We start from the raw sequence: 60,948 nt of genomic DNA on the forward strand, positions 1-60,948 counted from the left end.
TCTGCTATCCAACTGGTTGCCGGTCATTTAATAACCATACGGCTTGAAAATGAATGGTGAGCTCTATTTTTTCCACGTCTTACTAATTCTCAACATGGAACTTAATCGTAAATAAACAACGTTCTAATTTCCACGAGATAAAAAACAAAACAAACTTCTCAGAATAACTGCCTGACATGCTAATTCGCTGACTAAGAATCACACAAGCTTCCACTGTTTGTGTTAAAAAAACACTGTTTTTCCTCCAATAAATTTGTATATTCCTTAAAAAATATGCATTTATATGCTTCAATATTTTTTAAAGAGTTGTGGCTGCTGGTCAAGAACCCTAAAACCCAATTCATATTGCAAATGCGTTTATAATACGAATTTCGATGTCACAAGTTTGCAACAAACAATTCGCAACAGTTGAAATATGCTCTATACAGTTGAAGTATGAAGCAGGCTTAAGAATCAAACAAACTTCCACTGCCTGTGTTGAAAATCACTGTTTTTCCTCCATAAATGGCTACATTCCTTCAAAAATGTGCATATGCTTCGTTAAACTTTCAAGATTTGTGGCTGTCGGTCAAGAACTCTTATACTGAAAAAAACATGAGCAATCTATTCCCAGACTAACCAAACACAAACAAGGTTGTACTTGTTTGATGTGTAATAATAAGTGGCAAATGCTACATCTTCATAGTCCCCCCCCCCCCCCCCCCCCCCCCCGGTTTGTGAAGACTCCAGAGGGCCATGAAGTGACAATTTGCGAATTACTTCTGTTTTCATTTGCCCAGCTATAGCTCTCAGCTGTTGAAAGTTGATGTCATAATCTCAAGTGTGTTATCGTTGCACAAGTGCCCAATGAAGATACAATAAACCTCCAGGCGGGAATGATCTATTTCACATTTCTGTTATTCATCACAGATCTTTAGAACCACAGGATGTACACGATGTACTGTTAATAAATCTACACTTCTCTCAAGTTAAAAGTAACCATACTTCATGGAGGCAATGAAGGCAATTGACTCCATGCCCCTTGGTCATTACATTAGTGCCGTTAAAATGCTCCAGTAGAAACTTACATTTTCCTCATAAGGTGCACAGAGAAAATGCCTTGGTGCCCTTGCCCTTTCAAAAGCGAAGCATACATGCCTGAACAAGGACTAAACATCTTGTGAACCCTGTAAAAGCACTCCTCCAAAAACACAACTGCAACTATAATGCATATATATTGCATAAAACAACTTTAAAGCCATTATACACTTTCGGTAAACAGTATTGTCCAAGTCCCACACTTCGTGTATCACAACTTATATATAAAATAACAAACCTGTGAGAATTTAGGCTCAATCAATCATCGGAGTCGGGAGAAAATAACGGGAAAACCCACTCTTGTTTCCGCGCGTTTCGCCGTGTCATGACATATGTTTTAAAAAAATCCGTAATTCTCGCTAACGAGAATTGATATTGTTTTAATATTTTCTCAAAAAGTAAAGCATTTCATGAAACAATATTTCAAGAGAAGTCTTTCACCATTACCTTCTGTAAACCCTGTAAACTATTTGTAAATCTGTGAACTCTTTTTTGTTTTTGTCTGTACCGAAAGTGTATAATGGCTTTAAAAAGAAAGATCACATTAAAATCCACACTAATTATATCTTTTTAAAGTAATTTGCGATGATTAAAACCTACATTTAAACGAGTCTACTTTATTAGGCCAAGTTCAATTGAGGTTCTACCGATCCATTATGGCGAAACAAAAGAGATTACGTGCCCACCCGTTCTTCACTGTATATTTCAAACCTTTTGACTTGTGATAAATAATTAAATTTTCTTGTTTATAAAATGAGATTCCGTTTGATGATTTACGCAAAATAATACTCGCAGACAAAAATATGGTAATGGTTTCAGCTTAAATACATATCTCCATCCCTTTGTTATCATAACCTTCTCAAAGAAAAACCATCTGGGACTCCCCATGACTGTAACACTCAAAGTGCATCTTGAAAAGTACACACAGTTCTGTCCTTTCGTTTCAAGAAATAAGGCACATGTGGTGCAGGCCATATATTAATTCTAGGAAAACTGACTGGGCTTGTGCAATTGTTTATTTGAGTGTTTGTAGGGTTTGTTTTGAGACCGTTCCAGTGTGGCAAGAAGAGATATAAATTGAACCGTTTAAGCCTAATAAGTTTCTCTGTCCTTCAGTTGTATTGTGTAACAGGCAAGATCTGGCGTCTTTACTTTATTTGTTTGGTTACTTTTATGTTTAGGCTTTTGAGTTCGTAGAAATAACTATTTATCCACAGTTCACCAGGATACAGTCATGGGCAACAGTAACAGACACAGCTGTACACATCGCATTAAACACAGTTCATGCTGTGAAGAGGCCGCATCATCATACTTGTAACAGCAAATGTTGAAATCTTTTCATGCAGGTCCGAACCATACCTATTATATAATTTATAGATTTGACCAAACCTCTAGCCACTGGGTTAGCTCGTTGGTCTAGTGGTAAGACATCTGCTCTAGCAATGCAAAATACGTGGGTTTGAATCCCATCCAGTGATTTGCCTGTGTTTTGTTTTGTTTTCACAGAACTCTTGAAAGTACTGAGTATACAATGCAACTAAACACATCGGTGTGATGGTGAACAAATCATATCTGTATCTTGAGAATATTCCTGAAGATCTTTGTACTTCCAGCAAGTTCGCTGCCATGTAGGATCAGTGATTCATAAATTAATAGTAATACATTCAACGAGACCCAAGGAAGACCCCAAAACTACCACCAACAAGCTGTTTCGTGCCAGTGCACAATCCTATGAGTACCTCAGACCCTTTACATCCAACCCCCCCCATCTCCCCACACCCCCACCATGTCCTGAACATGCCATTGTAAGACTATAAGAGATGAATTTGCAATCTGATACTACCGCTAATGCTGCAGATTATTAGAGGCAGACAATTCATGGTGAGGCTCTTGATCATTTTACACCACACCTAATTTGACAAAATATCCTCCAGTCATTCTTCCCTCTGCCCATGCACTTAAGCAATTTGCTCTATTGACATTTCTGACTCAATTCAAGTTCTATATTGACTTGTCTTTTACTTATTGGTCGTCATAAAAGCATTTTTGTACAACTAAACGATAAATATTATCATCCACCACCTTAAGGTAATTTTAAAATTTTGTTCTTATAAATATTTAACGTGTAGGCCAACTTTTAGAATGAAAATCCATAGAATGTAAAATCACATCCAACAAAAACTTGTCCACTTTGCTACAATTCCACATTCTACTTTGATTAGCCAGTGCAATTTGACAGTTTTTAAGAAGTAAGCTGCCCTAAAACAAAATCGTTGTGACCAATTGTCACATCATTATAACCATAGAAGACAAATATTTAACTTTCTATTCAAACAGCATACCTTAAATGTCCCGATTCAAAAGTTTTGTTCTTCAGTTTTCCAAATAATTGTTTTGACAGGCCCATCCCCCCAAAGTTATTATTTTTTTAAAGTATTAAATGGCTTTATAATATTATCTATACACTGAAGAACAAAGTGGATGTCTCAAATGAAACAGATAATTTAGATCAAAGGTCTCCAACATCAGTAGTTTCCAGTGGCTTTCCCAGACTTAAACAAACAAGCAGCTTTCTCCAGAAGACGATCAGAGCATACTGATCGAAACGTCGAGTTGAAACCAACGGTTCATTTCAAAACCACCCCAACTCATTAGAGATAGTCATTACATGGTGTTACCGCAAACCTTTCCATATCGTATTTCTAGCATTCAAAGTTTCAAATCCTACTTAACAACTTTGTAATTCAATCAGGAATTAAATTAACGATCTTACCCAGCTGGGTATTATTTCCTCTGCTTTTTTCATTTGTGAAACAATTGATTTTGATTTTCAGTTTATTCGTTTGACCAACTCGCCTACAATTTCAAATAATTATTGATTGTTTTAAAACATTGACTATTCTGAATGACCCCTAAAAATATTTATTAAAGGAACGTTACAGAATTGGTAAGAAACAAAAATTGTGAAGAACACAGATTTACATAAAACTTACACGGTCTAATCATGATGACAGTAGAAAACATCCCTTTAAATATTTCTGTCTGTAATTTCATATTTGATGAGAAACAAATAGTCTAATTTCGCGTTTGGAGTTTATCGCTCAGGGAGCATTTTATTCATTTTTTGTTTTGGCATCGATGCAATGCAAAATTTGTAATCGTTTTTTCACTATTCTCTTGTGACCCAGATGGCCGATCGATCTCAAACTTCTACAGGTTTGTCAGTTTATATATATGGTGGATTACATACAGTGCTTACACTGCCAGCAACATTTTGGCAAGCAAAACCAATTCTGTAATGTTCCTTTAAAGTAAACCAAGTAAAATGTTATCTTACTGCACAGACTTTTCCTTATCTTTCAAACATAATCCAATAGGTATCCCATCATCTCAACAGAAAAAAAAAATGGGAAAATGTTTTTTTATTATCTATCATCTTGATACAGCCCAGCATGAAATAATCTGGAAAGGGGTTATTTCCAAGCACCAGATTATGACACTGTCAGAGCCCACATCGCAGATATGCCGTCAACAATTTCCTGAAATGTTTTCACATAGGTTGATTCACTTCTCAGGAAGTTGATGAAATTCTACATAATTGGAAACTGCTGTGTCCTTTTTACAGACTAAATTTTAGGGAAAATGCCCCTAGTAAAAGATTCAACAATTTTGTTTTCAGTTTGCTTTATGTCAACTAGGCCCTATGTGTTTCAAAGACAAAGATACAAAATAATCAACTGAGATTCTCTAAAACTGGAACAATGACATTTGAAAAACAATTCATGAATTAAAGTGCTCAAAACCTATGAAATCAGGGCTCAATTTTAACATTAGACTTGATTCAAGTCCCATTCTTGTGTGAGAGGTCCCTAAGCTATTACCTCAACTTACTATGAAACAACCCCCTGTAGCATACAGTACAGTGCGCGCTCGCCGTCAAAATGTGGTCCCGAGAATGGGACTTGACGAAGTCGTTTCTTACTCTGCACGTTGTTATTGGAAAATCTCCCCAAATGGGGAGATGTACAAAACCAATGGGAGCGTGGAAGCGCTGCCCTGCCGGTAAAATATTCATTATACTCTGTGACATCACAGTAGTAGACGTTGTAAGGCACGCGTCTATACGCGGCACACACGTGGGGCTGGTAAACTCATTAGCAGGCAAGGGGGTGTCGGTGTCATAAGTCGTTTTATTGCACTTCCCAAAATTCAAATTTTGCAAACAAAACCGACCCCAATGTATGTTACAACGTATTACTAAAATTCAAATGAACATTTGGTGCTTTCTTTTTTTATAATTAATTGGTTATTAACAAATGTATTTCAATCATCAACTCAGTACTTAACCCACAAGTGACAAATGAACTAGTCTTCTTTTTGGGTGCGTTTGATTGGTCAAAACGTACCACGTAACGATGTTACATATTCATAAGTTAATACATTTACATACCAGGCGACTGCGACATCAGCAAGTCCCTGTCCCGCATGCGGAACAGGTTTTGGAATGCAGAGCATCACAAAACAGTAGTTTTCTTGGGATGGCACGGGATTGGGACTTGAGTCAAGTCTAGTTTAACATTGGACCACAGTCCCGAGGCCAGTGATTTTGGTGTAGGGCCAGTAAACTCATGACTGGACAAGTAAGACGGTCTTGTGTTTTTTAATTGAATAATAAAATCACACTGTGTGATAGTGGGTGTTAAAATGTTGACTTCGAGTCTGATCAACACCTTTCAACTCTATTGAGTAAAGAAGTTTGTACCCATAATGACAATGAGAAAACAAATTTGTTATAGCATATGTCTTGGTAGTTTGTGTTTTTTTTCTTCAAATAAAACCAGTATGCCTGTTTACATGTTTTGGTCTCAATTAGAACAATTCGGTACAGTATACATTTTGAGCAACAAGCCAAGAGGTTTTGTGGATTTCCCCCAAAATGCATTTAAGTTAATTAAGCTCATAGGTCTTGAATGTTCTGGTCTTGTTTAAAACAATTCTGGGCCAGTTAACATTTTGAGCAACAAGCCCTGTGTTATTGTTGATTTCCCCCTAATTCACACCATGTAAATGTATGCATAGCTCTTGAATTTTTCACTAAAACAAAATGCTCCAACTTTATACATAAGACGACAAAAAAATCCCCCTAAAAGTTGCCTTTTGTTAAAACAGCATACAACTCTGACCTAATTCTACAAACAGGGTGAACAAACTTATGATTTCTTTCAAAAGATATTTATTTCAGACTAGAGCAAACGTAAACAATTTGATTTATGTAGAGTCGGAACCCTGGACAAAAACATTAACAGACTTCTCAAAACGCTTTAGGAAATTAAAAGTGAAACTAGCTACGTCTTATAGAGCAACACAAACATCTATTACAGAGTTATATTTAGAAGAAGAATCGGATGAAGAAACCGATTCTCTTCTTTCTTGTGAAGACAAACATCCTTAAATGATAGGTTGTTAGATTTATTGCGTCATAGAAGGGTTAAAAACATGACCATAAATATGTCTCAAAAGGGTTGCAAACTTGATTCAATTTAAACACGGCTGGGGAGGACAATTTGAATTCTCAACCATCTTCCATCACATAATGCAGTTTTTTAAAGCCATCACAACAAACATTTGTGTGGAAGAGAAACATTTAAAGGCACAGGACTTGTCTAAGACCAGTCTTCTCACTTAGTGTATCTCAACATATGCATAAAATAACAAACCTGTGAAAATTTGAGCTCCATTGGTCGTCGAAGTTGCAAGATAATAATGAAAGAAAAAACACCCTTGTCACACCGAGTTGTGCACTTTCAGATGCTTGATTTCGAGACTTCAAATTCTAAATCTGAGGTCTTGAAATCAAATTCGTGGACAATAACTTCTTTCTCGAAAACTACGTCACTTCAGAGGGAGCTGTTTCTCACAATGTTCTATAGTTATACTATCAACCTCTCCCCATTATATGAAATCAAGAAAGGTTTTATGATAATAAATATTTTGAGTAACTACCAATAGTGTCCACTGCCTTTAACAGTAGGGTATGGAAAAGAGAAACACATTCTGGATGTTAACGCGAAGCAATCTTTGCGAAGAGAAATTAATTACAAACTGATTAAGTGGTACACACATGTTAACAATGCCAAGCTGTATACATGTGTGTGTGTTGAGTACATCCCAACTTAATGGGTTAACCTTGGTTTACTGTGCCAATTTCAATCTTCTTGAAAAAAGACATACACTCCTCAGTGTCACATTTATTGATATCAAGGTCGCCTGAGGTCAGTGGCTCAGTCTTACAGCATCACTCTGTACAAATATACAGCCACAGCATGAACAGCCCAGGACCCTGGCAAATCATACAGGGGACTACTCACAATCACATGATGATGGCTTGTGGGATGCACCATGAGAAAAAAACAAACAGATAATAGGCCTAAATTATATAATGTTTCATGTGAAAAGACACTTATTGTCAAGCACTATTTACGTAACTGGTGCAGGGGAGATATTATTGTCTCCTTGAGCCACACTAAAACTTAAACTGTGCATCCATTTTATTAATTAAATAGTCAAATGTGTAGCTTCGGTTGGTGAAAATCAACCAACTAATTACTCAAGAGAAAATTGATGCTATACCAGCAGAGTGCATTTGTATCAATATCTCAAAACTAGTCTCTCGACAAGTCTTTTTTTTCATCAGTTATTTTAATTTTCAGTTATTTTTCAATGTATGAGGCCGACCCCTACACCTTTACTGACAAAGTCATCTGAGACTACAATTAATGAATGTCTGGCTGATGTTGGCGTATATCTGATTAGTTAGGTTTCATATTTCCGTTGGAATCAATGTAGATCGTACACTACATGAACCAGCTGGCATAAGTGAAGGGAAGGAAACATAAGACTGGTAAGTGAAGAGACGTTATTAGCACGTGGGTACATACCATTTACAATCAAATGCTACGATTGAAAGAGGTTATTGTGTATACTCCACTGAGAAAAAAAGGTGAAAAAGGAATAAAATGATCGCTATAGATTTAGAAGACCTTCTTTCTGTATGCTTTGCTAGAGCTGCCAACAGATGCATAATGCAATCATGGAGGTTTTGTACACTACAAAACAAGATATTTACTCTCTTAATGTAAAAAGGTTAAAGTTTCACTCTCTCGCCAAGTGGTGAAGTTTCGCTCTTTTGAGAATGAAAGTCAATCAGTGTCACTCTTTTTGAGTGAAAATGGAACGAACTTCAGTCTAAAACGAGTTGAAAGTACTCGTCTTTCACTCTAAAAAGAGTTTTCCTCCATATGGCTCTTTAGAAGGATGGTATGGCGGACAAAACGAGTGGTTTTACACTCTTTTTAGAATTACATTCAACATAATTAGGAAAAAAGTTCTCATAATCAGGGAGATTTGTTTTCAAATTTGTTCACCAGAAACTGCAAAAAGTGGTTTACTTCCATGGTACTTCTTGCAGAATCAATGAGACCTGAATTATGTCACTAGACCCTTCTTTTCCTTCCTGGCAAGAAGCCTTTTTTTTTTTGGGGGGGGGGGGTTAGGTTGATTTAACATTATGCGTGACAAATCACCTGACAAGGTACAAGTATGTCTATCTAGATTCACATTGCCACCAACCTTTTTTCTGATATTGAAAACAGTTTACAACAAATATCTGTAACAACAAGATAATTGTACCTCACTTAGGAGAGTATTGAAATGAAACAGGCTTTCATTCAAGGGGATCCCCTTAACACTAACAGCGTTATAATAAACTCTTGCAATGAACTTTATTGGTTTCAGTGCCATGCATGGAAACTCATATACACCATCCATGTATGGCGGTTGATATGCACACAGGTTCTTAATTGGCCCGTTGGAAAAACAAAAGCCTAAATATAGCTAACTTATTTACATCAGAACTGTCACGCAAGGCTCGACGCCGAGTCTGGGGTACCAACCTACTTTTCCTAGAGTACATGTGTTACTGGCCAGTCGCAGACACCAGCTTTGATCAAATCCTTATAGTGCATCTCATCCAGTTCCTAACAAATGATAAAGTCAGCAGCATGGACATGTATCATTAATCAGTTGGAATAACAACAATTATACAACCAACCTTACACGATCATTTTATAGGCCTGGGGTGGATTTCACAAAGAATCGTTTTTATCTCGAGTTAGGACGAGTTACTCGTTTTAACTTAGGGCCAGTCTTAAAGTCACCTTGAAGTGGTATTTTGTCAAAATAAAGCTTTTGTCACTAAAATATGTGTTTTGATGAGTGGAGTATGAATAAACAATTAACTAAAGTTTAAAAAAGTTAGTTTCCATGTTATTCACAAATTTAAAAATAAGCCCGACCCGGAAGGGCGCTGTTCGTGACGTCAATCGAGGCGTGATGAATCGCATGCAGTGCCAACACAAGATAGTGACGCTTGGCGCAAGCTAAAAACATGCCCTCAAAGTTGAAACAATACCTGTTTTTTTTTCACATAAAGCAAATGCTCCTTTAGGTTCGTTACTTCTTTCAGGTACCTTCTTCAACTTCCCCACTAGCTGGAAAAATTGTTTGGATGGCGTCATGTTTTACAAAAGAACTTTTCTCTTCATGTCAAAATGTGTAGTGTATTCCGGATTCTCGAAGCACGGCGGCTGTTTGCTGCACAGCGCTGAAAAGACTTGCAAACTGACCCCATCTTTAGTTGTTTTGCTGCATCCAGCAGCAATACACCTGGGCGACATTGCCGGAAAAATGCAAGAAAAAACCTTTTTCGAAACATACAAACTCACGACTAGGACTTGAATGTACTTGCACGTACGTGTGTTCGATGTTCGATCGAGGCAAAGTCTGCCTCGATTGACGTCACAATAGGGATAGGCGGAGTCACCCCCCCCACTTTTTGTTGTTGTTGACGTATAAATCGTTAAAAACAATTACTCAAAAAATTCTTTTATTGTTCAGAAACATATACTCTAATGTTTGAAGAAGAAAAAAATTATATTTCCAGGTGACTTTAAGTTTTTAGTAACTCCTAAAGAGTCCTAGGAATAGTCCTAAGTTAGGACTATCTTTTTGAAATTGACGCCATTCAAGAAAAATAAAAAACATAAACTTTGTATGTATTTGGTATATTTTTGATTTGGGGTTGAACAAAGAAAGTTTTACTACAGTATGACTCGAACCAATGACCTATAGATCAGCTGTTTTAGGACTATATGCAACAGTTCACAGAGCCTAATACAACCAAACTAACAACATTTTTAGATAGACCTGGCGTAAAAGAAACCTCAATTTTGAATGCATTTTGGGTATATTTTTGATTTGGGTTTGAACAAAGATAAACTGTCTTGAGTGGGACTCGAACCAACAACCTCCGAGTTAACTGTTTTAGGTAGGTATATTTTAACTTTTGAGTGCAACAGTTCCCAGAGTCCCATGTGTTGTGTAACGCATGTAAAAGAACCCAGTGCACTTTTCGAAAAGAGAAGGGGTTCGCCCAGGTGTTCCTGGCTGTGGCTGCTGTATGCGCCGTAGCACCTTGTAAACCCTCATAAGTTGCTAAATAATTGGGTCTCAAAATTCATCACTGCAATTACCTATCTTTCTGAAAGTTTGTATTTACTCAGCGCCTTGAGTACCTTGTTTGGTAGATATGTGCGCTATATAAGACTTTGATATTATATTATTATTTTAATAAAAAAAAGTATAAAAAAAATTCGGCTAACTGATGAAGAAGGCCTCTGACCTTAAAAAAATGTACATGTTCCAAACTTGCAACATTATAATCGTTGGGTAAATGAATGTTAATGACGGAGATTGACTGAGACACCTTGAATGTATCAGGACCAAGTGCCCCTGGGCATAAAAACACAAGTTCTATCAATTCCATGAGGGTTATTTTCGTTCACGGGTCTGTCATTGTTATTGAATCGCACTAGCCTCACGGTTAACAAACCCGGCGGTTAGGAAACAAATCTTCCCGACTTCACCATACCATCACACCCCAACAATAGCCTGTAATACTAAAGAATGTAAGTATTTTAATACCACACAAAAGAGTCGTTCCAGCCCTATGGAACCTGACTAAAGTAAATACTTACATCTATCAAAAATCACTTTTATGTAGGCCAGTAACACAATCTCCTTGATGTAACCCGTGGCTAGGTTCACCATTGAGAGGAGATCAGCCTTCTGGCCACCACTGGTGTGATGCTTTTATCCTTAACTGAACCTAGAACTTGATAACAAGGTACAACATGTCTCTGCTGTTACAATTTGATGAAAAGGTTTAGATTATGGACAGACAGCAGTGGATATAGCTTACAGCTATTGGCGGTGCCATTGACTACCTGGTGATAATAAGTCATTTTACATGGTTGGAGATATGAGCTAGGGGTATCTCAGGAGGAAGACTGTAACTCTTGGTAAGTTATAACAGCCTCCCCCACCATAATTGGAATACTTTTTTGGGGGCAAGTTTTTAAAAACAGCCTCCCCCACCATGATTGGAATACTTTTGTTTTGGTGAGTTTTATGAAAACCAAAAAGCGTTTTGATCTTCCCTTTAAATGGTCAAAGATATGAGATATGGGTATCTCATGAGGAAGACTTTAACCTATGCATTTGGTAAGTTATTGTATAGCAGCTTCCCCACCATGATCGGAATACTTCTGTTTTCGTTTTTAAAAAGCTAACTTTTTATGAAAACAAAAAGCATTCACTCTTCCCTTGAAATTGATTTATGTCAACATAGAGTAATGAAAAGAAAGTAGTTACTTGTTCAGCATTTTTTGGCCTTAAAAATATCAGGCAAGCACAAGATGTGCACTGTCGCGCTCCTTTGTAAATGTAGACACACTGATGACAGTATTTGCCAAACAAAGAGTGTGGTGCCTCAACTAATCTATGCCTAAAACATGGGAAATAGTTTATTATAAACTGACACATTTACCCAACAAAAGTTCGCAATCAATTAAACTACCTGAAATTGCATTGGTCACCATCCTGCACCTTATCATAGCCTGGTACTATGTACCTGTAGTTCAATTTCGCAGACCCTCCCATCTGCACAATGGGTGGAAGGTTTGAGTCCAGGCTTATGAGAAGAGCCTTCATCAGCTGTTAGGATGAGTGAGTGACAGTCCTATGAGGTGGATCAACTGGAGGCCTGATGAATAAGTATTGTCTCAGCTCACTCAAGGCCAAACCAAGGGGGTTGCCAGGATAGTTCAACTCAAGGGATACTTCAATGCTTCAACTTTGTGTAGCCACAACAGGGGGGCAGTAAGATCCTACATACAGTTCCATTGCTCTCATTGCTTCTACAGGAAGGATTAGGACATCCTTGGACTTCAAAATGCATCTTCTCCGCAACCCTCAATGCCTTCAAGATCTGCTGTGACCAGCAATTACATCAGATCACATAAGTTCACAAAGGAGTCCTTGCCCTAGCAGAATGTTCCTCTTTGTTGTTTCCATTGGCCAAAGTGTGACAAATAAGGACAAAGGCAATTCGCTCTAAATTGTCGTTTTGTTTGGACTGAACTCAATGAAACAAGGCTGACCACACACAGCGAAGTTACTGAATACTTGGTCATCTTTAAAAAGAGGAAACTTGGGTTGTACCACAACCTGCCCTGCCTGGATTGCATACAGACTTTTTACAGACGAATCAAGCCAAGTTATCATCAGTATCAGAATCAAGACACACAGTTCAACTAGTAGTCAATTGAATACAAGTCTGAAAGAGATCTGACTGGCATCACAAAGCAAAAGAATATGTAACTACCAACCGATAAATCCTGGATTGTCACTATTATTCACTGTATTGAAGGTGAGTTCCTTTGCATGCCGTTGGAATTTTTTTTTTTTAACTGTAAAGAATAGACTGCACCCATCTGTCAATACCTGTACAATAAAAAATACATCACAGAAGTGTGCAGTGCATTGTGCAATGCTTTGTGGCATTTACAAAGCACTATTGTCAAACCATACTATTGACAATATATCAGGGCAAATTATAATGCTGACATAGAATGGTTTTCCCCCACTTGTGACTATTTAGGAACATTATCTCACAAATTGCATCATGTATATTATTGTGTACGAGTCCTTCACTTGCAGTCAGTTTGGCTTTTTCCCAACGTGTCTGAACAAGCAGTATAAGACCTTTGCCTGGTGGCCTATTTAGTCCATTTCTAACAACCGCTGCAATATTTGCATAAGATATAAACAATATTGTCAAGTATAATTTGTCTAGGACCTTTAATAAAAAAAAACATCACAGTTAGAGACTTGATCTACATATAAGCTCTAAAAATAGTACAGTCTCTCTGAACTCTTTTAGCGTATGCTACACACTCTATATCTACTCAATGATTAAGACACACATAGTGAAGTGTTGCAGTTACACCATCTTTCCAATACTGTCCCAAGTTAACTATCAACTTCCTCCAAAAAGGCCAAAATGACCTTTGGTATGACCCCGAGCTGTGCGATCCCACTGGTCAGCAAGGATTGTTTGGGAGATAATATCGGTAGTGGTGGATTACTGTCCAGAGAGTCACTCACCCAAGAGGATGAATAAAGACGGTATCAATATTTAGGAGATCAACGTCGTATTACTTTCATCCTTGGAACATAAATATCGTCTGCTTTGTTTTCGCCGGCTGCATTATCAGCACTGTGAGTACAAGGTAAGAAATGCACTCTTCTTAAGGGGAGACTTTTGGACGGTCCTGTTTTTTTTACTGTTCTCGCCAGTAGTGCTCGTGCTCAGACCTACACGCGCAATACTGAGCATGTGCATGTAGGTCTGAGCCATAACAAATAAACTTATGTCTGCTGCCACCAGCCTCTCAAAAGTCTCCCATTGTTTAACTAATTCACATTTTCAGTTTTACACTTCAAAATGTTACTCTTCTCTTAAAAAGGTGCTTTAATAAACCATTAGATTTGAACATTATTTATATGGTACATTACTAGTGTATTGATCTATTGATACATGCTCCAGGCCATGTATTAGTCATTCTAAAACAAGTGAAGACATTCCTAATTGACAAACAACAACTTTTTGTAATGGCCTTGTTTCACTCCGGCAAATCTGAACATTATACATTTTCATTCATATTTGTTCCTTATAGATAGACACTGGCCTCAATATGTAGTTCTATGGTACATTAAATGTAATATTACGGCAAACTATTGCTGTGATCACAAAAATGGATAAAATCATTTATCTTCAAGCAGGCTTGAATCCTTGATTCTGATTGGTCGATCAGTAGCAGCAAGGATAGTGATATAAAGCCCATATCACACCCTGCGATTGTGTGTTGTAACTCCATGTTTTGCGCAAAACGTACAGCTTAGTGGCACATTTGCATTGAAGATAAAATTTTTATCACACAAGCCAAGAATATACGAGTTGGATATGGGACGTAGACGCGCTATATTTGTCCATATTCCTCTTGTATTATAGATTTTGGCCTATAACGAACAAAAAAGAGGTCAGGATGTCCAGACAAAGTAACTTGAGGCAGGGGGGAAGGCGTGTGATAAATGACTTAACATGTGCAGCCAATTCACTTTTCCCCTTACACGGTTATTTCAACGAACCACATAAACCATACATGCTTAATTTGCTGCAACAAGCTTTGGGCAATTTCCCCTATATAATTAGCAGGTCCAGAAATCTTAACATGGCATGGCACAGATGCAGAAGTAACCACACACTAATCTCATTCTTCCTGCCATACATTAAACATGCAGCCATTTTGTCTGATGGAATTTCATTGGCTTAAAGTTTACTAAGGAAGCCGAGATTACTAGTAAACCAAACGTTGTGAGCAGCTGTCCCTTTGCCCCCACCATACTGTAAAGTCGGGATAGAGGAGTTCATGGTAACACGAACAGAGACCCAAAACCCAGTGATGTAGGATAAATTAGATGGATCCTTGATAGCTGAGAACCTGGTAATTTGCTTTATTCAATGACTCATTTTATGTTTCTTTAGTTCAAACAAACTGAACCTGTAGGGTTGGGGAAAAGTCCCTGGGTATTGCGTCATCGTCAAATCCATTCTATCTTTATCACTGAATCTAGTGCAGTGATTAAAATATGCCCTGGTGCTGGTCAGAGCATGGTCAGAGATATTTGTTGTACTTAACAGAGATGATGTCCATTGGCATCAGGCACTGATCATTGACACCTCTAACAATGGTCCCATAAGACCAGTGGGTATGGATGGTCAACAAATAGAGCACAACAGTATTTTACATATACAACAATGGGTCAATAAAAGTTCACCAATGTCCAATGGGAGTTGTGGTGGAGAGATAACTGATTATTATCTGTAGCAATGTCTGAAGCCTCAGTTAAAAATCAGTGCATTGGACTGTCCCAAATGTCCACCTAGCCTTGGCTGCCTCAGGCTATTACTCCCCCTGTGGTGTCCAAGGTTGATGGATACACAGGTTCCTTCTTATAATGTCTCATCACACAGTGTGTGCACAACTGGTAAGACTCTCTTCTTCAAAACTATTATTGTCTATATATTAAAAGGTGCATCATGTTTCTGGTTTTCCATAAATGGATACAGATCTCAATAAAGTTGAGAACTAATCAAGCTCCATTTGATTTTGTTAAACAATCATAACTTACACAAATTTAAAATGTGGGACTTTCTCTGCTATTTTATACAGCAATAATTTGTTGTAGTTTTAAAAACAAAACCACAAAGTTCCCTAAAAATGAAAAGTATCCTACCGCTTTGCAATTCAGGATATTTATAGGATTTTACGCATGTCGGAATTCATGGAAAACCTTGGGAAGTAGTCTTTTTTTTTTTTTTCCAGCAGGATGTTTGTGTGTCTAGTGGTCAATAAATGATCCAATTACATCATAAGTTCCTGTAAAACAAACCGTGGTACAACCTAATGAGACTTGCTGGCACAACACCAAAAACGATGTAGAAACTTTAAAATTTAGAGTTGTTGGTATTCTCACTTTCTACTAATCATCAGGTTTCAAGTGATATAGGCCTATTACTGTCAAACGTACTCCATTCATAACAACTGGAGCACAAAAAGAAAGGAAAGTTGTTTACAAATATTTGACCAGGCACACTTATCACCTAAAGCTTTACAAGTTTTGGCCCAGCATACTCTGGGTATATTTTCGCTTTAATACGAATCAGCATTTAAACAGATGTAACAGACAATAGTAGTATACACACCCTGGAATAGTAAACAACCACAAGACATAGGTTGAGTAATTTAAATATCTTCATTTCACATGTGTCTGAAAAAGTTAGAAAGTAAGGCTAAAGTGATAAATAACAATTTCAAACTTAAAGGTCAGTGTCACTCCTGTGCCTTGACCAAAGTTTACCCTTACATGTGTTGGTTACTAATAATCAGGGCCCGCTTTCATAGAGCTGCTTTAGCTCAAAAATAGCTAAGAACAAAATTGTGCTTACAAGAATAAGGTTACCAGACAAAATACCATGTCACATCTACAATTTGTGACTGGTATCTTGCTCATTTCTGCTAAGCAGACAATTGTTTTGAAGCAATCAAATTGGGCCAAGCAGAGATCAAAACAAAACAGAGTGCATCAACACTTGTCCTTTAGTTACTTCTGAACTTCATTTTGGAATTGCTAATGAAAATCTGAACGGCTCATTTGGGGTGGTTTTGTTGTTATTTTTCAGCTTGGCTTCTGTCCTTAAATTTTCCACAACAAAATAGCACGCAAACTTGATTCACCAGTAACCAATGAAAGTACAAGAACAACGTGAACAAACTTTTCCACTCACACCTTGAGATTTGTGTAGGCCTCTACAAAAACAAATGAATTTATTTCAGAGAAAGTATTAGCTCTGGATTGGTTTTGCTGTAATTTGCACTGTGAACCAAACACTTTGTGGATGTGACTGAATGATGAAAACAACTTACAGGTTCATGGAAATGTCTTAGTATTCTTGTTAAACCTTTAACCGCCAAGAGAACGATTTTCCACTTTAACACTTAAAATATATTATAATTGCTTCCCACTGTACAAACTGTGGAGGTCAGTTCAACTTTGACAACCTGGTAGCAAAGCCTGTGCTGTAGGGCCCAGTTGTCAAAATCGTCTGGCCCTGGTCCTGACTGAAAGGGGGTACTTTGAAGTTCCCACCAGGTAGGCTGACCATGGGCTGATGAGGTGAGGTGACCCATCTGGTGCCATATGGGTTCCCTGTACAGGTGCGGCCAATTAACCTGGTCATTAGTAACTGTTGAACAAGGCCCAATTATGTGATATCTGTGATGGCTGATTCAATCCAGATGCAAATGGGCAGATTGTTTTACAGTTTGTCCAGATTACAAAGTTAGTGCTTGGTTGGAGCTTTCTCTATAATGGTTGGGAGAACAGAGAGTGCATCTATTTCTACCTCCATGCTGTTACCAAGTAGAGCTGCTTGCCAAATCCTTTAGGGTTCAAGATACTTTTTTATTAAAATTACGTGCAGTAAGCTATAAGTGCATATTTTTAGTCCATACAAAAATACTATAAATGGCCTCGACATAAGTTTCTGCAGTACTCATTACCTCAACCTTGAAATTTGGCTCAAAGTTATGGATGGGGACCAATGTGAAGATAATCTAACCTTTCAAATGTCAAGTTTACCTACCGGCGGATCATTTTACATATCATTTATGGTTTTGTGCAATTCGTGATGGCATAACGGTCAATGCCGTACTGTATATTCAGTATTCACTACACAATCTTACAAAGCCCAGTTAAAGGGTTTTGGGAACTTTTTGTAGGAAACAAAACACAATGTCCACAGATGACAATAAACTTCAAGGTCTTAAGATAATGATGATAGAAGGCTCCCCTTAAAACATTACTTGCTGATGTTCTGTAATTTTTTAGAAACTAGTAAAACAAAAACAAAAAGATAACTTTCGCTCAGGAGACAAAATTATGTACAACGTTTTTACCAGTACTGGTATCACGTGCTTCTCCTATAAAATTGTCACTTTGTGATTTTCAAACGTCTTCATTCACAGTGAGTAGGCATTCATGTCATGGCCAAAACCTTGACCTACAAAAAAAGGTATCCGAACCATTTAAAGGAGCAGTTTTAAAATGGTTCTGATGCTTGAGAGAAAATGCATCACCACCCAACAGTATAATGCACAGCTAACTTTACGGTCATTAACTCCAACAGAACCCCTCATACAGGGGGCCGGGCAACAGATTGATCACATGGTTGTTTATTCCGTGAGCCATGTGCTCTGTAAATTGTGGCACTAGCTTCCACATGGTGCCATTTCCCATTGAAATTCTGTGATTGATGTCGATTCTACGTGAATGTTGTCTATAACCCGCTCATTTTTTTTTAGTAGCATTTCCTGCCCCGGATGGGACTTTGCTATCTAGTCACAAATGATGAGAGAGATCCTGAGCATATGACCCTACATCCCCATCGCAAAGCCATATTCATGTTGCGTTTCCCATACATAAGAAACAGATGTACTTGATTAGTCTTGGAAGTACCTGCTCCACTCCTTCTTTTGCCAGGTTTGGATCAGATAAAGCACCCACCACAAGATACTTACAACTTTGTAGACCTACTCTCTATATATGTAAAAGAGTGAAAAACACCACTCTTTTCAATGACTCTTTAAAAAAGAGTGGAGGTTATAAAATTCACTCTTTTAGAGAGGTTTCACTCCAGGACAGAGTGAAAAAATCACTAAAAAAGATGCAAACTTCAATCTAAAAGAGTGGAAGACCACTCAAAAAAAGAGTTGTCCCTTTCTATCTCCATGGTCCCTCATATTTATGGCTCTTCAAAGAGTGCTTTTTCACTCTTTTGCATTTAGAGAGTAGCATCAATCTGTTCACAGATTTGTTAGACTCCTTTACAGCCCTCAAATTAACCCATGGCAACCATGGGGTGCCCTGTGCTTTTGCTGTTGTGCCCTTTGCAATGTTTCATCACAATGTATCATCACAAATAAATAATCATTTTCCTCATAGAAGTGCCCCTACCACAGGAAAATTGCCGTGCCCCTTCGAAAGCAAAGTTCAAGGCGTACCTTTACTGTATAATGATGTCCTGTATTTCTTAGAATAAATAAGGGAATCAATGTGTGGTGAAGAGGTTTTCAACTAGTGGTTTAGACCCAACAAGGCCTGGATCTTGATAATTTTACAGAGACGTAAAACTAGTTGAAAACCGATTCAACACCCTTTGATTCCTATTCATAAATACCTTTTCGGTAAAAAAACATCAACACTTTTGGTTAAAAAGTAAAATAAATGCAAAAATTATAATTGTTCAATGATTTCTTTCAACACAACACCCCTCCAGCTATGAAATGGTAAGGCCCTCCGTCGCCCTCGAGTAAACAACTCCTTATAAGGGAATGCTGTGCGCGTCGCGCGTATCACGTGATGTGGCACAACTGTCCCGGCCATTGCTCTTGACCAATAGGAATGAAGAAACTGTCTTATAAGCACAGGTGCAAGCTGGCGTGTCACGCCCATGTTTCAATACTTTTTACTGGTCATAAACAAAGGTTTATACACACCCACGTGACGCGCTCTCCACCAATAGGAATAGCGAAACTGACTGAGGTATTTAAGAATGTATTTTAAAACTAGACTATCAGAATCAATGTGTATAAAATTACCCTATTGGACTCGCTGTAAACTCATTGTAAATGCATTCGTCAAAACAGTAAGTTGTAACTTCCCTCAAAAAACAAAACAAATGTTAATGAGCTGTCTTCCATGAATTGTGACCTGAAGACAACCGAGAACAATCGAAGGAATAAATGATTGAATGCTATCCTCCCCCCCAAAAAAAACACTCGGTCCTAAGCAAATAGTCAAAAGGAAATTCACTTATGTTTATAATGAATAGCTTAAAGTATAGATCCAGAGTTCCTGGCAGGACATAATGATGTCATAACTATAGGACAGGTACCACACCCTATCTTCATTGTGGGATTTGTTTCTGTTGATAGAGCAGTAACTGTATTTAAGGCAGTTTAACAAGAATACAGAGGATATTAATTGGTAAGATTCATCTTTTCTTTCATTCTCTTAGTCTTCATCGAATGAAAAAGCATGCAGTGTTTAACTGGTTCTCGATTTTTTAAATGTTTTTTTAAAGAAGATAGTTTCAAGTACCTGTCTTGTTAGCAAAGTTATTGCCACAGTTGGCGATTGCCGAAGCATGAGACAAATTGGACTTGCTGGTGTTGTGTATTGCATTGTTAAGTAGGATTTGAAACTTTGCATGGTGGAAGTAAGATATAGAAAAGTTTGCGGTAACACCATGTAATAACAATCTCTCAATGAGTTGGGGTGGTTCTGAAAAGAACCGTTGGATTAACTCGGCGTTTCGATCAGTATGCTCTGATCGTCTTCTGCATTCCAGAAGACGATCAGAGCATACTGATCGAAACGCCGAGTTAATCCAACGGTTCTTTTCAGAACCACCCCAACTCATTGAGAGATTGTTATAACATGGTGTTACCGCAAACTTTTCTATATATTGCATTGTTATTGATGGAGAATCCAGGTGATTAAATGTGACTGATATTTAAGGTATCCATTAAACCAAATTTGTCAATCTCCTTCGACTCCGTTCACAGGGAAATGTTTTGTTTCATTGGGCTGAGTGATGGACAATTAAGTTAATGTGTATAAGGACAGGAGGAAATTGTGTTTGAGACATTATAACTACGGCAATCAATGTTTAGACAAGACAAAAGAGATGATGTTACATGCAAGACATCCGCACAAACACCGAGACCACCAAAAATGACTCACAGAATAGATTTATGTACATGTTTTTCACTGGTAGATGCCTTCAAATTGGCAGAATAAGTTAAGCTTGTGTATAGTAAGACGGGTTCTCCAGTTTCCGTTAATAGTTTAACTCTGAAAGCCAACCTGTTCCGTACTAGCGATAAGGCCGTTTGTAGCTGAGCGCCTGACGATGACCAGTTCATGACCTGATCGTGGCGCTTAGCACGCCATCTCTGAGTTAACCGAGGGAAATCGAAAGACAGATAAGGGGAAAGAGCTGAGTGATGAATAAACTTGCTTGTGCTTAGTTTATGTCATTTTCAATTTAGCCAGCCTCTCCAAATGGGTAGAATTCGTCACACAGTGATGATCCCCACAACTGTTTCAGAACTCCGATTGTGGATGACAAAGTCTCGACACATTCAGTCTTAAACTGCACATTACATCCTCGTGTCTGCCTGGATGCAGTGGGTATAGATAGAGCTGCCTGCCAAAAAGCTTGATGGAATATCATTACTGTGCTTTGATGGATGAATAGGACAAACGTTTTCAATACTTGTTGTGTGGATTTTGTGGATTTAGCCAGAGACATTAAGTTGTTTCAGAGGACTTTGGATTTATCAACCAAATAGTAGTAAGTGTTTCTTTATATCTATAACACAAACAAATATGCGACAAAACATTGCATGGGTAGTTTTCGAGATTACTGAGCTGGGATTGATTTCACAAAGACCTAAGATTGATCTTAATTGCAAATCAATCGTAGTTGTGCAGTAAAGTGTGATGTCACAATACAAATCACTATAATATTACTGACAATTTGTCTTACGATGAGTTTTCTTGCTTTGTGAAATCAAGTCAAGGGATGGTATTTGTTCAATACTGAGAGCCGTTTTTTGAAATACCATCACACCAAAAAGTTCAGTTTTTAATTCCAGTACTGTGATGTACACAAAATCATGACCGCATCTACATGCAGCCCCTATTGACCCCTTGCACGTGTGTCACACGCGGCAACTGATGCCACACTCACCATGTTGGTGGTCAATAGGTTTACGTGTAAACGCCGCGTCGCCTAAAATGCGCACTTCACTGAATAACACACGTTGACATTGACCACCAAAGTGGCGCATCCAAGATTATTCTGATGATGACGACAGGTGAACTGGTTCAATAGTGATCAGATCCCGATCTGTATACAAATAGAATACTCCTAGCTTATCTGTAAATCCAGTTTACATGTATAAACATGTAGTGAGAGAAGCCAACAAGCACATCATTGTAACTGATACCATTACTATCAGGCATTTATTCAGCTGATGCAATGTGTTTATATTTGCCATTTCTAGCCTCGCTTAGCAGCTGTAGGCAGCCAGCGAGAGATTCACGCAAACTAAGCGCTGCCCGCGATTTGTGCAGGTCCAAACCTTCATTTCTAGACTTGTACATTTCACGTACACTTGCACCAGAAAAACAAGTTTTACAAAGGTCTCAGATTCTTTCATCATTTCCACTTTACATAAGAAAGCAACTTAACTTTGTGAAACTTAAAACTAAGCTGTTTTTATTACTTCAATGGTAAATACTAACAATGCTCACTCCTCAAGATGACACATGTCTAACTTTTCAGCATCCTGTTACTTGCTGCAAATGAGGAAATTTGATGGTCTTTAGGGTTTTGGGTTTAATTATGCAGGACAAGTTTGCATACTGTGTTTGTTAAAAGCTGTGTTCCCACTGGACTTTTTTTGGTTAAAGTCCCAAGACTTTACTGAAGAATGACAAAATGAAATCCAATGGGGACACATGGTAAACTGACCTCCCTGTCAACTTGCCGCGACCATGATTTAAAACTAACAGGCCGAAAAGGAGGTCGCGGAAGACTTCCTCGCAGCCACAGTAACTTAACACAGCAATTGGTATTTTTTATCAGCAGAGAGTGGGTTCGAGTCTCAGTTGTGTCTGATACTTTACCACATTGATTTGTCTTAAGGATGGGACATAACAGTAAGTTATGGTACCATCACTAGTAAAATATTATCCACAAATTAATCAAATTTAAACATTCTGTCAACAATTTATCCTGCCAAGTGCTACTACTACATGACAAGATTATTATTCAGACACCTTTCCTGTACATGATGAACAATAAATTACAATGCACCATCACTAATAAAATAATGTCTACAAGTTCATCAAATTTAAACATTCTGTCAACAATTTATCCTGCTTAAAATACAAGATTGTGGTCAGACACCAAAGTTCCTGTATTGAAGGTACACATTATCTGAATAGTAGGAATAGCTGCACTGACCATGTCCACAGCAATTATGAGCAAGACATCCTTCACGGTGTATTACGCCAATCACATCTCCTAATGAGTTTTTACTTAGTTACATATGACACATGTTGAGTAGCTGTTATAGCCCAGTTAATTATGGGTGTGTTCAGGAAGCATCAGATTCACCGGTATTACAAAGAGATTTATGATTTATAACCAATAAGAATTGATCCCAAGGTGATCACATACAGACCCTCTCCTATAGGTCTCAAGGAAGTACAAAATAAAGCGGACACCATTAGTTTACTGAGCAAGGTGGAATTAATTAATAAATAAAAATTATGTTTTAACAGAGAGCGAGGAAGATTTACACACACGATTAATTGGAAAGCCTTGCTGAAAACTCATTAGGCTAAATTACATACAGTGTATAGAATTCTTTAACAAACTGAAAGATGACTGTCGGAAATAATATCGGTATAGTCGGCAGTATAGACAAGAGGAATTTAATTTCTCCATATGCTGAAACACATGCTAGAATGTTGTGAATTGCTGACGCACACATACGCGTCTCTTTAATATTAAAGTCTGTTTCGATCACACGAGAAACAGTACTGGCTACATGCCTAGATGAAGTCTGTATGATGGAAACTTATATAATAATTATTGACATTAGTCCAATTCAAGAGATGTTTCCTTAGCCAGAGATGCTGCACAGCTGAAGGACAGTCTTGCAAGGCAATACTGTTGCAAGGATGTTAATTTATTGGTCATTGACATCACAGGCTATTATCATTTGGTTAAATGTATTTGGCATTAAGTAGTGTGCTCATACTCATAGCCCTAATAATACAAACATGAAATGATTACATATTATATAGAGTAACCTAAGTTACAAAAGTTGATAGCATTCCATAAAAACGGGTTGGTCTGTTGTGAAAAATTTCGGGACCTAAATTGAAAACTTTAACTTTAAAGGTCTCATTGCCTTTTAAGAGCATTTGTTATGAAATGAATATGGTTAGAAAGATATTTAAGCTGTAGAATAATCCACAAAAAATGTCCCTTGAAACTGTGTGTTTTTTCTTTTTATTTGCTAACTAACACGGTCCCCCATTTAGTAGAAAATCCAATGCTTGACTCAACGTCAGGGGTAAAACCACACAATTTTGAGGTATATCTGTGTGAATCACTATGTTCTACTTTTAAAGCATTTTCCCAACCATTTTGTCATTTCATACCAAACCCCTTTAGAGCCCATTCACCCATTCCAAAGGCAAAGTGTCCCTTTGCGCCAAAGGCATTACAACAAAATTACAAAGCTCACAAACTTTTAAATAAATTTCCACGAGTCATTCTCTTTGTGCCAAAGTGTAAGGGTACAGCATTTTTGCTAACAGGTTACACAACCTCAGATTTCAGCAGGCTACAACTGTACATTCCTATTAGCGATATCCAAAATTATGAGGTCATATTTCCCCCCAACTGTCACTACACGTTTTGTCATAACGCTTGTCCATTTTGTGTGCAGCTGATTTCATGGATGTGACGACTGTAAGTCAACTGGAGCCATTCCAAATTGACTCATGGTTTTCTCACTAAATCCTTGGGACTCTTGTAAAGTCACGTGGAACTTCTGCAATCCAAAATAGTATTGATTGATTTGTCTGTAGCTTTGTTGATCGACCATTTAGATTGGCATTAATCAAGCAAGTGTGCTAAATTCCTCGATCAATCAATTTTTCTGTCGATCGATCACGCTTTTCTCCATTGAGGTAAATATTCTGATTGCAAAAGAGCTATAAATAATGAAAGACTAACCGACCGAGACCGATGAATGTAAATCAACGAATGTGTATTGATGTGTAGACCATGAACATAAATCACTGTATTTACGATGACAAATGAATAGATTGATGAACAAGGAATGATGAAGAGAAAAAAAAAAAACATTCCACACAGAAAATGCCATCAGACCTCATTTCTGCTAATCATACATCAGGCCTTGACCTTCACTCTTGAAGGGGTGCAACAATTTTGTTTTAGTCAAGGGAATTGGAACTTTGCAAAGGGAACCACAGCAAAAGCACAGGGCACTGATGAATTATTTGTTTATATTCATAATGTTGGTAACCCAAACAATGAGCAATGCTATCAACACAAGTGAGGGTCAAAAGGAGCAGTCCATTTTACTCTTGGAATCTCCAATCCCCCAAAACCTAGATTTCAAATGAGGAGGGGGTACCCAGTGGGCACAGACATCAAATTGATTGGGCACGAGCCTCCCCCTCCCACTTACGCAACTGAGTATCAGTCACAAACATTTCATATTCCTTGCGACATGATACAACAGTGCATTTTAAGGATAGATGCCTATTTTCACATAAACCTAGCAGCTTAGCCTTGGCATTCAAATGTCTGAATAAGTGCAAGTTCTCCGAAATGCTTTTTCAAAGCTTAAAAAAAAGTTTTACTCATCAAGGTTACCAAGGCTACAATGTACGTGTGTCCATGATGATTATTAATTGTCACTTTTATTCTCATGTTTTTGTCATTTTGGAGGGAGGTTCCAAATGATATCTAAAAACATCCAACATGGTATTTTACTTTTTCCTCACAAACGAAAATGACCTTAGCCTTGTGTGATTCTAATGTATTCAGATTTTATTTGCTTGACTTTCGACATCCTTTTGCATGCACCACAGAGAGTGCCATAAGGCACAAGACAGAACTCGTGTGTGTTCTCTTAATCCTTACGAACCAAGCTGACAATATGTGTCAAAAGTACCCACAGGCAAACATCAATTTTAACCCGTCTGTATTCAATATTCTCATTTTAGTGGACAAATACCGAGTTACCAGGTCAGCTGGTGTCACAGACAGTACTTGCCTTGCGGCCAGGATTTATTCTATCAACAAGTCTGAATTAAATGTGGACATATGTGTTATTTTACACCTGTAGGGCCTCTGCGTCTTTCCCTTGCAGGGTTTTGGGACGAAAATTTTAAACATTTAGATAACTCAATTAAGTAAGTGTAAGTTGTTGTTGAGAAAAAGGCTAATGACAAGACAAATTGGCCGATTCTAATCAAAAACCATGTATGCATTCCAAATTAAATCAGGTCTTGAACTTCACTCTTGGAAGGCCGAAGCAATTTTTATCTTGTAAGGGGTACTTCTATGGGGAAAATGTAAGCAAAAGCACAGGGCACCTTGGCAATCGCTAGGTGGGTGCCGCGGGTTATTTCGAGGCCTGAGACATTGTTGTGAAGATAATCACTTCTCACACCACATCTGACTAAAAAGTTAAGAATCGTAATCTATTATTTCTTTGATTAAAGACCAATTGAAGTCCGACCATACAGAATTGTGTGGAGTTGACTGTGTTTGACTCGCTTGTCAGTGTATGTATTTCTACCATGGGTGACTGGCAGTGTGTTTTATTATCAACATTCCTCACATCTATTGGACTGGTTCCTACATTGTATACCTTTTATTTCAATGGTTCAATGACCACCGAAGGCGCCATTCTAATTATTGAGTCTTATTGAGTTATGGCCTACAAAGTTGTTCAATACATGTCAGGAAATGGGGGCAAGCCTTTACGTGAGGCTCTACCTGGCCAAGCAGAAACAGAAACGGAGAAGCAAACAAGAGATGACACCAACATTCTGTATATATTCCAACAAAAAGCGTTTGTGAAAAAGAAGATTGACAGATTTCCCAATGGGCTCTTTCAGGTGACAACAGTTGGTTCTCTTCTTGATTGCCAGTGACATTGTACTGGAAATATGAATTGATAATGGTTGTTCATTTCTCTTAAATCAAATCACACTTTGTGAAGGGATACATGATTTCAAGGGGGTTACAAATTGAGGATGGACTTCAAAAAGAGGATGTCTGAGTTAATTTTGGTTTTCAGTTTATACCTTGCAACTAGACTTATAGGGATCTTATTATTGGGGAAAGGAAATATAGATCCGAAGTTAAGTCCTTTTCCTCATTTGCTTAAGAAAACACAACTGAGTTAAACAAGACTTGACAAGGAAGGCAGATGCAAATGGATGCTAAATTAGGTCATCGGTCATTATTAATTGATTCAGAATTCCATGCTTTATCTGCTATTTATCTAAATGAATGACCTATAGTTAACAATCCAATAGAACAGAGACAGAATGTTCCCAAATTGCTTATTGAAATGTTTTTAAATCCAGTTTTCTTAGTGTAGCCCCTTCTTCATTAGTTGTTCATGCTCACACTGAAGTTTAACCTAAGTTTTATATTGAACTGCACTCTCTCAGAGTAAAAGTTTCGAGGGACAATAACATACATTTATGACAAGCCAGCTTGAAGCACATTCAATGGTGTACAAAAGAGACAGCTTTATAAATATTGCTCATTGGACAACTTACCTCCAAGGTCAACCAGCGAGGTCAAAACCAGTAAGTGGCCACTTGACTCATAGGTTTATTTTCATATGTTTAATACCTCTTGAACAGAATGGGCTATTGTTACAACCAAGTGCCACATGCTTGATCAAATGATCAAACAGTGAGTCTCTATAATAACACTGAAAGCAACTTCTAAATGTTTTTTGTATTTAGCAAGGGAATTATGGATTAATTTATAGGGTCAGGGACAATGTTTAACATATTAGTGGTACATTTAACTTGAAATGACTATGGGGCAAGCCAACTTGAAAACCCAATAACAGTGGCTATTCGACACAAGTACAGATACACACTATGCATGTTTAATGCATGCCTATAATTTGTACTAATGGGAGATATGCTTTGATGACTATTTATGTGCTGTCAAACAAAAGGTATGTGCTATTGTTTGTGATTGTATTTATTTATGAATAGGCTAGTTAATGTGTTCCAAGGAGTTTCCATGCTGCTATATGTACCAATGTACTCAAGAAAGAGAAAATCTAACCAGTGATACAGTGATGCCTTATTTCTGTTCAATGGAAATCATTCTGAATTTATGACTCATATTGTAACTTGGTTAAAATGTAACTGGAGTTTTAGAACAATTTGAACCCTGTACATGTTGACATTAAAGACAAATCATTGACTATTTGGATTGCTCCTTTGAATTAGCAGAGGGTGTAACTCTGTTTATCTCCGCTCAAAACTACATCTGTGACAAAGAAAAGTTTTTATGGACATGTACAGAGTAGTCGACTTTTAGCTGTTTATGAGTCACAAAAAGCTTTGGTGGCTCTTTAAGATGGACACTGTGAAACTCTGATACTCCAAATAATAGCAATTAATGAGGCAAAGGGGTACCGCCAATGCGCCTCTTAGGTGGCGACAATCCATTATGGAGCCTTAATGGGGGTTTGTCACAGTCTTGGCTGCATGCAACAATAGCCAGGTATCTGATACCTGATTAGTGTGGGATTTTGCACGGGTTTTCATCCAATAATGTTAATCCTTAGGTGTTGGGGTGGTCTATTCCTTGGGGCAGCTGCAGTAGCCAAACATGCTCTCTTCAGGCTCACAATGTCTTCAACACCAAAGCCACTTTTTTGGCTTGGAGATGAAGGTGTTAGGTGACAGATTCATGGCTAGACAGTGTCCATTATTTAGTGCTGTCTGTAAAACTCTTAAACCTTGTATCCTGGGCCTTTTATTACGCTTGTCAGATCCCATTTGGGGATAACTGTAAGTATTGGAGCAGCTGGGTGTAGGTTTAAGACTGATCTTCAATACCACTCTTGAGAGGGGGTAAAACCCCTTGAAATAATCTCCCACACCACACTCTGACAATACCTCTTTACTCCCAAGACTTGTCCAGCAACTTGGCATACCCCACCCACCACCAAAGATTAACTCATGCAAGCTCTGTAAGTCAGCAAACTATGTACATATTGTTGACAACATCGCATTTGGGTGGAGCTAATCCAACAAACATTTATAAAGACTTTTGAAGGAAAAAATATACATTTAGTGCTACATAGATATATTCAAGTGAGATTATACCATTTGTACCCTTAGTTGTTTTTTGTACACTCATCGTAAATGCTTTAGCCTACTGAAAATTTGAAAAAAAGAGAATGCATGTTCAACCATGGAGGTAGTTCCTACCTCCATGATTCAACCATACAGTGCTGTTCTCCTATGCAAATGGTTGCACTTGATTTTCACTCGCCAAATGCTGCTTCGCCGAAAATGAACAGCATCGTTTCGAAGACTCATGCGTGTTGAAAAAAGAATGACACATTCTTGACAGCTGCACATGAATGTGACCGACTTCATAAACCCAGTTGAGAGTCATTTAAATGCTGCTTGAATGAAACCGGAAGTGACTTATCAATACGAACAGCCGGATTGTTTCAATTGACAGCCAACCCATCAGATATGCTACACTATAATCTCTAACCTAGCGATGCTGATAACGGACATCTTAAAGTCAAATTACGATTGTGCATACCTTTTTTGATGTGGTCAGTAAATGACAATGCTTTGCCAACTTTGATCACCTTGGTGTTGGGGTCTGTAATTTAATGATTGACATTGACAAATTATTCCTTTCAATGGATTCAATTCATCCTGACACTTGTTTAGCCCATTCGGCTTCAGTGCTAGAGATACTATACATCCATTTAATGTGACAATTGGGTTTCCTTTGCAAGAGACAAATACTCAACTGTCATTTTTCATGGATCTCAGAAGTCAGTAAAACTCTTGGATATATGCAATTACTGTCCTTCAAAAATGCAGAGCATCCGGCAGTTCATTCTACCTTTAGAAAACCGCAAAGTCTCCTGGGCAGTTGTTACACCAGTAATCTTAAAGCAACAGTGATTCAGAGGGTAAGACGGTGGGATAACTTTAAGACACAATAATGTGGCTAGCCTGGTGTGGGGATGTTGGTGTTTTTGTGTGGAGCTGTCTTTACCAGGCAACCCATTGTGGGGTAGTACTAAGCTGGGCCAACAACCCCAGGGCAAGCTCAACACTGTTTGTCGGCAGAAGTTTGTAAAAACCTTGTCAGGAACTTGTAAAAACCTTTGAGTTTGTACAGTTTCTTCTTGCTCAGAGGGTTGTTTAAGTGTTATACAATTGGCAGACCCCTCTGATGATAATCTGTTTTGTTTATGGACGAGACAGGTTTATTTGCATCAACAATTTACAGTGACTTGGTTGCATGTTCTTTATCGTCACTTCCAAATCAAAAACAAATGATCTGGTTTGAACATTTCAAGAGAAAAGTCAATTAAACTCAGGTCGATTCTTGAGAGACTAGGCAATCAAAGCAGCAACACAATCAGTTAAGATTTGTCTTTGTTTACAACTTAAAGGAGTTACTCTACAACTTGTTTGCTTCTGTGTTTCAAAATATTGGTCACATGAAATTAACAACATGTCATGAAGTGTACAATAATTAACTCTTAGTAACCACTGATGAATACATTTGCATCGCAGACCTTTCTTTAATAATGACGTAGGCAGTGTATGATAATTAACTCTTAATAACTTCTGAATACATTTGCATCGCAGACCTTTATTTATCCATGACGTAGGCAATCATTAGCATTCCGAAACAGCTCTGAACTCTAAAGACTTTAATTACACATACTGTGCTACATTAAGATTGACTATTAGTATTAAGCTGATGGAAAGATAAAATAGTTCACAGTTTGACGTTTGTCTGATTAATTTATGGCAGACAGATTTGTTTTCATTGATCCAGGAATGTGTCTGCTGATTGGAAATTTAATCAAATTTGTATCTAAATATTTGCTAACCTTTGTTTATCAAAACTTAACACGCACACTTGCGTTGCAAGGCCCATAAAGCTACAATAGGAGCACTTTTCCCCATTGTGTTTTATCAGCAGGTGAGCTTTCAACATGTGTTGTAGTCGTTCACAAACTCTGTTTCTGGGAGAAGGAGGCATGCACAATGACAAACAGTCCCTGAGATAACCTTCCAAATACATCCAAATCATTTTTCTGGATGAGCTGGCAAGCCCCCACATTCTGGTGCAGGCTTCAAAAGCCCCTCCAGCACCCAAAACACAAAGTCACTAACCCCCCACCAAAATATTTGGCCCTCTTAAGTCTCTTATCTCATCATCACTACACAAGTGAAAAGTGATCGTGCATCAATTGGGATGGGCATGTAGCCCTGGTGTGTGCAACACCTCACCTATTGCTGTGTTTGTTTGTTTGCATTGCAGTCCCTCCCTTACCAACAAAAATAGATACTGTAGCCTTCAAGTGTCCCACAATTACATAGAGGATTTGTTTTGGGGCATTCCTTGCATCCCAGTAGGGATTTTGGCGGCTGCTTTTTCAGTGGGATTTTAGGCATACCTTAAGGGAATGAGTCGTGGGTTTTCAGCAAAGTGTAAAACTTTTGTGTTGACTGCTTCTATGCACGGTATATATGCACCACTCCCACAAATATCCCTGGGAACAAAAAATGTGGTCTGATCAGACGCAATCGGTACAGGTGTCCACCGCCAAAAATGTCTTTATAAAAAGCGCAGCGCACCGTCTTGTCAATTGATATTCAATCATCAGTTTAAACCTTAACTCAGATTAAATAAGCATGCTGGGGCATCCCTACGTGCGCACTAACCCCTAAACCTATTCTTAGACAACTCCGAGTCGGAAGCGGGAAGACCTTTAGTTCTGTAAGCACCACAGGAAACTGCTGGCACAAATAAGAAATGTTTTGACAAATTACGGCTCCCCTAGGCACTTCCCTCTCACACCAAACTACCCCCACCACTGTATCAATTACATGCACTGCCGCTTTTTCTTTCATCTACAGTCAATCTGGTGGTTTGCAAAAAGTCAAAAAGCTTCAAGATATACGATTGTATGAATACAAACATACTTTTGTGGCAAAATTTTACATGCACTTCAGGCATTTAACAAGCAATAAATATCTCACTGAACTTAATCTGATTGACATGTGCTAATTTGCTTTTTACAAAGTTAGCTAGATAGGCCTACCTTCTGCATTTTTACTTAGATATAATTGTAAGTCAAACCATAGAGAAAGGACCAGAAATACTGTTTATGAGCTGTTTGTTTAAGATGATTAATATGAAAAGACATCATCTTTTGGGGCAAATCAGCGTTAGAGTATCTTTGCATTTCACATAGGTAGGGGTATGGCATTTGTATGTGGGTCACATAAATCAAATGATTGTGCATAATACTTGTTTTCATCCTGAAATTAGAGAGCAAAGGAGTTTTAACGCACTTAAACGTGTTGAAAAACCAAATGGCAAAGTGAAAGTTGACACACAAACTGAAGAAAGCAATTGGGGGACAAAATATGGGATGCATTCTACAAATGTAGGTGAAGTCATTGAAGTCAAAATGCTTCTCAAGTTCTTAAGAAAACAGTTCAAAAGAAATTGAATGGAAACCTTAATGTATGTCTGGAATGTATGGAACACTTGACATGGCTGCTCAGCAAATCTAACAATGTCTGATACTCCCAATTGTGACGTAATACATGCATTTGGAGACAGTTATTCTTTGCTCTGTGATCCACATAATGCAACTTTTATTTGATTTGCAACAGACCATAAGTGATGTGTGTAACCAGCAAACAGAACAGAAATGGATAGAGGTTCTACTTGGACAAACTGGGGTACAAAGAAACAAAGTGGCTTAATCAACAGTTAAGCTACATTTGTCACAAAGGGCCCCGCTAAGCTTTACCTACATGTATACGCTTTGTTGTGCCAACACCGCACGTCTGCTATGTAAAGTATACATTATCATCAAGTAATATCACTAAAGCCCCGACAATTGACATAGTGGGTGGCATATGTGGACAGCCTTTCAAACTTGGACGATTGCACTACCATGTGTTGGTTCTACTCTTAAAATGCCTGCATTGGTTAGCCACAACTCTGTCCGATTAACATACTTGGGCAAGTTGCAGTTGGCTTTTGTCACACCATTGCAAATGCTCTAGTCATCATTGTGTTCGTTTATTTCAGGACATAATTCTGTATGGAATTTCAGTGATGCTCGCCTTAACTACGAGATCATCACAGTAATTATAAACAATATCAAAGCAGTGTCTCTAGGGTGGCTATGTATTAACTAGGCTTAAGTAGATCCAAATGCACAAAAGTGATTGGGAGAGGGGAATGAGGACTAGTGATACAAACGTAACCCATACATCCAACACGTGCCCCTTCACCCCCCCCCCCTCCCATCCCACAATAACTGTAGTACAAACAGCATGTACAATTTGTTACCTTACTTAAAGTAGTACTTCCATTTTTCTAGAAGACTACCTCTCTCCCTTTAAAGCAACATAAGAAAGTGGTAGCTGCCTGACAGGCTGTTTGCAAGTGTCCAACAAATGTTTTAGGTCTAGCCCAAAAGAGTTCACCTGAGCAAACAAGTCAGTTCACAGTAGCAACAGGAGACTAACACCGACAAAGAAGTTGCTACAGTTACTGACCAGGGTGCCTTCCCAAGACACCTAAGCAGGTGGAGATGAACTTAGCATAGGGGAAGGAAGTAAGGAATACACAGGTGTAGCATTATGCCTTTTTCAGTCCTAGTCCTAGAGATAATCGTACACATGTAGGGCCTAGTGTAGAGTAGGCAAATTAGTTTATACTCCTTTACTAAAACACATTATAATAAAACAAACATTCATAAATACCTCGGACAGTTTCGCTATTCCTATTGGTGGAGAGCGCGTAACGTGGGTGTGTATAAACCTTTGTTTATGACCGGTAAAAAGCGTTGAAACATGGGCGTGACACGCCAGCTTGCACCTGTGCTTATAAGACCGTTTCTTCATTCCTATTGGTTGAGAGCAACGGCTGGGACAGTTGTGCCACATCATGCGATACGCGCAGCGCCCACAGCATTCCCTTATAAGGAGTTGTTTACCCGAGGGCAGCGGAGGGCCTTACCATTTCATAGCTGGAGAGGTGTTTTGTTGAAAGAAATCATTGAACAATTATATTTTTTGCATTTATTTTACTTTTTGACCAAAAGTGTTGATGATTTTTGAATGAAAAGGTATTTATGAATGGGAATCAAAGTGTGTTGAATCGGTTTTCAACTAGTGGTTTAAACCCGCCGAGGCCTGGTTATTGATAATTTACCTTGACTTTGTCTCTGTAAAATTATCAAGAACAAGGCATCGTTGGGATTAAACCACTAGTTGAAAACCTCTTCACCACACATTGATTTCCTTAATCAAACTTTGACTTAATTGTTTGACAGAATATTGTGTGGAACTTCTAAATGAACATGCAGCACTCAGTATACTTCTCTATGGTATACTTCGGTAGGCCTTTACTGTGAATACTGTGCATAAACTTTTGGTGGTGGTTGACATTGTTCAAGGTTGGTTGGTCCCTTGTTATCAAAAGAGTCTTGGTACTGGTAGCCACTGTTGTTCAGAGCATGATAAATGTATCTTCCAATGCCCCCAACCCTTTATCTTCAATAGATGTGCAAAGTGATGTACCCAACTGTTAGGCACCTTGTTTCTTGTGTAGCTCACTTGTGTAAGAACCTTGCTTGCATGGAAAGTGGTGTTTTTGTTTTCATGGTGGAGGAGGCTTGAACACAGATAGCACACAAGCCCTACAAGCCAAAAATAAAAGGGTTCCAGGTAGGGTTTAAAGCTACTCTCCGAGGCCCTGTAATTGCTGATCCCCCTGTTGTTCCAGAAGGCAACAACAAGGGATTAGCTTTTGATTCTTGAATAGAGGCGGAGAGCCCCACAGGTACGACTAACCCAGAGGGGTAAACACCTTCTAACTGAAGGGTGTCTCCATAGGATAAGACATGTTTGGTGCCATCTTGAAGCTGTCGCAAGATATTTTGTAAGTACTACTGTATATACAATGTGTCAACACTTCTAAGAATGTTTTTCTTTTTGCTGGCCAGGGCCTTTCAAAATGCCTGGGAAAACATTCAGATTGCAATTGCAGTTGCAACAATGAATCTCGATCAAATGTTTGGTTGCATAAGGTAAATTTTCATCTTCACAAAATATTTTTTTTTTAAGGGGGATATATTATGCCAGGCCTTGAACCTTGTGCTGTAGGGGAACAGCAATTGCCCCTTGTAAAAGGAAACCATTTCTACTTGGACAAAAATTTAATATCTAACCCTGCGCCTTCGCATAAAATGTGCACTATACACAGAAACACTGGGCATCTGACTTCCAAAATGGCACCATTATGATTTATTTTGGGTGATGTCAGCATGATGGGTATGGGTCACTGGCAGTGTTTTAAGAGTTTTGTAAAAACTGCTTTTACTGAGATGTGTCTTTATCATGATTTGTATACAACATCTTGCAGTCAGTTTGCTGCTGATACATAAAGTACATTAATGCATGGTTACTAAGCTCACCTCATTCATAATAATAAGAACTTTAAAAATCTCAAAATTAAAACAAACACATGTGCAGGTGTTAGATTTTTACAAGTTCCACTTGCAATAATTATTTTGAAGTATTAAAATGTCATATCAATTTCGCACCAGATTGTTGTTCGTCCCGCAGTGTGATGCAAGCACATCAAAACACCCACACAAACAAACACAACAGTAAATACAAAGTAACTATGACACACCCTTTAATGGATGGAACTTTAATTTCGAAGGGTGCAGACCCTGGCATTCCACAAAGTGTTAACCAGTCTTTTTTTTTCATCACCATTACTTCAATTCCATGTGGGTTATAAAAATAGTCAATATTTGTAGAGCTTATTGTGCACAAGCAAAGGACAGATACCAGCTGAAGCGGCACCTGTGTGTCAAACCAAAGACACAAATTTGTCGATCTTAAAAACTGCTACATTAACTTTTGTGTGTGTAGAGGGGCTCTTTTTTCCTCATCGGCCCCTTTCAAGTGTACTCTATCCAGGGAAGCAGGGCTTACAGGGGAAGGATACACCCACCACTATAGAAAAAAGAACACCTAATCATGTCTAAGGAGGGTTGTTTGCCCAGCTAATTGGTTTTTAAGCAGACTGAACATAGTTAAGAGTCCCCATGTAGTCATGGCACCCACTATATATATATATCGGACCCCTTCTGAACTGGCATCCCCTGTCTACTCTAGGGCCTTAGTGCCGATGAATGACATGGGTATTCATCTACTTTAAATTGTGTGGGCAAAAGTTTATATAGACATACCTCCCGTGCATGTACGTGTACATGTCCAAGAAAAGTCTAAGAACATGTATGCACAACTTAACAGTTGTATTGTATGATCAAATATGATTACATTGGGAGAACAGCTACCTCCTCTGCCTTTCAATTGACGTTCCAGAAAAGGGTTTCTCAAATCTCAAGTATCGATACCCTAATTAAATGAAGACTCATTCATATTATGAAGTACTGTTGACCTTCTTTAGTTTAAATTAGTATACTACAACCATTTCAGTTACAGAGATGATACAAACAAAAGAACAGCTTTATGACAATTTTTCAAACTTACTTCCAAATAAAAGTGTAATGATCTTGACTGGTCCCCTGCTTTCTCAAGACTCGGGCCCCAGCTTCTGAGGCATGTCAACCCAGCATGGTTCCCACACAATCAAGTTCAGGCTCAGGACCAGATCAAGTTTAGACAAATACTGTGCACCTTGCATTGATTACAGCCAAGTGCTGGACTGTGCAAACATAGCTGGATCCAGTTAATTGTAAACACCAATTAAGTGCAATAATGGGGTGATAATTGCTCTCAGTTGATTCAGTCAGGACATTTTGTGGAGGGGTAACAACTGACCCATGGGGGAGAAGTTTACCACAAAAAAAAGGTACCAGGCTATTCACAGCAGGGTTGTGAATATAGTTTTAAATGAAAAACTACAGAAAACATGACTAGCATGGGTTTGAAAATTAGTTGAAGTGTCTTTTTAACTGTTACTTTATTGGTAGGTTGTTTTCTAATGATACACTTTCTTGTTAACAAACTTGGAGTCCTATCCATGAAAACGATATGCTACATGTTTTTTATACGGAGAAAACTCATTCTGACTATTATTTTTTTTTAGAATGCCTCAATTTTGTAATGCATAAAGATACATCTTAGCATTGGATAATCTAATTAAAAGTGTCCTTAGATTAATGAGGACAAACAAGAAGTGATTAATAAGTTTTGTAAAAATTAGTTTATCCTGTGATTTGAGAAGGGGGGGAGCTTTGATACGGGTGTGCATTTCTGCAGGTAAAAATGTACAGACATGTTTAGGTTTAGTCGATTATATTTAATGAGGCCAATCAGCAACCCTCATATTATGTTGATTCTACAACCGACATCTCAATTGACATCTGCTCTTCCCCCAGCTCTTCACTTTTCATAACACATCGAAATCAAATTTTCATTATCCATCGCAAGTGAAGGATGTACCAAATTATATTTTTAATTTGTGTCTTCATAGCCATTTAACTTGTGATTAGTAATACAAGTCAACGTGGTTCGATCACAAAGGTGTGCCCGGTATGTAACTCAAATCAAATGACCAACGTTAGAAAATATAAGAATCAAAATTTAAAGGTTTTTTTTGCATGCGTTGCAACTGTCAGCAGGTTAAGACTGATGAAAACTTCCAGAATTAAACTATGCTTCAAAAACGTAAAACTGCTAAAACAGTTTTAGACAGAAAATATCAAACTTGTGTCAGTCCTCGGAGAGAAAACAAACTAGGGGCAACATCAAATCATCATAGGTATGTGTTTAACATTCCATTTTGCATAAAAGGTTTAGGCATACAGGCCCTAATTAATGCTAATGTTGCTTCACTGTGTTTGTAAACCAACAGAACTGTACTTGTCTATTATATAGAATGATACAGTATAGGTCAAGGCCTAAATGTAAGTCAGTGGGTTGTCAAATGGACTTTGTACCCAAACTTTTGATTGCAAAAGGACATCAAAAGCATGTGATTTGTGGTATGCAGGCGTAGGCGTAGAAGACAACGTGGAACAATGGAAGTTGGCAAACCTTTTCTAATATAATCTACAAAAAACAAGGATTTTTCTATTTTTATTGCTTACATAATAGACTTGCAAATATTTTGGAAACAACAGACCCTGGGAATATCCATTGGGAGGTGGGAACTAAATATTTGCTGATATTCCAAGATAGCCTGTTGTTTTTATTTGTTGGAAATTAGGCATGGCGCAATCATTATAGTTTCCACTGTATTGAGTTTGGACACTCTTTTCGAAAAGGTAGGGTCATAGATTGGTTTTTATTAATTTATTGCTGATTTATACCCAAAACTGTCTGCTACATTCATTTTCACAAGATCATTTAATGCATCCACGTTTGGCGAGGTGGAAAATTATTCAAAAAATACTTTGCAGGGAATCCATTCTTAAAGTAGTTTATATTATCAACATCTGCCGTGCTTCTCACCAAGTAAGTTTTCATGGTTTTGGAGTATTTACCAATCTATGACCCTACCTTGAAACATCTGATTTTGTAAAATTAAGCCCATTCTGTTATCCTTTTTTATCTCAATAATATTTCCTCTCAATCTAAACACAGGTGGGGCAAAAATGTTATGGTCCAACTTTTATTGGGGATATTTTAATATAATATTGAATACTTTATTTCCCATGGTGGTTATCTCTCTTTTCTGAAGACAGGGGAGTAAATTTGCCTTTGATAATGGTATCACATATTGAGTTGTCTGTCGGCAGCTCAAAGAGGTTGCAAATGTATTTCTGTATTAACCACAATTTCATAAATAGTGTTCAGCAGTAGGGGATTTTCTGACAAAGAAACCACAACATGCAGAAAGAGCTAACAAAACAGTTTATTTAGTGGTTATAAAGCTTGTATTATGCAGTTTAGCCCTCAGGGAGAGCACCAAATGTGCAACAAATTTAATTATAATTCAAGAAATATGGTGGGGAAAGAGTAATAAAAATGTATATTTGCTCAGGAGGAGGCTATAAATAGTGTTACAGCGGTGCAGCCCACTAAAAATTGCTAGTTCTCTTGCTGTTTGCGGCAATTACACATACAGCGGACAGACTGTGCGTAACTGCAGGGATAACGTGATTCAAGACAGTTAATGGAATCCTCGCTTCCTGATTTGCCACCCCAGTCCCTGGTGGCCAGCCTTTTTTTTTCTCCTGCTGGGAGGACTTCTGCTGCACAATGATCAATCACCTGGCATTGTAAGGGAATTGGCCAAGTGTCTTTGTAGGAGTGACCACATAAATTTACGACAGGTGTGCCAAAGAAAGGGCGGGAGATAGACAGAAAATCGGAAGGGATTGCGTAGACTTAAAGATTTTTCCACATGAGATTTTTTTAAAATAGAGAAAAGACCACCCATACAAATGTGACAAACATGGAAGTAGTTGTTAGAAGGTAAACTTTGCCCACCATAATCCCCATTAAGAAGCCACAGTCAGATCTAGCTTCATTCTTCTGTCTACAATTGTACTCCGCCCAGTAATTCCTTCAAATGGATGACAACCTCTGACTGCCATTTCGACTTAGCTGTCTTAAATCCCCATTTAATCATTTTCTCTGACATCCCTTCTCGGTAGGGCAAATTTGACTGCATTTTGCAAAACTTTTAGGGTATTCTTAAAGCTGAATTATATTTGGTCTGAAAGACCACTTGCAAATCCATAAGAAAATACATAAGAAAATCCATAAGACCGGAATGCTTGCTAAAAATACTTACTGTATCAACTTCAAAATGAGCAAAATCACTTGCTGACACAGTTAACATGTGTTGAATGTATTATATATGAACATGAACTAAGACAATAAGAGAAGACCTAGATTCCATTCGTCTTAATGGTGTTATTATTTACTCTTAGAATTGAATTGAGTATTTTATCCAACCCTAAGTCAACATTTGAGCCTAATTTAGTTTTGTTACTAAGAAAGTACACAGTGAGGTGGTGTAATTCAATTAATAATGCAAGACTTTTCAGGTCCTGAGTTTATTGGCCGGTCATTTAAAGGACTGGGCTGGGACTGTGGTCCAGCGTAAACTTCGAGCCTTATAATGACATTACATACAGCAACAAACTACAAAGGAGTTGAACTCCCTGACTCCTCATCATAAAACATCATTCAATGTAAATTTCAATTGATTAAAGTTATCTAAATCCAATGCTGGTCTGAACTAGAACAACTAATGCTAGATTTAATAACCAAACACGGCTATTTCATAATTGCACAGTGAACAAATACTGTGGGCGTAAGAAGTTATTTACATGAAGACTGCTTAACAACCATGCTGCTTGTTCAATACAACAGTACTGGGGTAACTGCACAAAAGTATCAAAACTCTGAACATGTACAGACACGCTCTTCTTCAAACAAACACAGAAAAGTGTAGAAGAGCAATTCCTACTATTGAGGAATTTTACTCTTTTACAACAGAGGAATGTTTGGAGTATTGTGATTGAAGTTTGCAGACCTTGTATACAGCCAAGAGTACTTTTGCTTTCATTTTCAAATGAAAACTATATTTAAAAGTACAAAGTACAAACAACCACCCACCAGTAGGTTACTTCATCTCCCTGGATATACACACATTTGTATTTATCTGTGAACGAATGTATGATCTGGACCTTAGCTACTGCACGTGTGCTTTGAAAACTTAAAAATTACAATGTTTTGTTCCATTTAAAACAACATGATGGATATTTGATGCATTTAAGCTGCAGATGGAACCCCTTCATTAGATGGGCTGGACATTGGTTTGTATACAATTTAGTTGTACTCACAGCAAAACAATTTTAAAAGTCTTTATGCAAATAGCTTGGAATTCAACAACATATTATGACATGCTATGGATTATTTGTGTATAAATTTACCCAGGAATTTGTTAGGAAAGGACCTTTGTAAGTTGCATGTATCATAAATGGGTTGAGGATCACTGATAACATAACTGTGTTTGATTTAAAACTCTACCCAGTTCTTTATCTTAATTAAATCTCTTTAGTCTAGTAACAAGATTACAATATCTTTGCTATTTTTATTTTAAGATGTGGGTTTGAACATAAAGTGCACGTGCACAAAATGTACAAAAACATGTACTACACACTTTTTGTTTGTCTAGTGTATTTACATGTACCAGCTGTGAATGTGGTCAGATATAACTATTAATAACCTAAATTATTGTTCTAAATATTGTAAGGTTTTCATTGTTCATTTTTTTGTTTTTAATAATAGTTACTTTTACTTCCTTTAGAGGCAGTGGACACTATTGATAATTACTCAAAATAATTATCAGCATAAAACCTTTCTTGGTAACAAGTAATGGGGAGAGGTTGATAGTATAAAACATTGTGAGAAAGGGCTCCCTCTGAAGTGACGTAGTTTTCAAGAAAGAAGTAATTTTCCATGAATTTGATTTTGAGACCTCAAGTTTAGAATTTGAGGTCTCGAAATCAAGCATCTGAAAGCACACAACTTCGTGTGACAAGGGTGTTTTTTCTTTCTTTCATAGTTATCTCGCAACTCCGTCGACCGATCGAGCTCAAATTTTCACAGGTTTGTTTCTTCATACACCAAGTGAGAAGACTGGTCTATGACAATTACCAATAGTGTCCAATGTCTTTAACACATTTAGAAACTCTGAACTTCTGAAATGTTTCAGTTGTTTAATGTATTTTAAGCAGTTTGCTTCAAAAGACACAACTGCAAAACTCTTACGCAAAAGGCAGCGAAAGTCTTATAAACTGGCGTTCAAGTTTCTGTACCTTATAAGAAGTACTCATGTCAAAATGCCTCATGTGGTGAGGCACTGTGACGATATGCGCATACAAAGGAAACTGTTTTTCGGAGTCCCTGTGGTCATGGTTCGGTGGCCTCGGTGAAAAGGCACTACAAACAATGAATGGACTAACTATTATTGATGAGTTTTAGCCTAATGTTTTTGACTAAGACCTGTACTTTTGAAATACCAGCCAAGATTTTGTTAAAACAGATTAAACTGCATTGAAATGATGAGGCCTTTACATGTCACTCTGGGGCGCATCTGTTAGACTGGGCATGGGTCGATGATCAGCTGTTACAACAGCTTCAGAAACAAGACGGCAAAAAAATATGAGCTTTTCAAATCATTAAATGTCAATTGAAAATCGTCTTTATAAACGGGTGTCCAAATGGAGTTTAATTGGAAAATACCCTTTAATCCTTTGAAGAAAATACCATGGAAACAAACCTGCATGAGATTTACCAATCAGGCAGTAAAAATTATGGTATTATGTGTTCTATCATCGGATCATTTTTAATACTGTATACATTGCAAACAATGGCATGCAATACTGTACACCAACAATAATAAAGCAAAACTAAGCAAACTTGAGGAAAGCGTAATGGGTAGGACACTTATAAATGGCAATTGTTTTGTGTCACACCCATCCAAGGTGCAATTGGACAGTGTATTGTACATACAGTACTTTAAATTACGTTAAGGCAATTCAGAGTAATCATAGAAGTACAAGAGACCACTCTGGTGGTAGTTTTTTTTTTTTTTTTTTTTTTTTTTTTGTGGGGAAACGCTTTAACTAAATTGTTCTAATCCTTATAAACAAAGCTGGAAAAAAAGTAAAACGGTAACACACATCCATGAGACCGATCTCAAGTTGCCTGCCTAGTCTTCCCCATGGACCTTCAGGTCTCAGTCTCAGATTAACAACAACACTGTCAATATCAGGTAGCTGTTTTGCCCATGAAACCAACATTCTAAAGCATAATTTCGAACACTCTCCAAGGTATTTTTCATAGTCTGGATCTTGAAAATATATACTAAATAATTAATGATGTGTGGGCCTAAGACTAAGAGATAACATGTATGTCCAGCGCAAACATTTAACACCCTAAAGAATTGTCCTTGAACATAAATAGAGCAAATCTGCGAAATAAATATTACAAACTCTGATAGGCCTAGTATTTACAATTGCCATAAAACGTAAGATTTTGTTAATGTTTTCTTCCGCTAAGCTGTGTACTGTACACAGATGCCTGTAGGAAGTCCAGGCTGTATGGCTCTTTTGTAAACATTGGGATGTCGAGGGTTACATTATTCAATGGCCTTTAAAAGCTGGCACAGTGCCAGTAAAAACATGTTGTGTTTTATTACTAGCTATGTAGGTAGGTATACCATGGATGCAAATTGAAGTAATTCAAGTCATTAACAGTAAATTGCGGTATTCATTTAATTCCTCCTGAGAGAATACACTTGGTGGTTCCTTGGAACCGTCAACTGCTAACCGTGTGTTCAAAGTTGAAAATTTTTGATACTGCTTCTAAAAATATTATAAGAGACCCAATTTAGAACATGCAACACGTTGGGGAATTATTTCGCTTTTTAGAAATGCTAAATTTATTGTAACAATTCGATCATGGCGATCTACGTTCGTCAGAAGTAATCAGTCACTACAATATTTGCAACTATATATGAATCATTTTGTACAGTTCTCCTGTAAAAAAATAGTTTACAGTACACTTCAGTACATCTTAAACAGTATTATTTAACTTCCAATATGAAAATATTGTTTTCTGTTAAATATGACAAAAGAAGAATGTTGCAAAGCAAAGTGACCTGATAAAATTGTTACAGAAAGAGGCATAGAAATAAGAGTAGGAACATTTCTACATCCCTACATCTTTACGTACGTGTAGAATTAAAGTGGATACGTTTACAGGAGGGGGGACCATTCTTCATCCATACTACTACTACTACTACTACTACTACAACTCTGTAGAGCAGTCAGCAGTCACTGAGTCAGTCTCGTTGACTTTACAAATACAACATTACAACATACGACAAACCTCGGGTTATTATATACAATACAACTACAAAAACAGTCAGTATTCAATGGACAGAGTCGGTCTTCAGTTCAGCCCAGTATTTTAAAATTTTATTCAGGTTCAGTCAGCAGGTTCATTTTTGTTGAACAATAAACACTAACCAAACAGTCTAAACTTCTTTGCAAACATAACCCTATTAATTATTATTAATAAAACGCATTTTATGTGTAGTAATGTTGACCCTGTCTGACATTTTTAAAATACCACCAAGGAAGAATATTCTTCGAATTCGTGAATGCCCATGACGGAAGTGGGTGTGGAGTGGAGCGTAGTGAATAGGGTACATACCTTACGCTGTACTTCTAAAGCGAGAACTGTTGTTGACGGAAACGCTCCCACTTTCCCCCAGCGGTGTTGGCGATATTGCGACCAGAATACCCCACCAGCAGCACAAAGACCACAAGTTCCGATAGCTAGTCGTTTAAACCTAGCTAAATGTGAAGTTGCCTCTGTCGCCCCGGTACTCATGGGTCTCAGAAAACCCAAATTCGTCCATTTCGACGTCCGTCGGCCAAAGATTTTCCAGGATGTCGCCATCTTGGAAATACTTGTCAGGCAACTGCGACTGCGCCGTACGTTTAGTCTGTTGACCGTTTTTGTGTATTGCAGAAAGCAGTACGGGTAGCCTGGGCTCTAAACTCTCGGAAAGTAGATCGAGCAGACGACACTGCAGTTGTGTGATAAGGTACGAAGTGTCTCACGGGAAGGTACGAAGTGTCCAAGGTACGAAGTGTCCAAAGACACTTCGTACCTTCAAAAGGTACGAAGTGTCCAGGGTACGAAGTGTCCTGACACCGTTCCTGCATGTCCACATAAAAAGGCCCGCAATACACCTGCAACAATTTCACAACCGATTGAAATTCTATTAGTGTTTCTGCACAACGAACGAGGCAGTACCGAAGTAAATTTTCTTTTAAAAGTAAGCATTTAGATGTGTTATTTAACAAGGCATTGTAATTTTAATTACTAACAATTAATCGATGTCCAATGGGGCAGAGTTTCACTTTTCTTTCCTGTAGCTTGAAATTAATTTGTTTGTTTGTTATCGCTTTTAAAATTAGAACATTGTCTGTTCAAACGAAAAACTCATTATGAATCGCCGTGCTTCTTTTTATATCTTTGTGTGTTTTCTCGTGGTGTAACGGCTGAAGAATTATTAATTGTGTGCATACAATTTCCCTCTTGACTTATTTTGTTTTATGATTGGTTTAGTTTTGTAATCAACATGCCGTCTTCATACGAGAATGGTTATGTCGAACGTCCAGACTGCGGTTGCAATAATACATGTATAGGCATGCATACGTGAATTAATATTTTAATTATAGCTTGGAATGTTTCTGTTTTGGTTTTTGTAATAGGAAAATCACTCACCACAATAATTTATCTTTCTATTTCAAATTTGAAAATCATGCATGCATTTCGGGGTAACTAACGTACAAGTAGCCTATCTCAGCAACGACTTCGTTGCGGGAACGCTCTTCGGGTCAAACTCAATGTTTGAAACTCATTATCATGATCTCCCATCCCATCTTCTTGGCGCATGCACTACACTCTATTACAATGTTTAGTGTTAATGATTAGCCATTGATTTTCTAAAATGGATTTTTGACGATTAAAACCAACTTCCTTTTCAATCCAATCCAATCCATACTCGGCAATCGAGTGTTGCCGAAATAAGTTGACTTTCACTCTCTCGTTTTATGCCCGGTACCTACAAAATTATTTCAGACATTTTTTTCTCGGCGGTCGTGTGATGTACTCTAGGAAGAGATTGGCCTGGATTCCATCCTGACCTTGTCTGAAAGTCAGTCTCCTGGGGGGCGAATATACAAAATAAACAAACTGACTGAATATTTTTCCATCGTTAAAAAGAACCGACCACAATAAACACGGTGGCGAGTCTGGAGCCTGCTGAACCCAGCCAGGGAATCCTCCGCGGGGAGAGGGGGGAACATTGGAGGGAATTTAACCGCCGAAGTATGTGCGCTGTGCGCGGTCAGCTTGTACCGATTCGCAGCGAGAAAACAAACGATCGCTACTATACTCAAATCCACACCATAAAATATTATAGGTCTAATTGGAGATTCATAAATGAATATGACTGATAAAACAATAATTACTTGAACTTTACGTTGACATTTTGAAGTGTGTGCTTTTTTACTGTGTGTAGAAGCGTATAGACCTAACGTGTACAGGTAAAAATGCGCCGATTTGGGAGATCATCTTTTGCATTCCGTGGAAAATAATCCTGATGTAGGTTTTAATGTGTAACTTAGAACCTCACAAACACTCTACCTTGCTTAGCACAGGATTTTGAATGTTCGATCTGCCCTCGGATAATTTTCAAATATAATTTAATTTTGTAAACGGTAAACAAACAGACAACCAATGTTTTTTTGCTTCGAAAATTAACGGTTCTCTAATAAACAAAAAAACACAAACATAAATATCACCTGCAAGTTGGCTATATTTCAACATGTAAAATTGAAAGTTCAAAGCAAAACTGCAAGATAACCTGGTTTTCTGCTTGCTGAAACCTTTACTCTAAATCTTAAATATTTACACAAATTACCATATTCTAATTTTAGTGCCTAATTGTAGCGCACCAATTTGATTGCAGACTGATGGGGAATGCACCAAGTGAAAAATCACTTGTGAGTCATGTTGTTGTTCCGATGTTCATTAACCTATTGTATAAAACGGCTTCCCCGACCGCATGTCCTTCCGCAACACCACGGAATCAGAAAATAGAACATTGGTGGGAAAATACAACTTCCGGCGGAAACTTCTTACTTGGCTGTATTATTTTTTTCTGATTAAATGGTTCGTAGGCGGTAAGGAAATAGGACGGACATCAGAGATTAAAATACGTCACGCAACTTGCGCGCATGTTCTGCCAGTGCCAAGGGTTTTTCCTTGTGTTAGTGACTTCCCGGTGTAAGTGTGTTATTGACAGGTAACAAAACATTACTTCATTAATAGCCTGTTACGTGTACGTGTGGTTAACAGTTTCCTATTGTTTTTTTTTGGTTCCTAAACACAGGGTTACCCCCACGATTTGCCGCGGGCCGACACGCTTCTGGCGGAACACCATTCGTCCGCAGCGGTGACTGACGTATCGACTCTATGACCGGATCTACAAACTGTCTGATTGCCAGCGGAGGAGGAGAGATCACACACACGTGACCGGCGAGCGAGCACACTGAGCGCTGGGATAATAATGACCTCATCTTATTTACATGTCGGAGTTCGAAGTACATATATAGAGGCCTAATCTCCCCGGGCGTTTATCTATATCCTTGGCTGGGCCAGCGAGAAGTTCGCCAAGTGCGTGACAGTGTGCACATCTCACGCTAAGCGGATTCCCTTTTTCTACTCTGAGGTTATATTGCATTGCAGCATCTTTCTCCCTCGTGGCAGAGGATAATATTGCTTGGACTAGCCGGCCTCTATTCGCTACCTACCAGACAGACAGGGAAACTTTTACGTGACGCACCGCTGCAACTTCTTGTGCTCGGAGTTAGTGTCTCCAAATTGTTTAGTGCGTGTTGTGTGTGTATTGCCTGCGGGCCCCGAGAGAGTTGTCTGCTGGCGCTTAATTTGGAAGCGCACGAGAGATATCAAGATGAATAACGCAATGGAAAGTTGGATTGTAGGAACGAGCAGGAGAGCTATGCACATCGGAGCACTGTTGCTCCTTCTCTGTTTAACATTATCCTCAAGCAGGCCCACACCGACTTTCAATGCTGCTGCTGATGTTGTGTCAACGCGGCAAGCCCTGCCCGAAACCCATGAGCCTTCAACTCAAAGTACTGAGCTCGCAAAGGGCGATATTACAAAAAACGTTGTACATAATACAGAAGTGAACATCTCGGTGGTGGAAAGGAACAATATCATCCTCAGCACGGTACAAACGTCTGTGGAGGACAACAGAATATCCACAAGAATGAGGAGGATGATCGGAGAAGGATTCCGAAAGTATGAATCCAATGTGCTGAAACAGTTATACAGCAGAACTGGTTATTGGCTTGCAATCTATGACAATGAAACAATCCATGGAGCAAGAAATAGATCAGATCCTTACAGTAAGTATATATTAAATTAAGTTATGTAATAATATGTGATCATTATTTTAGGCATCAATTTATACTTTTATAGCCTTGTAATCACCTACGGCGTAATGCTTGTGTTGAAATCGCACGCGTCTCGCTCGTAAACTTGTTCGTTGCCATGCATCATAGTTCCGAAGGTCTTTCAACGACTCAAAACACACCGTGCGTTGTCTCATGTCCTTGGAAAAAAACTTTATATTTTATTGAAAGCAGGTTTGACACAATTTCTTTGCAAGTAATCGGACGGATGAACCACGTCGGGTGTACGTATAGATACACCATGGTTGACAGAAATTTCCTTCCCTAAATTTTGACTAGTTTTACAAGTTGAACGTGGGACAGGAATGAGTAACCGGCAGGGGTACTCGGTCCGCCCTGGCGGGTAGAGTCGTCCCGTCGGGAGGATGCCAGCACGATAGACGCTGGGGTCATTTGCACACTTCCTCCCCGATTAACGCTCAAGCTGCGAAATCAATCGGAGCCACTTGTGATTTTTCCAATGGGTCATTTACCACGTGCTAAAAAGTTAAATGCTCCAGAATAGCTCGATTTTTTATGAATATCTAAAACTATTCTATTTAAAGTCTCAGCAGACGAATACTTTCTTTGAGTTAATTTCCTTCCTGAGAGGTATCATAATGAGTGCCGTCTTTATAATTAGTATGAATACTATAAGACCGGTACATGTAAGGTGTTGCGGCTAAATAAAACCAAGTAAAAGGGGTGCGACAAACTTCATTTTTGACGGACGGATTTTCCTCGAACAGGACGCGTCGCCGGACTACAAACATGATCCTAAAGTGGCCTGTAATTAGGGCCGGTTGAGTGCCCGGTGAAATAGACCCCGTGGCTATTTTTCTTCTTGTACCATTGATATTGTTCCTTCTCTCGGTTCGCTAACTTCCTTGGGCAAATAAGTTGAAGACGGGTCCCGCGTGGAACCATCCTCTTTACGGCATACACAGGAGGGGTTTCTCTTACATAGGGAGTGCCCTGTGCACCACAACAAAATTCCCGTTTCACACCACAGAAATTGCGTCACCAGCTTATTCACGCTGAAATTGACATGAAAGAGAACATACCGCGAAATGGAAAAAAAGTGTGTGTCGCTTTCCAACGTTAGTGGGTCCCGACAGACATTTCGGGGCGAGTTTCTCTAATTGATGTGCGAACTTTGACACGGCCTTTTTGTACACGGGGTCGACAGCCTTCGAAGAGCAGGGACCCCTCATTAATTTCAAGTGGGCCCTGGAGGAAAAAAAGTTACTCGAGTGGTCTTCGACACCTGGATCTTGCAGCATTTATGTACAGCAGCCCAACAACCAAACTACTCGGCCAGATTTCACTCAGTCTTCTTGCTATAGTTACCTTCTTTAAGTAAACATGAGGGAGGGTGTTCTTTATCATCAAGTCCCACTTCTATGATTCCCGTGTTTGACGATAAATATGGTTTTGTAATGCAACAACGGACAAACTTTAGTTATGAAACACAATACGTGTAGTCATAGCTGCCCGGTTCAATTCCCTATTATGTGAGTTCATTTCAAGAGTTTGAAGTAAGTGACAACTATCCTTTTTGAAACTTTGCGATTCAAACTGTGCCGCGCCCGTCTCACGTCAAAATGCTGTCCAGATATACTCATCTAAATGACTTTTTCGCTATGTTGACAAAACGGCCTATATGCCCCTTTTGTAATCCCTGGTAATCATTATACAAGCAACACAAGCCCTTTGCCTGAAAACCCTGGTATTGTCAACTCGGCCCTTGTAAACCACCGGTGTACGTAAATAGCTCTGACGTAAAGACTAGGTCCTTCAGCAGTGTGCGTGTAAATTCAAGAGGGTAGGAGATTGGTTGGTTTGGCAATATAAACCACTTGAATTGGGCCGAAATGGACAATAAGACTGGCTTCAGCGGCACCTCTTTGGGGATTATGTTCAAAGATGCCCATGTTGTGGTTGTTGTTGTTGCTTTCTACTTTTGTTCTGGCACTCAAAGAACCTTTCGAAATTCACCTCACAACGCTTTGAAATTGTGTAAACTGTCAGACAACCCATTGCTTTGATTGGTCAAGAGTTGCCGATAGGTAATTTTCTTTGCAGCTAATTATAAAGTAGCCGTCGTCACATTCTATTCAAAAATCAACCGTCTCCTTAAATGCACAGAGTTACACAAAATAAGACTCTGGGAGATGTTAAATATTTGATGGAGGATTGAGAAAATTATAACTCGTCAAAAATCCCCAGCAATTAGGCCCACCGCCGACGCGGATAGTCCGTGACCCAGAGACTGGGGACATGCCGTCACCATATGCCGCTGCGCTCGCTGTCGGATTACCAGGCGAGACTTGGTCGACTGTGTCCCCACTTTGACCTGTTTTACATTTACAAGGATTGCCCCCTCAGAATTCGTTACTGGCCTGCGAATGGTGAGACGGGTACAAGACTGAAGTTCAAGGGTTGAGCAATTTATTGAGGCTGATATTCCAGGAGGGTGGTTCGGTTGTCAGATGTCGGGACTTGATCTCTTGATTGAGTTGAGTTGGGCTGCACCTGATGTAGGTTGTCGAAGAAAAAGGGATGGGTGGGATGCATGCATACAATTTTATCATTGGGATATCCGTTGCACCCTCAAGTCCCCCACTTGCATCAACGGCACATAATGAACAAACATGACCAAAATATATCACTCTGATGCATAATGATTGAAAAGCAATAGCCTATCGGTATCACCGTGAACTTTTAAACTCATGAGACATTCCTTAACTTATCTATAAGAAAGTGTGGCAGCATCGGCTTGGGTGTGAGCATGGAGCTCCATGGCGTGATGTAGTATGTATCGATAAGACATGGTGTCGGGACGATAACAAAAATAACCTCAAATTTACGTGGCCACAATGCATGTACTCAACATATCCGTGTCTAAGAATATTCATTCATTATCACAGTTGCAAATAATAGTTTGGTCAAGACTTGCCACCGGCTCGCCGAAATTACTATGTCTTCTTCGTTTGCAATTCAGCTCACATCTTTCTTGTAGAAAAATAAGAAAAGAGGTGAAGATGGTCTGTGCCATGCGCATAGACTCATTGGCGACTGCTCCAGTTTCCCAACACGCGGCGCCGAGTCTACCGTTAATTCTCGTCTGCACACAATCGACACGAAAGATGACACCGAAAGATGTGCAAACTTTCACCAAAAAAGGCTCGAAATAACGGTCTCCCGCCAAAACTTAGAGAGAGGGAGAGACTGGCAGACGAAACTGGCTGTGTTCACCACCGGTTAAACAAACCGTGCTGGAGACAGCATGGATTTGTGATTTATATTTCTGGCAACTGCACTTTGGCAGGCACTTGGCTAAGAAACGGCGCCCAAATTCCAATATTTGACCACTCCATTATAGTGGCAGTCGTCTCCATAGCAAGTGTTTCTAGTGTTTGAGAATCCTTAACAGCTTATTGCCGGAATTATGAGAAATAAAGAAACAATCAAGAAAATACAATTTAAAAACCAAAGAGTAGTTCTTATTGCGCAATAATGATTAATTTTGTGATTTTGCAGTTCCATGTGAGGTTTGAGTCATTCCGCAAATGGGTTTATGTTCTGTGTATTACATTGAAACTGCGGTGTATTATTTTCATGTTGAGCCATGGAAATAATTATATTCAATTCAAAATTATATTTAAAAAAATCTTTAAAAAAATCTCATGATTTTCAAAGACTTATATGATACAACAACCTTTGCGTTAAAAATTTTGAGAAAGTGTAAAAATATAACTTTGGTGGTGTATTTTACCTTTCGTCTTGTTTTCTTGACTGGCCACTTCAAATGTGTAATACATAACAAACCCTTATTCACTTACTAAAGCAAAGTACACTGCAAGTGCAAAGTTGTTTTCTTTGGGGAGCTGCTGCGCGATCTCACCGAGTGAGGTCGCTGATCATTTTCATATACACTTTGGCCTTTCGATGCACGATTAAAACTAGGATTCAGACGTCCACTCTTGTACCAACATTTTAAGACCGAGATTATACTTCAGTGCATACTATAATAATACTCTAAAACAATGTTAACAAGAATAATATTGTGTGAGCGCGACAGACTGGTTTTAAATATAACTAAGAGAGGTTTGCAGTAACACCATGTGAATATCTCCTCTTTTTTTTTATAGTTCTAATGGTTTTAAAAAGAACCGGTGGTTCATCGAGTCAAAATTTCGGTCAGAATGCTCTGATCGTCTTCATCAGACATATACTTGACATATACTTGATATATGGGTCCAGTACGCCTTGATAATGCTTGAAAATGTTTTCGTTTTATTTATTGCAGCTCACTTGCGGATAACAACGCCGTCGTTTGGACGAGTCAAGATCCAAGGTGTACTCAGCGGAATGTACGTTTGCATGAATAGACATGGCAAACTCTTCCCATCGGTAAGTAATGGGTCTTTCATGTATTTATCAATAATTCTTACGACAAATGCTATCTATTAAATGTGCATTCTTTGAATGCTGGTATGTTTGAGATAAGACTGTTTTTGACGATGTCCGTTCAAAACGTTTACAGACTAGACTGTCGCAATATTCTACTCTGTTTTATGGAGAACAGCATGAGATGTAACATTCTCAACAGATTTGCCATCTTTCTTTATGAAAACTTAGTGCGACCGTATATGTTGAATGGATCTTGACCAATGAAACAATTGCTCGTGTATACCCATACCAAAAACGTTACATAATCCATAACAAACTGACAAAAAAACAAAAGCCACAGTCTTCTTGACGTAAATGACTCATCACATCCATTGTTCTTCCCACATACAGCCTGTTCACACGCACGAATGCACATTTGAGGAGAGATTCTTGAAGACTTTCTACACTGTGTTCTCTTCCGATCACCATCCTGTTGGAGGCAAAAAGAAGTGGTACATCGGTCTCAACTCAGACGGCAGGACAAGGCTCGGGAACAAGACAAAGATAAGGCACCAAATGGCGCAGTTTCTCTTGGTATCCATCGAAGACTCGTAGCTCCTGTAACAATCATCTTAAGGTGACAGGTGTAAATCAATGAGACGAGGAACTCTCTATCGACGGGAATTATTACAGCTTTGTGGTGTGGGAAGCCAGAATTTGAAACCTCTCGCCGGGAACAATTTGAAATAGAGTCTCGTGAACTCAGTGCATTTTTGGTTTTGAAATGAATCCCTGCGGTGACGTCATGACAATGCAGAAAGACTGCCCTCAGACTGATGACTGCACCGCCACGTATAGGATGAAGCACAGACCAAAGACATAATGCTTCAACATTTCTGTGCCTATCGTTAAATCTCTCAGAGTCTCGTCTTCAATTACTAAATATATAAATATATCTATATAACGTGCAGAAAGTATTCCTCATTGACGAGAGTTCGTTGTGTGCTATACTGTCATTTGTTTTAAAGTTAAATATCTTTAGTAGATTTTATCCAAAATGAAAAACAAAAAAATATTTAACATTGTTTCTGTGCAAAATGTGTTACGATTATTACACATTATAAACATATAGACAATGATGACTATCTTCTGCGAATGTATCTAGTTGTACCATGCACGCAGGAGAAAGGGCACGCATTTTTAATGTTTTTTTTTAGAAACTTGTCACAACCGCTGTTAATTCCCCCCTAAAATTAAGTACTACTGGCCCTGGGAGCGAGACTTTTACCCCACAATAACTGACATCGCACAACTTCCATCTTAAATAGTGACCACATTTCCATCATGATTGGGTCCCCAACAAAATAAGTCCAATTCCGACAAACACAATTTGAGACAAAGCGTATTCGATTTGATTTAAGCACTTGGGAAGAATCTTAGATAAATAATGTAAGGACTTCAACAAAACGCATTGATGGTCTTGGGGCATCTGATTGAGCTTATCATAAGCTTCCCATTCATAAGGTCGTGCAGAAGTCGGACAACCATATAAATGTTCTAATCGCTGTATGACTTGGAGACTAATAAGGCTTATTGTGTTGGGATTCAAACAAGATTTGTCGTGAAATCGGATGTATTGGCTGACGAGAATTAGTTCAATTCCATATTTGGGCATGACGACTTCCGCCGAATTCAATCAGTGTCTACGCAATGATTGCAATAAAAAGATTAAGTAAGACAGGACAAATCTAAGGTGGTATGTTCGTGATTTATACTTTGGTAAAATCGGTATATACAACCGTCCAATACTGGCTTGCATGATTACGCTTATATTATACCACATAGCTGTGTTATACTGGTCCCCAATGCAAAGTAATTGACGGCAATTTAAACACAGTTGATCTATTCATACAGGAAAAAAAAACTCCGTCTGGGACAAGAAGCTGTGCCTTTTTGTTAATGGCGGTATCCAATTTGGCTGGGACTGTCCTTCAGTTGCTCAGGGGAGAGTCCACCCGTTCGCGGTGTCCGATCCCCTGTCAGTCATTCCAATAAGAAGGTATTCACTAAGTTTGCACACATCAGTCGCTTTGCCGACACACCTGGTTTAACCTCTATGGCATCAGCCGACCGTGAAAAAGGGGCTCAGGCTGCCAAGATTAGGGATTTCAGACAAGTGGAGTGACGTTCTGTTACCAGGTCTTATTAGCAGGCCGCCCGGGCCTTTCCTCTCCGGAACAAAATGCGTATAGGCCTACCTTTGCTTTACGGTCTATATACAAGTCCCTATTAATTAAGGGTTTGGCTTTTCCTTTCACAAACAAAATGTTCCAAGTGCTACGTGTTTGTGGTCTATCACCAGTCTATCACACTTTCCGAAGTAGTGATACATTGTACCTGTTGGGAAATACATTTTGATTCGAGCCAATTTTTTTGTAGTAATGCCCACCGAATAGCTCCTCTAGCAAACGTTTGATTATACATTAAAAACTGGCCTACTCTGGATGTGTACACTTTCATCGTAAAAAGTAATGAATGCTTTTAAAATATTGATGGGTTAAATTAGGAAGCTTGTGGATCTGAGACCCAGTCCCACTTAGTCATTTTCTGTGAACAGCCCACTAAGTGCTGATGCGTGCTTCTGTAATATTTATGAGAAAACATCCGAGGATATATTTTTATGATGATATTTTTATACGTAAGTTATTTATACGGTGTATTTATTGAATTTAACTTCGAAAGTGTGTGACGCCTTTAGAAGTGTGCACACTGAGAAAGAAAAGTCGCTGTATAGAGGTTTTTAAGGGAGAAGTGTGAGAAAATGAAGAGGTTATAAATATGAAAATATTAGCAAATGATAACTATAGTTGACAGACAATTCTATAACTATGTTAAATGAATTGTAGGCCCATTACTCAAACATTACGGTCAGTCCTTAATAACATTATACTGTTAATATTCGCTGAAGTGTCGTTTCGGATTTTCCCGCAATTTTTACGTGAGAATCTTACTACGTCTGCAACAATCATGTAATTTATATTACGTGTAAGTAAAGACTCTATACTCAAAATTCACGTGACAGTTTATCTCAGTCATGTGTACTGTAAATACTAAAACTTAATAACATTTTCGGAACACAGTTATTCTGTAATTTAAATATTAACTTAAAATGTTTACAAAAACACAAAGGAAGGCCTGTCGATAAAGAATGGTTATTGCATGCAAGCCAAGTGGTAAGACATTACAAGATAACTCAAGTACTAATATACTTTTTGTCTTAGTAGAAGTGCAGTTAATTAAGGACTAAGTACTACTTACACCAGTAGGACACTAAGACTTAAACTCGATTGGACCACCACCTGTAGACCTTGTATTGTAATCGGCAGTACAACGAGGTTTTGTTAAGAAAGGGATGCATACAATAATATTCCGAGTATAGTTGGAGAATTGGGTTGTTCATTGGGCATAATAGGAAGATTGTAGTTGTCACTACTTAACATGCTTAACATGCTAAGAGTGTCCTTATAATCAAACAATTGTTGTTGATTACCGATACATTTTATAGAAACACACGTTTCAAGTGAAAGTATTAAGCCAAAATAATATGAAATAGTATGCAGGGCGATGTTAATTTGGTTGTAAATACTAATGACAATAATATGATCCAATTCACTTAATATTTTGGCGAGATTATGGATTATTTATTTTAAAATCTCACGGTATTCTGACACAACTCAAAAGTGTTTAAATCGACGAACGCCAAAATAAACTGATTGTGAGTTTTTCAAACTGGCTAACGTATTTGATTATTTAATTTGAATACAGCTAACAAATCTTTTAAGTTAGTGGAAACAACAAATTCAAGGAGTATTAACGAATTACCACTTGGCACTCAAAGCAAGATTCGAAGGTGATTTACGCCAATTATTTGCAAACAAGTTTGGTTGAATGATGCGTTTGGATTAGGTTGTTGCTTGGGCTGGATATTGTTCAAGTTAAGGCCGATTATCGAGGTAGGGCTCTACTGAAAAGTAGGATGAGTAAAAAGAAACCGAAAGATGTGCTGGTTACTTTGTCAGTATTAAAAATAAAAAATGAGTTGTGTTACAAATCGACCTGAAATCGTTGTTATATGTGTACATATTATTTTTGTTTGTCTGTAATGCCACCCCCCCCCCCCCCCTCCCCAAAAAGCAACAACAAAATAACAACAGGCATGATATTTGGTCCTTGGAAAAAAGTAGGATTATTTTATCAAGTACAATACAAGGGCTAAGTTTTATAATACCCAAAAACAACAAAAACAAACAAACACCCCACTAAACTGGAGTCTCACATCGTCTTTATAGAGTCAATAAAGCCATGTGCTCACTGCAGTTAAATGTTTCTTAGTTGTAATGCACGAATCAAAGGCAAGTTCCAAGACTGGCGACGGAACGGTGAAAGCTACTCTTTTTTGGCGGCAGCGAGAATAGAGGGCGCTATTCATTTCGTATAGACTGAAAAGTGGAGCCACATAATTTACCATAGAAAATAATGCCTGGAAGATAATGCAGAGTACTATTTGTACAAAGCCTATCGTACGAAATAAAAGTCTTTTATTTGATTGAGATATTCTACTGTCACTACCCACATTACAGACCCCTCCCATTCCCCCCAAAAATGCCACTGAATTTTTACAAATAACTCTTTCAACTTAATGTGATAATTGTCAAAGGCCAGTGTTATCACCTGGTGTATTCAAACATATGCATGTAAAAAGTCTGTGAAAAGTTGCAAGAATAATGAAAGAAAGATCACCCTCGTCACATTAACTTGTTTGCTTCAGGCCTAAAGTCTTTTAATAATTAAAGCTAGAAATTACCTCTTTCTCAAAAATTGTTTCAGACCATGTTTTACACTATCAACAGCGTGTCATTGCTCGTTACCAAGTTTCTTTCTTATGCTAACAATTATTATGAGTAACTACCAATAGTGGACAAAAATTGTAGCCTACACCAAAAACTGAAGAAGAAATGAAAGCAGCCCTACACATAACACCTAGCCTGCGTGTGGAGGCCTCACAAATAATCTGACCAAGATTAATACAATTAGCCAAGTTCCTGTCTTTGTGATGTGAAGATTTTAAAAAGCCCCTTGGGACAGGAAAGTTATTTTTTGGTAAAAACAAATTAGGTTGGTTTACAAAAATTCTGTGTAAATCAAATTACACCCCCAAAAATGTCATGAAAAGCATGTTATGGGTGAAGATATGAATAAACATAAACACCATGGATAGGATAATTTTCATGACACAACAGAAAAACATATTTTCAGTCTTGTATTTCAAATGTACTTGTATATATTGATTCAAGGCGAAGTCAAGGTTTGTACACTATCTATCCTAGCGCAAAGAAATAAAGCAAAAGTGTACAGAGATTGCAAATACTGCCAGTGCCTCTTAATTCCGGGTCATACTTCCGCAGCGAATTATGACATTGACATCACATGGCTGTTTTTTGCAGCGAATGTTTCGCAGGAGTTGAGCACAAGTCAATTGATGCAAACTACACATTGCCAATCTGTGACGTCGACATTCGCATTTACATTGAAGGAAGTATGAACCGACCGGTCTCCACCAAGTCAAAGAAGTTTTACTTTCAGGCAAAACTTAACCAGGTACTAAACAAAGGGGGGAACACAAAATAGAGTAGAGCACCTCAACCACCCCTCATGTCTATCACTCATTGACTCATTGCTTTTTGAGCTCCAAATCCAACTTTTCAGCCACGCCCCAAAGTAAGACAGAGGTGGGTGGTAGTGCCCCCCCCCCCTCTTCATTGATAGTCATCAGTGCATTGTCCTCGATTAACAGTGCCACTTGTCACCTTGGCAGCAATGGATCCTGTAACCAAATGTAAGTCCCCCTAATTAATTTACTTCCTGATGCAAGCCCTTCCCTTGGTCACACTGAAGACTAAAGTCAGCAGCTCAGATTTTTTTTGCTAAGGAGACAGCATTACCCACAATGGACACACAAGCACACCTGCTGACTTCTGAACGTCGCCAGCGGATTTCTTGCTTCCCCAACAACTGTGCCGTTCCCCCCCAACCCGCGAATTGGCCAAATGAGCTTAGCGGGAATTTCCTTTTTGGTTTGAGAATCGAGTTTCTAGCTGCCATGAGTCACATTGCGAAGCTTATCAAATGTAGTTTAAAACCAATCAGTCGATGACTTGGGGGCTTTTTGCCCCCGTGTCATGAGTTGCAAAATCTATGAGCATTTCAACACCGTGTTTCTATTTCTCTAAAAGAATGAAATTTGTCAGTCAAGTTGGGGGGTAAAGAACAGGAAATTCTCCCAACACATTCATTTCACGCGAGTAGTTTCCGGTGTAGGCCTTTTAAATTCGTGTCAACCTGTCACTGGCAATGTGTTTACATAATACTACGAATATCATCTGCGCACGCGCATTTTACTCAATGAAACACTTGGCGCACATGTTCAAAAAATTTAAAAACATTAGTTTTGAAGTGGTCTAAAAAATGTAATAGAAAAGCAAGACGTTTTTAAAACTTACATGCTCCTTCAGAAAGCCTCAGTTATTCCAGAGACGTATGTGAAGTCCGGAGAATCGCACTTTCCACTTCAAAAAGCAAGAAAAAAAGGCCAGTCCAGTGGGGGGTCCAACGTGACAGCGCGACGGCGTCTTGTGAAAATGTGTCAAAAAGTTGCCTGGTTCCGGTTACGAATATATGCGGCATTCTATCGCACTCACGGGGTACCAGTCAACTAGTTGCACCGAAAATGTCGTCTGCAATCAAGCATCTTAATTAATGTGAAACCAATGACATACAGTTACAATGTATTACCATCATCACAACATGTGTGCTTGATATAATTTTATTTACAAACCATCGTCGGGAACTGGGTTATTTTACCGTGTGTTTAAAAAAATCTGAATCAGTCACAATTTTCTTACCTCTTGTTTAGGCCTAACAACCATTAATTATTATTATCAGAAAGGGAAACTAATAAATAAAATATTTATTGTTTACCCATTTGGACCAGAACAATAAAATCAAAGGGTTTTAAAGAAAAATGAGATTATTCAATTATTGTTTTAAATATTAAGTTAATTTTCCCCAGCAAACACTATACATAAAACAGTACATGTTTTCTTGTTTAAATAAACGTGACAAAAAAATACAGGTAATCTGTTGAAAATTATAAAGAAACTCCAACATAGATATGAAGTTTGTAATAATAACTAGTTCTTATATATAGCCCATTTCACAACAATGTTTCAATGCGCTCTACATAAGTGCCCTGGGCCCAATTTCATAGAGCTGCTAAGCACAAACAATTGCTTAGCATGAAATTTCTTCCTTAATAAAAACAGGATTACCAACCAAATTTCCACGTGATTTTCAGCAAACAACAACTGAATATAAGTAACAAGAAATATGCAACAAATGGAAATTTGGTTTGTAATACTGTTTTTATCAAGGTCGAAAGTCCATGCTTAGCAAATTTGTGTGCTTACCAGCTCTATATAATTTGGCCCTGGTCATTGGGCCAATAACATTCCTCTTACTTTCCTCATCTTGGGAGTATACAGCCCTGAGCTTCCATGTCACTCCAGTGGCTTATTCATATACACATAATGAATGTTTATGAGTGCAATGGTGCGAATATGTTCATGAGTTGAAAGATGGAATGTTCTATTCAACGAGGCGGAGCCGAGTTGAATGGAACATTCCAGCTTTCAACGAATGAACATTTTCGCACCATTGCACGAATGAAAAACATTCATTATTTGTTTTATATAACATCCAAGTAGATCTTTGTCATTTTGATTGAAAGATACAACTTTTAAAACAAACAAAGCGTAGGCCGACAATTTTTAATTGTAGAAGCCGAATGCTAGTAATGTTACTAATATGCCTTGCAGTAACACTGCTGCGTTACCAAAGACACGCGCACGCAGTGATGTTTTTACTCAGCTTTTTCGTTCCATCCGAAAAGTACCATTGCACGCTGGCAGCGTGCAATGGTACTTTTCGGATGGAACGAAAAAGCACGGTGAGTGACTCAGCGTGTATTGGTACTTTTATTTGCTATCACGTGACGGACAATCCTCCAATCAAATGGCAAGGATCTGCTTGGGTGTTATATAATACACAATATCAACCTCTACCCTCGCAGGTACCCATTTATACCCCTGGGTGAAGAGAAGCAATTATAGTAAAGCATCTTGCCCAAGGACACAAGTGTCATGACCGGGATTCGAACACACACTACGATGACTTAAGCCCGGTTCATACTTCCTGCGAATGTGAGTGCGATACGAATATTGACATCACAGCCCTCTGTTCACTGCAAATGTTTCGCAGGAGTTGAGCAAATTTCAACTGTTGCGAATTGTTAATTGAGAATTTGTGACGT

General features: G+C 38.4%; 1 protein-coding gene across 1 annotated transcript; it reads left to right on the forward strand.

Annotated features, from left to right (window-relative positions):
- Window positions 1-47,070: 47,070 nt before the first annotated feature.
- On the forward strand, window positions 47,071-54,661 carry LOC117293831 (fibroblast growth factor 16-like). Its single transcript, XM_033776287.1, has 3 exons — window positions 47,071-48,080; window positions 52,438-52,541; window positions 52,932-54,661. The coding sequence occupies exons 1-3, from the start codon at window positions 47,621-47,623 to the stop codon at window positions 53,133-53,135; spliced, it is 768 nt and encodes a 255-aa protein (XP_033632178.1). The 5' UTR covers window positions 47,071-47,620; the 3' UTR covers window positions 53,136-54,661.
- Window positions 54,662-60,948: the final 6,287 nt, after the last annotated feature.

This window comes from Asterias rubens, chromosome 8 (genome assembly GCF_902459465.1).
Source record: "Asterias rubens chromosome 8, eAstRub1.3, whole genome shotgun sequence".
Classification (NCBI taxonomy): domain Eukaryota; kingdom Metazoa; phylum Echinodermata; class Asteroidea; order Forcipulatida; family Asteriidae; genus Asterias; species Asterias rubens.

Bases quoted from the DNA above. Each gene is read 5' to 3' on its own strand.
- LOC117293831 (XM_033776287.1), top strand. From the start codon at position 47,621: ATGAATAACGCAATGGAAAGTTGGATTGTAGGAACGAGCAGGAGAGCT. The intron at 48,081-52,437 runs GTAAGTATATAT...TATTTATTGCAG, and splicing joins AAATAGATCAGATCCTTACA to CTCACTTGCGGATAACAACG. The intron at 52,542-52,931 runs GTAAGTAATGGG...TCCCACATACAG, and splicing joins ATGGCAAACTCTTCCCATCG to CCTGTTCACACGCACGAATG.